General features: G+C 51.7%; 4 protein-coding genes and 1 long non-coding RNA gene across 12 annotated transcripts; 4 read left to right on the top strand and 1 right to left on the bottom strand.

The window, feature by feature from the left end:
* The first annotated feature begins 5,862 nt into the window (after positions 1 to 5,862).
* On the top strand, positions 5,863 to 9,005 carry FXYD3 (FXYD domain containing ion transport regulator 3). The gene is made up of 7 exons (XM_052656517.1): positions 5,863 to 5,996; positions 7,453 to 7,485; positions 7,592 to 7,615; positions 8,181 to 8,255; positions 8,339 to 8,375; positions 8,696 to 8,733; positions 8,869 to 9,005. The coding sequence occupies exons 1-7, from the start codon at positions 5,957 to 5,959 to the stop codon at positions 8,886 to 8,888; spliced, it is 267 nt and encodes an 88-aa protein (XP_052512477.1). The 5' UTR covers positions 5,863 to 5,956; the 3' UTR covers positions 8,889 to 9,005.
* A 1,102-nt stretch (positions 9,006 to 10,107) lies between these two features.
* LGI4 (leucine rich repeat LGI family member 4) lies at positions 10,108 to 18,482 on the bottom strand. Its single transcript, XM_052655582.1, has 9 exons — positions 18,310 to 18,482; positions 17,831 to 17,902; positions 17,504 to 17,575; positions 16,084 to 16,155; positions 15,906 to 15,977; positions 15,513 to 15,682; positions 13,284 to 13,448; positions 12,695 to 13,200; positions 10,108 to 11,057 (listed from the first exon to the last, which is right to left on the bottom strand). The coding sequence occupies exons 1-9, from the start codon at positions 18,480 to 18,482 to the stop codon at positions 10,743 to 10,745; spliced, it is 1,617 nt and encodes a 538-aa protein (XP_052511542.1). The 3' UTR covers positions 10,108 to 10,742.
* Positions 18,483 to 22,722: 4,240 nt separating this feature from the next.
* FXYD1 (FXYD domain containing ion transport regulator 1) lies at positions 22,723 to 27,165 on the top strand. 6 transcript variants are annotated; one of them, XM_052655584.1, is made up of 8 exons: positions 23,429 to 23,613; positions 24,008 to 24,072; positions 24,532 to 24,564; positions 25,123 to 25,197; positions 25,688 to 25,724; positions 26,637 to 26,686; positions 26,868 to 26,919; positions 27,035 to 27,165. In XM_052655584.1, exons 1-7 carry the CDS (start codon positions 23,444 to 23,446, stop codon positions 26,888 to 26,890), a joined length of 453 nt encoding a protein of 150 aa, XP_052511544.1. In that variant the 5' UTR covers positions 23,429 to 23,443; the 3' UTR covers positions 26,891 to 26,919; positions 27,035 to 27,165. The 6 variants fall into 6 exon arrangements, with proteins under 6 accessions (XP_052511546.1, XP_052511548.1, XP_052511547.1 ...); XM_052655586.1 differs by lacking the exon at positions 23,429 to 23,613 and adding an exon at positions 22,723 to 22,851 and having other exon boundaries at positions 26,868 to 27,165; XM_052655588.1 differs by lacking the exon at positions 23,429 to 23,613 and adding an exon at positions 22,740 to 22,851 and having other exon boundaries at positions 23,953 to 24,072; positions 26,868 to 27,165.
* A 7,222-nt stretch (positions 27,166 to 34,387) lies between these two features.
* Positions 34,388 to 35,122, top strand: LOC128062792 (uncharacterized). Its single transcript, XR_008200859.1, has 4 exons — positions 34,388 to 34,438; positions 34,580 to 34,613; positions 34,785 to 34,825; positions 35,067 to 35,122. It is a non-coding gene; the product is annotated as an uncharacterized LOC128062792 (long non-coding RNA).
* Positions 35,123 to 37,180: 2,058 nt separating this feature from the next.
* FXYD5 (FXYD domain containing ion transport regulator 5) lies at positions 37,181 to 48,616 on the top strand. Of its 3 annotated transcripts, none has more exons than XM_052656241.1 (8): positions 37,181 to 37,270; positions 38,015 to 38,075; positions 39,929 to 40,021; positions 40,613 to 40,711; positions 43,852 to 43,965; positions 45,059 to 45,088; positions 45,169 to 45,243; positions 48,314 to 48,616. In XM_052656241.1, the coding sequence occupies exons 2-8, from the start codon at positions 38,015 to 38,017 to the stop codon at positions 48,361 to 48,363; spliced, it is 522 nt and encodes a 173-aa protein (XP_052512201.1). In that variant the 5' UTR covers positions 37,181 to 37,270; the 3' UTR covers positions 48,364 to 48,616. The 3 variants fall into 3 exon arrangements, with proteins under 3 accessions (XP_052512201.1, XP_052512199.1, XP_052512200.1); XM_052656239.1 differs by having other exon boundaries at positions 37,204 to 37,329; XM_052656240.1 differs by lacking the exon at positions 37,181 to 37,270 and adding an exon at positions 37,694 to 37,925.
* Positions 48,617 to 68,449: the final 19,833 nt, after the last annotated feature.

Raw genomic sequence — 68,449 nt, forward strand, 5'->3', positions numbered from 1 at the left:
GAGTACACACACACACACATAAATGTATTTGTATATAATCATACACGCATAATGCATACACATATATAAATAAGCAGACACACTTTAAATATGACTGAAGTCAAATCAACTTGGAAGAGTCATCCCCCAAAAATTCAAACCCCAAAGGATGCAAGCGCTTACATGCACTCCACTCCCTGCAGACTTTCCCCAGGTTCTCAGTGTTCACATTTGTTCCAACCACACAGGGGTCTCAAGCCCTGCCTCTCCCCGCCCTAAGCCCCAGGCCCAGCCCAACACCCACTTGGATGGGGCGCATTCTAGGCCAGCCTGCTTTGGGTGTAGCCTTATAAACATCTGTCTATCCAAATGCAAGATCACGTGATTAAAGCTTCAGGGAACAAAGCTGGCAGAAGACTCTAACTGGTGGTCTCCTCAGGCTGCAACCAGCCCTTAGACATGTTTTGTCTAACCTGCGTATTTTTTTAAATGGGAGCTAACTTTTAACATGGAGAGTGCTGCATCAAGATCCTGGTTGCTGACATCTTTTGAAAGCATAGAAGCAATTCGCTAGAATTGTATACAGGTTATCCTGAAATTCTTTTAACTTTTTTCCTCAAAGTAGTACATTTGCAGGATATAAAAATCAGAAGGTACAAGAGGGTGTATGAGGATAAGTGAGTCTCCCTTCCCAGGCATCCCCCAGCTTCTGGGTCCTCCTTTTTAGAAGCAACCATGGGTGCCAATCTCCAAAGATACTTCATTCATTCATAAGTACATGGATATACATTCTTTCTCCCCCTTACAAATGGCAGCATACTTCTCAACACCTTGCTGTTTCTCCCCCATAACAAGATGTCTAGGAGATACTTCAGTTCTGTTCGCCAAGTTGCCATCGTGACTTGTAGTCTCACACTTGTCTTGCTTTACTTGTTCATGATTCTTGCCTGGCCCTTTTGGCAACTGAGTATGCAGACGCTGGCACAGTGAAGGATGGTGCATCCTTCCTAGCCACCCTGCACTGGTCCCCACTCAAGTTTGGATGCATGCAGTTCCCTGACTTCCCGGCAGAGGGAGACACCACTTCATCCCCAAGACCACCAAAGGGGTCTTAAAAGGGACACGGCTATCCTGAAATGTCTGGGAAAGAGATGCTGTCTGCCCAGACACAAAGACCCCCTTAGCTGGGCTGGGATCCTCCCCAAATGAGGCCTCCCCTTCTCTGTTTCTAACTCCCTCTGAACCTCCTGCTTTGACTGAGCCACATCCTGACTGAGCCCCACTCTTTGTTGAGACTGGCCTCTCCTTGATGGGAATTGGGGGGAGACCCTGTCCTAGCCTAGGGCCTGGGATTGAGAATTTGCCCGAGGGACCCACATAAAGAACGTATGTATCTGGGTGGGTATTCCTTGCCCCACCTTCGTCCTTCCCTGCTGAGAAGTGGGGGTGGGGGGGTCCTTTCTCCCTGCCCCCAGCAGACAGCTCCAGCAGAGCCTTGACCTCGAAACCTCCTGTCCCTGTCCTGCCCTCCAACACTCGCCATGGCACCCTTTCTCTGGCCTGGCTCCGGTGGCCTTCTTCCCACCCCTGCAATGGTGTTGGGGGTCGCCTGGAGTCCAGCTGGTGGCCAGTGCAGAGCCACGCCTTTCCTGGCCCTGCCCCTCCCCGTGACCCCAATCCTCCGCCAGCCACTCAAAGGCGCCTTGTTCTCCATCCAGCCCCCAGACAAAAGTCCCTCTGTCTAAAAAGGAGGAATTGGGGGGAGGGGGCACCCCAACGGGAACCAAGTGGGGGCCTGCACAGACCCCAGCCGGAAGGAATGCCATGAGGAGGGCAGGGGGGAGGGGGAAGGGAGGCCAGCACAGTGCAATTGTCTTATCCAGGGTAACAGGCAGCCCCCACCCCAATGCCCACTGCAGAGACATGTGGCTCCCAGGACCCTAGGGAAGAGCCCCGGCTGGGAAGGTCTGCCTTGAGCTGGGAACCTAGTGTCCAGCTCCCTAGGTCGTAATGGGCAGGATAGGGGAGAGGTCATGGTCTAAGGCCCAACAACCCCCACCCCACCCCCACCCTTACCCCTTGGGCATCCCACCCCCACCTCATGACCTTGGGCCTATTGGCCCATTTTGCTGACCCTCCAACTGTGTCAACAGCCACAAGTAGCCTGGAGGAAGACTTTAGATTTCCCACGATGGCCACCAATCCCTCCTCCAAGGACAACGCCCAGTCTAAGTAAGAAAGATTACAGTATTACAACCAAAGCATGGCCTTCTCCCATCACCCGGCCAGGCAGCAGCTCTGCTATTAAAGACTGGAATATCTCCCCCTTCCCTGTCCTTTTCTGAGGGGCAAGAGATTGGAGAACGCACCCTCCCTGCATGTGAGGGGCCAAGTTCCAGCCCTCATCCTGTTCTGCCCTGCCTAAGGTTGCTATGATCTTGGAGACCCCAGGGGAGCTCCCTGCCACTGGAAGGGGGATGGGAGGCGTGAGTGGGAACTGTCTCTTTAAGAGCAGGCATGAGGTGAGAGAACCCCTGAGCTTTAGGGAGTCAGACTAGTTCTCTACCTGCCCAGGTTTGCTTAGGGCGTGGTGGCTGTGGATAAAGGCAGGACTCAGGCTAAGCGGCCCACTCTCCCGGGACCCGATCCTCCTCACAGCCTGGGAAGCACGCAGGTGAGGGGCTGGGGCCCTCTCCCTCCAACTCCTTCTTGGCTCTGCCCCTCTCTCTACTACTTTCTGTTAAAGACGCCTAGGACCTTCCTGTATCAAGGTCCTTCTCTGGGGGAGCAGATTAGAGAACGCCTTCCCTCCCCATCAGTCTCTGTACAAGGGGCTGAGTGAGCCAGCTGGGGTGAGGGTAAGGCCCACAGATGGAACAGGGTGTCCGGAAAACTGGTGGGTCTGGGTAGATTGGGGTGTCTGCATAGACCCCAGACTGGATTGGGGATCAGAGGAGATGGGTGGATGATGATGGCCTCGAGGTGTCCTCATGTTGGGAATATGCGGGTCCTGAAGACCTCTAGGGAAAGGGGCTGGAGGCTTCCTGGGGAAGCTCTAAAACAGGGGGGTGGGGAGAAGATTTCGGGGACACAAGGGAGTCATTTTGCTCATGCCTGAAGGGCCTGGCCACCATCATGGAGAAATAGAGGGACAGACAGTAGGGGGTGGATGGTGGAAATGGTCCTCCCACCACCACTGGGATCTCTGGGGTTGGGAGAGAGCAGAGAGGGGTGGGTTCAGCCTCCACTGCAGGCTGCCTTCCTCTCCAAGTCTTCACCCTGACCGCAGTCAGTTCTGGAGTAGCCAGAGAGACCTCTTTCCACAACAGCCTGAACAGGGCAAGGGAGGGCACATGTCCAGATGCCAGCTCCCAGCGGCCAGCAGTGTGGGACAGTCAGGTGGCAATGTGCAGGGGCTAGGGTGTGGCTGAGATCACCCATCAGTGCCCCCTGTGCTGGGCGTGCTGGGAGATCCCTGGAGATGGGGCCTATGGAGCCCCCCACCAGCCAGGGGGGTTTGGAGGCTCCCGTGGAAAGAAGCTTAAGCCCTGAGACTCTGAGTCCTGCAAGACAGTATAGAGCGTTAAATTCAGTTCACAGGGGTTCTAGGGTTGTGACAGCAACGTGGGCTAATCATAGTGCCAATTTCATCAAGCTGCGAAGATTATATGCATGAATAAGTGCAAAGAGCTGAAAAGTGTGCCCGGCGTGGGGTAAACACTCAATCAGACCAGCTCTTATCACCAGCGTTAGTGTTACCATGGGGGGACAAAGACTAGCGTGTTCACTTTAGACAAATGTCCTTCCACAGACCCGAGCTGGGGCCCTGTAAGCTGTCCTGCCCACACACCCACTCCAGCTCTGCCCCTGCCCCCTATTTGGGGGGGTTCTAATTGGAGAAGGCAATGGCACCCCACTCCAGTACTCTTGCCTGGAAAACCCCATGGATGGAGGAGCCTGGTAGGCTGCAGTCCATGGGGTCGCTAAGAGTCGTACACGACTGAGCGACTTCACTTTCACTTTTCACGTTCATGTATTGGAGAAGGAAATGGCAACCCACTGCAGTGTTCTTGCCTGAAGAATCCCAGGGGTCGGGGAGCCTGGTAGGCTGCCGTCTATGGGGTCGCACAGAGTCGGACACGACTGAAGTGACTTAGCAGCAGCAAACCCCTTAATAATGTTTCCCGAAGCAACAGGCTCTTTCCTTGCAAGAAATGGATTTTCAGACTGACATTGTGGGTCTGGTATACAGGATGAACAAGGAAGCTAAGAGGGCTTCCCAGGTGGCTCAGTGGTAAAGAACCCGTCTGCTAATGCAGGACACACGGATTCAATCCTTGGGCAGGGAGAGCCCCTGGAGAAGGAAATGGTAGCTCTCCCCAGTGTTCTTCCCTGGGAAATCCCACGGACAGAGGAGCCTGTTGGGCTATGGTCATGGGGTTGCAGAGTTGGAGACGACTGAGCGACTGAGTACAGACACAAGGGCGCTAAGAAGGCTCCCAGGATCTGGGGTGGGCACAGAGAGATAAAGGCATCTGTAGAACATTCTGGAAACAGAAAAGGAAACTCAGGGTAGGGGTTCTATGGAGGCTAGAGGAAGTAGTGGGGGGGTGGGGTGCAGTCTTCCCAGGTGGCTTATCGGTAAAAAGTTTGCCTGCCAAGCAAGAGATACAGTTTCAATTCCTGGGTTGCGAAGATAACCTGGAGAAGGAAATGGCAACTCACTCCAGTATTCATGCCTGGAAAATTCCATGGACTTAGGAGCCTGGCGAGCTACAGTCCATGGAGTGGCAGAGAGTCGGACACAACTGAGCGCGCAGAGAGAAACCGGGCGCTGTCTCCAGGTGTGCACAGGAGCAGAGCAGGGGATGCAATGGGCTTCCTGCCAGGCTCAGGGGAAGTGGGGGCTATGCTTTGCCATCTGTGAAATGGGGTCTCCAGGATTCTTGGGAGGTTCCATGAGTGAAAACCCAACAAGGTCATTTGGCGGAGCCCAGCAGCGGGTGGATCTAAGTGTTAGCTCTTGCTATCAAGATTGGGACAAGCTATGCTGTGCTATGGCAGTGGGGCAGAGGGAGGGGAGGGGACAGGGGGACGCACGGGGGACTGAACATGACGAGGAAGGGGACTGTGGAGTGTTCTTTGTCCTGGGCAGACCTACCTAGGGAAAGAGGAAGTGTTTGCTGCCGCAGGAGCTTGGTGGGAGCAGAGGCAGGGACAGGGGTTGGGGCTGGGACTAGGGCAGAGACAGGACCCGAGGACCAGTGTGGGATAGGCGGGGGTGGGGCAGAAGCAGGATGGTGGGATGCTGGCAGTGTGCAACAGAAGATAAGGCTGGGGCTGCAGCCAGGCGATTCTTTTCCAGGCCTGCACCCCGCCCCTCCCTGAGTTCTCTCCAGCCCACATCCTGCCCTGAGCAGCCCAGGCCTCAGCCCAGGCTCCAGCCCTGGCCCGGCAAAGTCTGGGCAGGGCGGGCAGGCTCCGAACTGTCTATGGGAGACACCCCCAGGGACCAGGCCTCCTGCCACCTGGCTCCCAACACTCCATTCCCTACAACACCCCGAGGCCCTGAGAGAGTCAGCCAGGTCTGGTTTAAATCCCGCCTTCTGGCAAGGTGACCTCGAGCACCCACTTTCACCTCTGGAGCCTCAATGTCCCCATCTGTAAGATGGGGATAACAGTGGGCAGCCCCTTCCTCATTTGGTTTCCAGGGCGATTCGCTTAAAGCCTGAAGTCCACATCCAGTGAGTTATTATTGCTCCTCCCTCTTCCGGTCTGAGTTCTCACCCAGCCCCCACTGCACTTTCCCACTCCTTATCTTTCAGCCCAGTGAGTTTCAAGGCCAGGCTTTCTGCCCTGGGGTGAGCTGTGTACCCTGGGTGGGGAGCAGAGTAGCAGGAGGTTGGGAACCAGAGGCCTCCGGGGTCCCTGCTGAAGCTGGTCGCTCTCCCCAGACCCCACCAGGCCAGCGATCGACATGCAAGAGGCGGCCCTGAGGCTGCTCGTCCTCCTGGCAGGTGAGTGTCCCTTCCTGGACTGCGTCTCCCTACATCCCCTCAGCTGGGTGGTGATCACGTGTGCATGTTACTCTCATGCTTTCTGCCTCCCCCATGGGGTGTGGAGCTTCAGGACAGTATCTCCTAGAGGGTAGGGAGTGTCACACTGGTGATTTCAAGGGACACGTAAAGGAGGACCTCTTACAGCCAAGGCTCACACAGCTCATCATCGTCTTGATGTCTCCTTGATGACATCTGGGAGAAGGCTCGGCCCTGGGCTACCGTATCTTCAACACTACGAAACACTTTATTACAAGTGGGAAGAGCTTCGTGGTTATGTGGCAATTACCAAAAACCCCCTGGGCCTTGGTTTCCCCATCTGGACAATAGCAGCACCTACTCAGACAGTCACTATGAGGATTAAACGAGTTACAATTTGCAGCAACCCACTCCAGTATTCTTGCCCGGAGAATCCCAGGGAACATCTATGGGGTTGCACAGAGTTGGACACAACTGAAGTGACTTAGCAGCAAGGGTAGTGCCTGGGACAGAATAAGCACCATGTGTCTAAGCTTTAAATATAATTTTTAAAATATGAATATCCCTTTAACAAAGGGTGAATAGAGTTTAGTCCCAAAGCTAAACAGCCGACAGCTTCTAGCCAGAATTCAGTCCTAGTCCTTTGCTTTCATTGTCTTTGTTTTTATCCATTATATCAAGCAAGACTGGTATTCCATTCAGGATAGTGATGGAAAGTTCTTTTTTAAATAAAGTGTATTCATTTTATTAAGTTTAAGGTGTACGGAGTTTATTAAGCTCCAATACTCTCGGCCACCTGATGCAAAGAAAAGTCCTGAGGCTGGGAAAGATTGAGGGCCAGAGGAGAAGGGGGCGACAGAGGATGAGATGTTGGGATGGCATCACTGACTCAATGGACATGAGTTTGAGCAAATTCAGGGAGGTGGTGAAGGACAGGGAAGCCTGGCGTGCTGCAGTCCATGGGGTCGCAGAGTCGGACGGACATGAGGTGGCAACTGAACAACAAATTAAGTTCATAATTAGTTAGTCACTTTCAGGGAAATGGGGGTTGGGATGTGGATGTGGCAGACCCAGGAGATGATGGCTGAGAACACCTGGGAGTGCAAGCCATCTGTCATCCCCACGAGACTCTCGCTCGTTTCTACAGGGGGTGTGAGTTAGTCAGGTGTCTGTAACATCAGGCCAAAGGCTGACTAGGTGATCAAAAGCCACCCAAATGGAAACCTACTTCAGGGGTGGGGCTCAATAGGGGAAACCCTCACTTTCAAGGTGGAATGTGCAGAGATAACTAGTTTGGGGTTGAACCCCTGTGCCCTCAAGAGGGGGGGAACTGTCCATCAGGGGACCCTTTGCGGAGGCCAAGGGTTCCATGGCCTTGCTCCCAGCTTTGCCGAGGCCAGCACCTCCATCTCTCTCCTTCCCTGCTTCTCCCCACCAGGCCTGCCTGCCTTGGACGCCAACGACCCAGAAGGTGAGCCAGACTGACTCCTCCACCAGTCCACCTCCAAAGTCTCCCTGACGAGCCCTGCATCCCAGCTCTTGTCCTGGATTCATGTTCTTTATTTTTTTCCTTGCAGATAAAAACAGTCCTTTCTACTATGGTGAGAGCCTCTGCCCCTCCCTTTGCATCCCCCACCCACCCCTCATACCTATTTTGTGCCAAGGGTCCCACACAGGTTGGGTGAGGGTCTGATGGGGGTGACCTCGGGGGTGAGACTAATGGTATACTGTTCAATGCCCCAGTTGAACAGTAAAAACGATGGATTAAGGGAATAAGATGTGCCAGTCTGGTCCTTGGGACTCCCCACATTTTCTTCCACATAGCCCCACGCTCCCTCCCTCTTCAGGTCTCTATTCAAATGTGCCCTTTCGGAGGAGTCTTCCCTGCCCACTCTCCCTCAAAGAGCTCCACTCTGACTTTCTGTCTCTTGGACTTGCTGATTTGTCTTCAGACCCCTCCCTTCTCTCTACCTAATACCACATTAAATCTCTGTTGGTTGCTCTGTGCAAACTGTAAAATTAGCACAGGGGCATGAGGGGAGCCGTCTGTTCTCTCCACTGCTATAACCCACATCAGAGGTGCCCAAGGGACATTGTCAAGTAGCTGGGGGCTCGGTTGGGGAGGGCATGGGCTGGCACCAAGGGCCCCCTCTGGGTTTCTCCTAGACTGGTACGGCCTCCGGGTTGGCGGGCTCATCTTCGCAGGGATTCTGTGTGCCATGGGCATCATTGTCCTCATGAGTGAGTGCAGGGGCTGGCGGGGTGGCGGGCAGGGCAGGGCAGGGCTGGGGGTGTCCTCCCCTGACATCCTCTCCCCCTAACAGGTGGGAAATGCAAATGCAAGTTCCGACAGAAGCCCAGGTAAGATGGGTTCCCGGCAGTGTGCCTGCCTCATGCTGGAGATGCCTTTCCGGGGTAAAGAGCTAAATCTCACAGGAAAAAGCCAGGCCTCTGGGCCCTGCCCTGGAAAATTCCTGCTCCTAAGATTTTTCCAGGCTCATTCTTCAGAGCCATGAATCTTCAGAGGGCTTCAAATCCTGAAGTGCTTTTGGTCCCTGGGATGGTGTAACCCTGTGAAAAAATAGCTAGGGAGCTATGTCAGGGCAAGCTGAGAGTCCTCTAGCCATGAAGGAGAGGAGAAACAGGAGGGATCAGAGATCTCACCACTTTTCTCTCCCTAGCCACCGTTCAGGAGATGCCCCACCTCTCATCACTCCAGGTAAGACAGGGACAGAGTAGGGCTGAGAGGGACACAGTGGGGTAGGGAGGAGATGGGGTGTGTGTGTGTATGGAGGCACCCTGAGGAGAAATAACTTGATCCACTCTCACAAGCTGACTCTGTCACCTCTTCCAGGCTCCGCCCAAAACTGTTGAGAATGGATCAGCAGAAAGAGCTCCAAGGACCACTCTTTCCCCAAGTCCTGGCTCTGCAAGGGAGCCTGAACTCCCAGATGGAATTCTCCACTCCCTCCTCAAACCACCTGGCCAGGGCTCCATCTCACCTCTCCCTGGAGGGGTCTCTGTTTAATTTTTACTCTAAAATGATTTTTGTCTCATACCCAAGCAGCCTTGAGACTCCCTATATTTGCATTGGGGTTTGTGGCGGGAAGGGCAGGAGAAGGTTGATATGCATTGGGGCTGGCACGGAAGCTGGCAGCTGAATCTCTTCATTGGAATGAGACCACAGGCCTGCTTCCGCATGACCTGGGGCCCGACCTCTGCCTCTGTGGCCATGGGAACCACACGTGCAATTTAAAATGCTCTACTTGGGGGATATTTTTGAGATTGAAAGGGAGCTCCAGCCAGATGAAATACTGGGCCCTCAAGTGGACGCTGGGACCATCCCAGGAAAGCTAGGATGTGGAATGATCCTAGTACCTAGGAGTACCCAGATAGCTTGATTATAATAGTGAGGCCCTATGACCCTCCTAGAGAAGGAAATGGCAACCCACTCCAGTATTCTCGCCTAGAGAATCCCATAGACAGAGGAGCCTGGTGGGCTGCTGTCCATAGGGTTACACGGAGTGGGACACGACTGAAGCAACTTAGCCTGCATGCATTCATGGCCCTCCCACTCACCTCAGATCCCACTTCATTATAAAAGATGCTTCCTAACACCCAAATGTTCCTATGAGAACTTTAAATTACTCCCCACAATATCTCTAATAATATATAACAGCTACATGGTGTGAGAACCTCTAACCAGGCTTGAACTCCTTTACACAGCCTCCAATACCCAATAAGACTTTCAAAAAGTCCCCAAGAGCCACAAAAATGCCTAAAACCCTTCAAAACACCTCCAAATACCTCCTGGAATACACAGACCAACAATAAGCCCATGACCTAACCCCCTAACAATGCCTTTATATCCCCTGCACACCCCTACAAAGCCCCCCATACGAGCCCACACTCCTTAGAGACCTCGTGAAAGCTCACCAAGGGCAGCCAGAACGCACGCTGGGACACCTCCCCTCTCCTTAATATAGCTCCTGGGACACTCCTCCTCCTCCCCTACCCCAACCCCATGCCACAGGAGACACCTTCTCCCAATAACCCCACAACAGCAGGTGGGGCGGGTGCACAGCGCGTTTATTGAGCCCACGCACTTTCCGTCCGCGATCCTGTTACTGACCCGGGAGAGGCACCCCGGCTCCCGGCTAAAACTCGGTCTTTCCCACCTATCCCTCGCGCACGCGCAAGAGGAACAACACGCTGGGCTTCCGCCTCGGCAGCAGGCGTGCGCAAAAGCAGTAGAGGAAGTTAGCAGGCCCGGCAGGGAAAACTGCCCAGCGACTGGTGACGTCATGAAGGCGGGCACTAAAAGCGATTGGCCGGATTGAGTTTAGAAGAAAAAGGAAAGCTATCGCCTTCTCAGTACTTTTATGGGGAACAGAAGGGGTGGGAGTGGGTTGAAGGAGACTTCTCCAGACTCATGGAGCTCTTCACATTACCCTCCCACCATGATTTGTCTACCGGCTCCGTGCAGTGGTCCCCCAGCCTGAGCCGCCAAGTCATCTTTGATGAGTATCATCTGGTGTCATCTCCCAGCCAAGATATTGCTTAAGACTGAAAGGGCAGCTCTTGCCTCGAACTTGGCTTGTGGTCAGCATCTCACAGCACCAGCTGTCACTTCTGAATAAGGCCAGGAGCCCAGTAAAGGGGACATCCTGAGGCCCAGGAATCCCCGTGCCAGCCCCCTGCCGGCCATGTCCGGCGTCCCTTCCAGACTCAGGCACTGAGGTCTAACTCATGATGCTGGTAGATCTGTGTGGGGCCCTTGAAGCAAGCAGCGAAGAGGAAGCGTCTGCCGGCCATGGTGATGTGAGCAAAGGCCCGAGGGGCCACTATCGCTGGGGGGCCCAGCTCCTGCAGTGGTTCCAGGAGCCCCTTGTCAGGATCAAGGTGGAAAACCTGGCTGAAGGCGAAGTCACTGCCCAGGATGGCCAGCTGGTCCTTGGCAATGAGCAGTGGCTGGAAGACGTGGGCCCCTCGAGAGGGAAGTTTCTGCAGCAGGCGAAACATGGAGCCATCCCAGCGCATGACCTGTGGGAGGGGGGCCGCTCATTAGGGCTGGGGTCCCCAGGGCCAGGCCTGCTGGTCAGTGGTCCCCTAGGCTCCGGAGGACTTGAAATAGCTCAGGAACAGAGGCTTGTAGGTTCACAAACTCCCACAGCTTTCTCATCTTCCTAAATGTCACCAACCAGCTGCTCAGCCCACAGACTTGGAGTCACTCTGGACCCTTCCCTCTCCTTCAGCCCCACATAGAATCAGTCAGCCCTGGAGTCAGTTAGTTTCACCTATGATGGTATGCACTTCTCCCATCTCCTCTGACTGCACTCTGGCCCAACCACAGTCACCTGCCTCCTGGACCATCACATAACCACCTCCCTGGTCTTCTTGGTCTCCTTGCTCTTGTCCCTGTGCCTACAGTCTGCTCCCCACGCAGACACCCTGTGAACCCCTGAGTCATATCAGTGCCTCTCAGGCTCAAAGCCCTGCCCATGGCTATATCTCGCTCCAGAGAGTGCTGGAGGGAGTGGGCCATCAGCCCTGGGGGTTCAGGGTGTGGTGGCTGTGGTTAAATGTAAGTACTGGGGACTTCCCTGGTGGCAGAGTGGATAAGAATCCACCTGCCAAGGCAAGGGACATGGGTTCGACCCCTGGTCCGGGAAGATTCCACACACTGTGGAGCAATTAAGCCTGCAAGCCACAACTACTGAGCCCACAATCCACAAATATTAAGCGCTGTGTGTGCCCCACAACTGAAGCCCACGTGCCTAGAGCCTGTGCTCTGCAACAAGAGGAGCCACTGCAATGAGAAGCCTGTACACTGCAACGAAGACTAGCCCCTCTTCGCCACAACTAGAGAAAGCCTGAGCAAAAACCAACGAAGACCCAGAACAGCCATAAATGAAAACTTTTTAAAAATTGTAGGTAGTGGAGTGTGTCAGTTTGGGAGTAGAAGCAGAATCTTGGGGCCGGTGTCAGTGTTGGGAGATGGAGAGTGGTTTAGGGTCAAAGGTCCATCTAGTCAAAGCTATGGTTTTTCCAGTAGTCATGTATGGATGTGAGAGTTGGACCATAAAGAAGGCTGAGCACCAAATGATTGATGCTTTCAAACTGGGGCACTGGAGAAGACTCTTTAGAGTCCCTTGCACAGCAAGGAGATCAAACCAGTCAATCCTAAAGCAAATCAACCCTACTCATTGGAAGGACTGATGCTGAAGCTCCAAAACTCTGGCCACCTGATTCGAAGAGCTGACTCATTGGAAAAGACCCTGATGCTCGGAAAGATTGAGGGCAAGAGGAGAAGGGGACGACAGAAGATGAAGTGGTTGGATGGCATCACCGAATCAATGGACTTGAGCCTGAGTGAACTCCAGGAGATAGTGAAGGGCAGGGAAGTCTGGCGTGCTGCAGTCCATGAGGTCGCAAAGAGTCGGATACAACTGAATAACCAAACAACAGTCTTGAGGGGCCACAGTCTTGGAGTTTGCATTGGGATAGGGTCAGAGCTCAAAGATCAGCATATTAGGAAGGTCAGCTGTCAGGCAGGTCAGCCTTCAGATGCCAGCGTGTGAGGTTGGGTCAGTGCTTAAGAGGCCAGCCTGGAGTGGGAGTGAGCTGCTGCGAGTCAGGTGGGGCCTGTGCCCACCCCGCAGGATTGTGCCCAGCCTCACCATTGAGTCCCCGATGTAGCGTGTCAGGCATAGGAACACGTCCCCGCCGGCCTGGAAGTGGCGCGTGGCATAGACATCCTCAGCCTCGGGGATGTCCGTCCGCCTCTCGAAGCGGCCCCCGAACCAGTGGAAGAGCACGGGCCGCTGCGAGGCAGAGGCCAGCAGCAGATGGGGCCGGCCATCCAGTTCGAGGGCCTCGACGTCTGTGTCCCGGTGCCAGGCATGCAGGCTCTGGCGCGGGTAGAAGCCGGGCCCATCCCGGCACAGCAGTGTTGTGCTGCCCGCCTTGGAGGCGTCGGCCACCACGAAGCAGGGCTGCCCATCCAGCCACAGGAGCTCAGCGTCATTGGGCCGCAGCAGCCGCCGTGGGGCCAGGACCTGCAGTGGAGCTAGGCGCAGGTCGGGGCCGGGCCGGGCCCACAGCTGCGAGCCTCCCCACAGGCGGGCGGCCAGCACAAAGAGGCGGGGGCCCAGCACCAGCGGCTTGCAGGACACCACCGAGGGCGCTGTGGGGAGCAGGGGAGCAGGGTGCCCTGTTAGACCAGCCGGGCAGGCTATCCGGCAGGTGGGAGGATGGGAGGGGGCTTACCAGACAGCTCTTCCTCCTGACGGAAGCGCTGCAGGCTGTAGTCCCAGGCCAGGATCAGGCAGCGGCCAGCAAAGGGCTGTGCCAGGACGATGTAGGGCTCCTCCTGGTAGGAGAAAGCCTCTACGCCCAGCGCTGACTCTCCCACCGTCTGGAACCAGGACAGCTCTGGAGGTAGGGGGAGGGGAGAGAGTCAGACAGGCCAGGGGGACCCCCAAGGGTCCTCATCACCTAGCCTCGGCTTGCACATCTTTGCAGTGAGGACCGCCACGGTGCTGACCTCATGGGGATACACAGTGGAATCTTTTTATCTCCCTAGACGTATTAACTCACAACCCCACGGTGATACTCTATTTTCTAAGCTGCATGGCATCATCAAATAATTAGAAACAGCACTTTTATCATTCATTTAACTCCACAAGATCCCTGTGGGGTATATTCTGTTATTATATCCACTTTGCAGAGGAGGAAACTGAGGCACAGGGAGCCAACTGTCCAGCCAAATCCATCCTTCCTGTTTTCCATCACACAGGGTTGCATCTGGCCACAAAGCCACCCAATCAGAGGCCGTGAGCCCAGCACTGCCCCCACGCCACCTCCTGACATGTGGCCATGAGCCAGAGCAGAGTGCTGGTTCTAGTGCTCGCCTTGCTTCTAGGAGGACCGCTTGTCCTGGACTAGGTCCCTTTCCCCTCCTCCTGTGAACTGGCAGGTGGATGGGGTCACAACTTGGTTTCAACCATGGAAAGCAGGATAACACCCAGGGGCTGCCCCACCGGCCTGAACTCCTCTCATCTCAGACCCTTCTGTTTTCTTTGTGTCATGGTATTTAGACCCTCTCTGTTACAGCAACTTAGCATTGATGGTAACAATGCACCCAGATCGTCCAGGGTGGTGGCGGTGGACTCCAGGTGACAATACTTCATTCTACATGCCAGGACCTACTTCTAGGGGCCCGGGTTGAATCAACGAACCAAACAGCTAAGGATGCCCATCCAAAGGGGATTTTTTTTAAAATGGCCACCAAATCATGTCACTCTGTGCTCAAAACTGTCCCTCTGCGGCTTCCCACAGTCCTCTGGATAAAGTCCACCTTCTTCTCTGTGTCTTTCAAAGTTCTGCAGAGTGAGGCCCTTGCAGGTAAGACACCTCATCTGTGTCCTTCCCTTCCTCACTCCTCCAAGCCAGACCTTCCTCCTTCCATCCTCAGTCAGGACAAACTTTGTGCTGCCTTGGGGGGGTCACTGCACATGCTGACCCCGTCCTCTGTCCTCCAGTTGGCTACAGCCACAGCTGGCGCTCCCTCTTTGGAGAAGCCTTCTCTGATGCCCCAGGAAAGGTAGAACCACCCCCTAAACTCCCTCATCATCCTCTGTGTTTATCACAATGGGTACCATGCATTTACTGTGCAATGTTTATTTAATGTCTGAGGCCCCACCTCCAGGACTGTGACCCCGTGAGGCAAAGGCCCCAGGTTATCTTGGTCACCACAGTGTGCCCATTGCCTCTTACAGAGCTGGTCACCAAGTGGACCTCAGTAGGTGTTTGTTGAATAACTGAACCAAGAGTGACTAAGTTAAATTTCCTTGTTCTATGAATTCTGAAGACCAAAAACTTGCCTTACATTTTGAGGGTGATGATGTTAGTAATGATCTTCAGGTCTGAACTCAAAGTTTCACTCCTTCCAAACCCTCCAGCTATGCCTGGCTCCCACTCTGACTCAGGGCACCCACATGTCCATGGGTTCTCTCCCCGAGTCCTGGCCCTGACCCTTCTGTGCTACCCCCATCTCAGCCCTGGTCATTCTAGGCCAGCCCTCTCTGCTTGCCTCTGGGTGTGGGCTCTGTGAGGACAGACCCAGGGCTGGCTTCATCACTCCCGTGCTCTCTGCTTTGCCCGGTACCCATAAAGATACCAGAATATATTTGCGGAAAAGCAAAGTGATTGGAGGAAATATTTTTCACATGGTCAATTTCATATTAATAACAACAACAATGAGAATGAACATTTATGAGGGCCTCCCCTCCCAGGCGTCCTGCCAAGTACATCACTGAACTCTCTTGCAGGAGTCCTGTGTCACGGTGTATTACCCCTATTCACAGGTAAGAAAACTGAGGCTCCGGGAGATGCTTGCTCAGCAGACTCTCAGCCAGGAACTGGCAGGGCAGGGAGGTGAGGCCCTCAGCCCTGGCCACCCCTGCTGTCCCTCCCACCCCGCCGGGAAAGCCCCACCTATGGCTCTGCACTTGAACGTCTTGGGGTCCACGTGGCGGAGCTGCATGTGGGCCAGGGCGGCGGGGCCGGCGCAGGCCCCGGTCCCCACGCTGGCGTTCACGGTGGGGATCCACTGCAGCAGCCAGAGCACGCGGCAGTCACACTGGAACGGGTTCCCACGGAGGTCCCTGGGGCAAGAGGCCGGGGAGGGGCTGCGACCTGGCTTCCAACCCGCCAGGGGCCACACTCCCCACCCCTTCCCAGGCTAGGGCCCCACCGTGGTGCGGAAACTATGTAAAAACCATCGCAGTCATACTCACTCGTTCTAACCAGAAATGGGCACAGATGCCCCCTTCCCCCACCCACATGTCCCCCAATCCCCCCAACCCTCCCAGTCCCCTTGGGCCTCACACATGAGTCAGTGTCTCCAGGCCCCGGAACAGGAACCTGGGGAGGGTCTCGAGATGGTTATTGGCCAGGCTCCTGGTGGAGGGAGAGAAGGAGAAGCCATCAGCAGCTCCTAGGATGATGCCAGGGTGATGGGTGTGGGGTGCCTCCCAGGGTGGGCTGGGGCAGTGGAAGCACGCACAGATGTGTGAGTGAGCGAAGTCCTCTGAGGGCATTCTTAGAGATGGATCCAATCTCATTGTCCTCAATAAAGCTGTGGAGGGAAGATGGGGTCAGGGGGAGGTCCCCCAGTTCCCTGCTGTAGCCCCACAGTGGTTGGGGAACTCACCCCATGGTAGCCACAGGCCACGGCAACATGTGGAATTCTCTCCCAACACCTTGCATAAGCCCAGGGAAACACCTCCCAGGAGCCTCTCTCTTCACCAAGGTCCCAGCCTGCAATCCCAGGAGCCAAGAACCTGACCTTATGGTCCTTGCCAGCTTCACCAGGAACCATCACCACCACAGCCACCATGACCAACCCCAGTACGAACACCAATATGACCACTCACACCTGCACCATCATCCGTTATGTCCAATGCCTCTCCCACCATCATCACCCCCAGTACCAAAAACTGCCAGCATCACCGACCACATACCACGCCACCACCATCACCAACACCAACATCGCCCGCTATTCCCATCATCAGTACCAACATCAGTAGCATCAACATCATCCAGCCTCACAGCAGCAACACTGATAAGCATCACCAAGAACACGTTCTTCATAATCAGCACCAAAACCACGGCCACCATCATCACCCACACTGCCACCGTTACCACGAGCACCAGCACTGCCAGTCCCAACATCATTACCCTCAGTGCTCACAGCATCACCTGCCATCAGCACCACTACTGCCACAATTTCTGCACGCACACCTACCTTTACCATCACCACCAAACCCAATACCAACAACATTGCATTGCACCAACATCCTACCCCAAACCACTGCCACCACCAACACCAATATCATAATCACCAGTGTCCACAGCACTGATAATTATTATGAACACCAACCCTTCAGACTTCATCATCAGTGCCCACTGATGGTCCAAGAGCACCATCACCCTTGGGTCCACCATATTTATCAAAATCATCCCCACTCCGTCATCCGCAATAATGCCACTGCTTCCCTGTGAGCACCATACCCATTATCATCTCCGCCAACACTACTGCTGGCGTCATGCCGTCAACACCACCACTGCCATCAGTACCACCATCACCAACTAACTCAGAGTTGCTGCCTCTTAATTGGGAACATTTCCTTATCTCTGGCCTCTTTGTACCCTCCCTGGTCTCCTGAAAGTCAGGTAGGACCAGAAACAATCATGGGTTACCCGGGACTTCGTGCATCTTGAAACAGAGGGCCGTGGGGGCAGGCTGAGATTACACAGCTGAGCAGGAGCCCCAACCCCACTCAAGAGGCCGGCTGTCTTGCCCCTCCAGACACTTCCTCTCTAGGGCAACAAGCTCCTCCTTTCCCCCCAGTTTAGGAGCCGTGGAGGGGCGCCTCCTTCCTCTCCCAGGCCCCCATTCCTGCCCCCGCCCCGGCCTCACTCACAGGTACTGCAGGTGGGATAGGCCCGCAAACGCATCATCCTCGATCACGGAGAAGGAGTTGGATGTGAAGAGGCTGGCAAGGAGGTAAGAGAGCAATTTTTCCAGAGTCACTGCGCCCCACCTGACATGTTAACCACGGCTCCCCTCAACCCCAGCCCACGTGGGCATGGTCACACACACAGGCATGCAGGGTGAGGATGTGGATCACACAGATACTTTCACAGACATGCACAAACATGTAAGTGTGCACACTCGCCCCGCCCTCCACGTGCATGTGCGTGGACAGCCCCTCCCTCGGGTGGCCTTCACTCAGCCGGACCCCACTCACAGCAGGTGCAGTGATGGCACCCTCAGGAAACTGCCGGCCTTCAGCTGGGTGATTCGGGTCCTAACGAATGAGCTGGGGACGTGCGCAATGGTGGGTGAGGAGAAAACCGCTCCAGTGCGCCACTCCCATCCCAGAGCCGGCTCCTGTCCGAGGGGGGCAGGAGGGAACCTGATCCTGGGTGTGTGTATTTCCCCTGCATTCCAGGGGAGACGGGCAATTGCCCTCCTCGCTTGGCAAGGATCCTGGCAGCACTCTGCACACCCCATGGTTCTCCCTCCCCTGAGGCCCCCCCCCCCAAGATGCCCCTGCCCTCTGGAATTCCCATCCCCACCCCTGCTCCCTTTCAAATCCCAGTAGCCCCCTCCCAGGACTCCCAACATCCTTTGCTGCCCCCTCCCAAGATCCTGATGGGCCCTCCAGCCCCCAGGGTCCCAGGACTCCCATCCCCAGCCTCAGGCCCCCAGAGGGCTGACACTCACAGCGACAGCAGGGTCGGGGAGAGGATCTCGGGCAGGTCCACGGAGCCCTCACACAGAGCACTGTCTTTGGAGCAGGAGCAACTCAGAGGACACTTTCCCTTTGGGGGTCTCCAGGCCTCCCCCACCCCCAGCCCAGCCAGCAGCAGCAGTAGCAGAACTCCCGCCCCTCCCATGCCCCCTGACCCCCGCCGAGGCAGCAGCTTTTCTCTGCCCTCCCAGCTCGGCCCAGGTTTTGGCCACTACATCTCCCATGCCAGGCGACCCTCCATGCCGCCAGCTGGCACACCCTGCCCCGGCTTCTCTCTCCTCTCAGTCTCTCTTCAGCCTGTCTTTCTTCCTCTATGTCTTCGGTGTCTAAATTTCTGCTTATGTCTTTTTCCCTGTTTTTGTGTCTCTCTCCTTTTCTGTATTTCTGACTCTGTTAGTCTGTTTCCCACTCTCTATCTCTGTCTCTCTGAGTTGTCTTTCTCTTTCTCTTTTTCTCTGTCTCTGTCTGTCTGTTGGCCTCTCCTTCTCTGTGTGTGTGTGTGTGTGTGTCTGTCTGATGTCTTTATTTCTGTCCCTCTACCCCCCCACCCCACCCCCCCAACCCTTCCAGCTCCCTGGAAGTTTCTTCCCCTCCTCCCACGTCCCTTCTCCCGGGAGGTTTGGGAAAGGGACTCTCTGGGCACCGGGCGCTCAAGGCAAAACAGGGAAAGGAGGCGGGGGTCAGAGGCCATAGGAAGAGCAGCCCCTGGGGAAGGGGCCAGAGGGCCCCATGGGAGGGGAGGGGCCACTGGGGGCTGAGCTGCCCTGGCTCCTCCCAGCCAGCCCCCTCCCCAGACACCCAACTCCACTCCACTCACGGAGGGTGAGAAGGATGTCACCAGGGTGGGGACCGGATGGCTCTGTCGGCAGGAGGGGGAGTGGAAGGAGAGACCACTAGGGGCTGGAGCCGTCCAGGCCACTCCCATCCAGCCCCCTCCCCTGGCTCCAGGAGGGTGTGGTGGGCACTGGCCCCGAGGCTTCAAGGGACCAGCTCAGGTCCAGCTGCTCCCTCTGGTGGCAATGCTCAGCAGGACAGCCACCCTGCTCCAAACACACAACCTCTCTTGCCCCTCCTGAAGTTAACCCCTTGAGTGCCCACCACCCACTAGGGGAAGGGAGTCAAACCGAGGAAAAAAAGGATGAGAATGCCACCCCTTTCTTTAATATTGACTCTGTACCACGCCCTGTCCTACCAGTTCATCTGTTAGCTCATGCTGCCTCACTACAACCCTCTGAGGCTGGGACGATCATATGGCTATTTTACAGAAGGAAATACTGAGGAAAGGGGTCCAGTCATTTGCGATCTAGGTTATCTAACTGGGGCAAAGCCAGGGAGCAAGCCCAGGCAGCCGGCTCCATGGCTTCTCTTCCTTTGGAGGTCAGAACCTATGGATATTGGCTGCTTTCATTTTGGACCAAGCTTTTTAGCAGTCTGGATAGATTCTATCCATTAAATAACAAAAGGAAATAAATGACCCTTGTTACTCAACAGTCAATGTGAAATAGCAGTAATAATGCTCAGTGAGAGCTTGCTGTGCATCAGTCTTGACACGAATTTACTCGGCTCTCCACCCACCCACCCCCCTCCCGCCAACAGCCCGTGAGGTGGGTAGTATTACTAACTCCCACTTTACAGATGGGAAAACTAAGGCATGAGGAGAACACAGCCTCTGTTGGCACTGCTGCACACACCCAGAACCCTTGGAGGACAAGGGGCTTAGCAGCATCTGCTCTGGCGGGGCCACTCATATCTGGGTCCCTAATCCTTAGTTTGCCCATCTGTCAAATGGGGCAATTGTGGCACCCACTTCTCAGATGTGTAGAGAATTCAGGGAGAGGATAGAGAGGGTTTAGAGCAAAGTGGGTACCCAACAGGTTGGGGTGAATTTTGGACCAAGTGCTTATCCAGCACCCAAGGAGCTCTGTGATTTGAGCAAGGCCCTTCAAATCTCTGGTACTTCATATGTAAAACAAGGATGAGAAACTTCTTTACAGGGTCTATGAAAAGCTAAATAAAGAACTTAGGGCCAGGGACACAGAGTAAAGACAGACAGGCTTAAATCCATACTCACTGAGTTGTCAGCACAGCTGGGTTCTTACTCCTGTTTACGATAAGAAGAATCACAAGGATGATGATGGTGAGAGCTTTTTTCTTTTTCTTTTTTGGATCACTTACTGTGTGCCAGACTTAACTGTGTTCTAAATGTTTTCCATGGGTCATTTCAGATCATCATCCGGACCTCCCTCTGAGTCGAATACACTTTTTATTTCCATTTTACAGAAGAAGAAACTGAGCCACAGGAAGTTAAGTCACTGGTACATCGCCAGCTAGAAGGTGGCAGGGCCTGTCCTCTTTGGAGCAGCGGGTTCTGAAGGGGAGGAAAACGGGCGCACTGGCTAAAGCTGGCCAGGTGTCCCCTCCCTCCTGTCCCCCTGACTCCTTACCACCCCTCCCCAAGGCTACGCACACATTAGGGTTATCATTAACCAGGACTGCTGGTGACCCTGGAGTACAGGGCCATCGAGGTCAGAGGCTCAGACAGATGGGGATGAGGGAGCTTTTTGAAGCTGCCAGGGTCCTGTGAGGCCATGTGCACATGCGTGCATGTATGCATGTGTGTATTTGTGTGTGTGTGAGGGCCACTTGTGCCTGAGTGTGAGTACATCTACCTGCCGCTGATCTGCGTCCTGCAGAGCGAGGTACCTGAGCCCAGGTCTCGTTCAGGCAGGGGCAATTTCTACCCTTAACCACCAGAGGGACCTTAGGAGAAGGATCTCCACTTTGCTAACCCTTCCTTGGTTTGCAGATCTCTAAAATGGGGTTAATAATAAGACAAGGTTGGGTTCAAAGGCCTCTGAGCCCGGCCCGGAGTGATGCGTGTGGCCTTAGTGACGCCTCCTTTTGGTAGGATAGGAAACCGAGGCACGGAGCAGTCTCTCGGGCTGCTTGAGCTCTCTCACTCCACAGGGAATGGCAGAGTCCAGAGCTGATCCCTGATTTCTTGGTCACCAGAGCCTGTGAGCCCAGCCCACCCATGAGGATGCCAGGTGTGCTGTCCTCCACGGGGGCCTGGGGGGGCCACAGGATCTCAGGGACAGGGTGCTTTGGGGCTAAACAGATCAACACAGGTTTGGTGGTGTCTCCGAGTGTGTGACCACAGTGTGTCAGCCTGTACATGTCACTGTGTGGCCAGCGGTGTGCCTGTTTGCCCATGTGTGAGGATGTGAACACAAGCATCTGTGTGTGTGTGTCTCTTTTTATGGTTATGAAACCACAGCATGGCTGCTTGTATGGCTGTGTCCTTGACTGTTTCTGCTTCTCTGTGAACCCACATAAACATGTGTGTGTGTGTGTGTGTGTACAAATGGACACAGTTTGTGTGCCTTCACATGCCTGAGATTGTGTAGGTGTGCTGACCTTAAGCCCGGTGACCTTAAGCCCAGGCTGGGCCCAGTTCCTAGGAAGCAATGCAGAAAATCATTGGCACCCACCCTCTCACCCTAGCTCAGAAGCTGTAATGTGGCTTTGAATGTATTCAAGTGTGTGCGCATTGGTATATTTCTGTACAGACAGTGTGTTATCTTTGTGACCATTTGTAAGTGTGCTTAAAGCTGTGTGGCCAGCTGGGTCTTTGATTGTGTCTCCATACGGGCACCACCTTGGTGCATATGTCTGTGTTGTGTGTGTATAGAGATGTGTCTGTCCTGATGTTTTGTGACTGGTGTAAGAAGTGCTGGTGTGTGTGTGTGTTTTTGGGCTTCTCCCTGGGTGTGTAATTCTGAGTTTGTATTTATGTACATGCATGTATTTGTCTTGTTTTGTGCCTGTTTATCTGGGTCTTTGGGTTTCTGTGTGTGTGTGTGTGTGTGTGTGTGTGTGTGTGTGTGTGTACCCATGTGAGTCCTCATAGTCAGCAGCAGACAACTTACTCACACACTGAAATGCCCCTCAGACAGCCCTGTGGTGCTGATGAGGGCCTTGGAGGGCACCGGGGTCAAGGGTCAGTGGACTCCTAAGCTCTTAGGCCATGTGACCTTAAGCCCAGGCTGGGCCCAGTTCCTAGGGTGCAGCACAGAAAATCATTGACACACCCTCTCACCCTAGCTCAGAAGCTCTCTGAGCAGTTTGTGAGGCTGGTGTGTGTGTGTGCGTGTGTGTGTGTGCGTGTGTGCTTGTGTGTGTGTGTGCATGCCTGCCTGTAATCCAGCCTGCCTGCCAGCACCTCCTCTCCCCAGCTTTCCCCATCGCTGACTGCCTACTGTTCCTCCTTCCGAGCTGAGAGAGTTAACCTAGCGGGCCAGGGCGGTCTGGGCTGGGGGCCGCCCCCTGGCCCCCCTCCAGCCCGGCTCCAGTTACAGCCTCGGGTTGGGGAGGGTAGGGGTGGGGTGGGGCTGGGAGGGGAGACCGCTGAGGGCAGCGCGGCCAGCTCTGGGCCAGGGGGTCCAAAGTGCTCGGCCCTGGGGCACAGCCGGACGTTTGGGGGCCTTCTTTCGGCAGGGGACAGTCTGACTGGGGTGAGCGTCCCCCGCCCCTCCCCTCCAGGGCCTCACCCCTGGCCTGGCTGGGCCGCCTATTTTGGGAGCAGGAGCCGCTTCCCAGGCAAGCCAGACCCAAGAGGAAGGGAGTGTGGTTGGGACATTGGGGTGGAAGTGTGGGTGCAGCTCCGCCCTGCCTCTGCTGTGGTGCGTGCACACTGGCTGGGTGTGGGTTTCGCACACTCGTGTGTAGGTCGGTTGCCTCACTGAGGGCACCGGAGGCCCAGATGGGGACTAATACGTGTGCCTGTGTCTCCACCCCATGCCTTGCTCCAACCAGAAGTTTGGGGAGCGGGCGCCATCCCCATTGCAGCCCCACTGTGTGTCTGTATGCATTGCGCATGCGTGCATCGTCCCCACCCCTGGCATCTGTCTTCTATCTCAGTCCCATCAGCCCGAGCCTCATGTCACTTGCCTGGTGCTGTCCGCTGGTGAAAGATGTCACCCAGAGGCAGGCCAGGGGATGTTTTCCCTGTTCTCATTGCTTCCAGAAGAGGAGAAGGGGTGGCCTTTCCCACAGGGGCAGCTGGAGGCAGTGTGGCAGCCCGGCCTCACCCGGGCAGGGTTGTGCATGACCCCCAAGTGGGGGGAGGAAGGCTGTTGCCATGGTGGCCTGTGCGAGGCAAATTCCTCCAGGGTGAAGTGGGAGATATTTATACCCAGGGTCAGGCAGAGAGCGGGCCAGCGGCCGAGGGCAGGAGAGCCGGGCTATTACGGACACAGCGAGGCCGTGGTGTGCAGGCAGGTGGCCCTTGGGCGTTTCCTGGCTGTCTCGTCCCTGGCAGTGTCTGTCTCTCCACCTGGGTGGGGTGAGGCATCTGCTCTCCCCTGCCAGGGTAGGTGCTGGGAACCCGGGGCCTGCAGTGGGGGAGGCCCCGGCCTGCGGGAGATCCTTGTGGACTGTGTGGGCCTCACCCCTGCCCTTGCTGCTGGGTGACCCTCTTTGTGTGGGTTGTTTTGGTGACACTGTGTCCTGGTGAAGCAGGGGGCGTCTCTGTTTCTCAGGGTGACCAAGCCGGATGATAGATGCTTTTGGAATTAAGTCCCTGGACTGTCTCTGACTTAACCGCTTGGGTTCAGGCCCCAGTGGTGGGAGAATGAGGGCACGCATTTCCTGACCTTTGGTATTCCCCAGGACAATGGCATCTCTCAGCCACATCTTGGTTCTTTGTGTGGGTCTCCTTGCCATGGTCAACGCAGGTGAGTCTGGGGGAGGCAGCCCACTACCACCTCAGCCACAGGGGTGGCAAGGGTAGGGGAAAATTCTGCAAGAGAACCAAGCTGGAGCCTCCAGTCTGAACTGAGTCTCAGTGGGGTCTCACGTGGGGTCTAGTCGCAGGCTGGTATCTGGGGGAGGGGAGAGGATGCCCCAGGTCGGGCAAAGGGGGTGGGTGGGATGGAGGCTGGCTTCCCGTGAACGATGGAATCATAGACAACCTGGAATGAGATGGCGAGCTGAGGCAGTCAGGTGCCTCCTGCCCCACTCCAGACAGTGCAGAGAGGCAGCCAAGACCCAGAGAGGGTGGGCAGCCTACTCAGAGTCCAACAGTCCCCAGACTCCTGCCCCGAGAATGTAAAACTCCCACAGGGTCTCGTGATGCTGCTCTCTGTCCAGGGTCCCAGGAAGCATCCAACCCTGATTTCTTCTTCTCTTTCCAGAAGCACCACAGGAACACGACCCATTCACCTACGGTGAGGGAGGGGCATCTTTCTCTGGGTGCTAGGTGGTTAGCCTGCCCTCTTCTCATTCCTCCCCTCTCCCTACCTCTCTCTGTTTCTGTCTCCATCATTCTCTAGACTCTCGGTGTTTATATCTTTGTCATTCTCATTCTTTCTCTCTTGATTTGGCTCTCTGACTCTTTCTGTCTCCATCTCCCTTGGTCTCTGTCTCTCTGTGGTGTGGGTCTCTGTCTCTCCATGTGGTTCCTCTCTGTCTCTCTGATTCTTTCTCCTCTTACCTCTTAGTATCCCACGGCCCATCCTCTGTTGCCACCTGCCTTTCTCCTCTCCCTGCCCCCCTTTCCCTCTCCATCATTCTTCCTTACTCGATTGCTTCCTCCCTCCTCCTTTCCCTCTCCACCTCCTCCCTTTTCTCCCTGATCCCCCTTCTCCCACATCGCTCCGTCCTCCTCTCACTGATGTCCTTTCCTCTTCCCCATCCTCCCGCTTTGCCCCTTCCTCCCCATTCTGCCCCTTTCCTATCCTTCCTCCTCCCCTCCCTGCATTCACCCGCCTCCCTGCTGCCCACAGACTACCAATCCCTGCGGATCGGAGGCCTTATAATCGCCGGAATTCTCTTCATCCTGGGTATACTCATCGTCTTGAGTGAGTCCCCCTACCCTGCCTTCAGTCGCTTCCGGTGTCTGCCCCAGCCCTGCCCAACCTCCCGCTCCGCCTTCAACCCCGCCCCATCTGTGCCCTTGGCCCCGCCTTTGTTTCTGTCCACCCAACTTTCCGCCCTCGGCCTCGCACCTGTTCTTCCCCTGCCCTCAGCCACGTCCCAGTTTCTGCCCTTCCCCCATTCCCGCCTCCGGCCCCGCCCCGTCCTTATCCTGCCTGCCCTCGGGCCCGCCCCGGCCCCGCCCCGGCCCCGCCCCGGCCCCGCCCCCACGTCTATCCCCGCTCCCGGCCCCGCCCCGTTCCTATCCCCGCCCTGGACACGCCCCCACTTCTATCCCCGCCCTCGGCCCCGCCCCCGGCCCTGCCCCACCCTTATCCTCAGCCACTCCAGCCCGGGCGAGCGAGATCTGTGGCTCGCTGTGCGGCGGCTTAGAGGGGAATCTCAGCGCACTCCTCTCCATGCCCCCACCCACAGGCAGAAGATGCCGGTGCAAATTCAACCAGCAGCAGAGGTAAGAAGCCTCTCTGAACCCTCATCTTCTCTCGCTCTAAAGGAGCGTTGGGGGTGAGGCCAGAAGTCCACTTGATTCACAGACCCGTCGGCAAATATGTATTAAACACCTACTACGTGCCCAGCCCCAAGCCAGGCCTTGGCACCAGGCCACGAGTTAACTGCCCTCTCTGTATGTCTGAGCTTCCAGCCAAGTGGGGGCGGTGGCCATGGGTTCCAACAGACCCACAAATATAAAACCACAAAGCATGATAAGTGCTGTGAAAGAGTCGGGGTGAAATGAGATCACCTCACTTGGCGGCCCAGTTTAGCTCAGAGTCCTGTTCCTAGCTCTTTGATTTATCATTAAATAAAATTTTAAAGCCCAAGCAACATATGAATATCTTCTTCCTATTAAGATACTTGTAGATGTTATTATAAATAAAGGTAGTATTTTATTGTGTCCCTCATGCAAGATGCTATTTCATTATGTGTTATTTACCTCTCACACCATCTCTATCAAGTAGGTGCTGTTATTAACCTCATTTTACAGATGAGGAAACCGAGACATGGGAAGGTGTTCACATGCCCCAGATCATTCAACTGGAAGATGAGGGCTCTGGGTTTCTAACCTAGGCTGTCTCCAGGCAATCTGCCCTCAAGTCGCTTTGGCTATATACCTCCTCTTCCAAATTCTAGTTCCTTCCTCAGCACTGTGGGAGGTACTCGCTGTTATCGGCTTGGAGCGCCTCCTGCCAAACACTTAAACTGCTCCTGGGTTGCACTGGATTTTCTGGCGGCTCCAACCTGCTCCTTGCCCATCTGTGGGTCTCAGTGGATTGGTCTGTGAAAAGGGGCCGGCATTGGGGTCTTCCGAGTGTAGCTGTCTCTCTCCTTTTCCACCCCCCAATTCCTGATACATCTCCTTTCCCAGGACTGGAGAACCTGATGAAGAGGAGGGAACTTTCCGCAGTTCAATCCGCCGTGAGTCTGGGGAGACTTCGGGTGTTTGGGAATGCGAGTTGATTCCAAGAAGCCCTTTGCGGGCCCTCCCTGGGCGCGGGGGGGGAGGGGGGAGGGGCTTGATCTGCCCTGCCGTGCCCCGACCTTTCAGAGGAGCTGGGGTGCCCCTCTTGACTTCCGGATTCTCTGTCTTCCTCCTCAGGTCTGTCCACCCGCCGGCGGTAGAGACACCTGGCGCGATGGACCCCTGCCAGGTCCCGCAGCTCTAACTAGGCTGGGGAAGGGAGGAGAGAGGAGGAGGAGGGGGCAAAGGGCTGGGGTAGCGGGCCTGGAGGGCTCTCCTGCCCCTCACCCTTTTCACCCCCACAGGATTCCCCTGGCACTTGACGCTTCCCACCCACCTTCTGCACGCCCACCACCACCTGGACTGCCCTCTTCCCTAGCCCTGCCCCCACAGACTGCCGCTCAGATTTCCAATAAAACGTGCTATTCTCTCTTGACAGCGCTGTGCGAATCTGTCAGTCCCTTCGAGGTGGAAAGCCTGGGCGCCCCCTTGGCCCCGGCAGAGGGCGCCCCCACCCTTGGGGAAGGGGCGGGGACGTCGGCAGTGGGCGGGGGCGGGGGTGGGGGTGGCCGGGACGGGGGCGGGCTCTCCGGGCCCCCATTGGCTACGGCCCCCCGAACACCAGGACTCCCCCCGCATCTACCCCTGACAACAGTCGGTCCGGCTTCCAGCTGCTGCAGCCAGCGCTCCTTCACCGCCTCTACATCCAGCCGCCCCTTGCTCCGGCCCGGCATGGCGACCCAGGTCCCCACAAAGGGTGAGCGTCGCCTGGGGAGAGGGCGCAGCGGGGCTCCGGGATCTTAAAGCTTGACAGAGGATCTGGGGGAGAGCCCAGTACTGAAAGGGGAGGGGAATGGGGAAGGGGATGTTCCCTCCGCACATGGGCGGAGGCCCCTGCATTGCACCGCTCGGTACTCCATTGGGCATCCTCTCCCGGTGGTCTCGGTTCCTGTGCGGGACCGTTGGTTGGAGAGCAGCAGTCCCGGGAGAAAGGATGCTCGGACCGGTAGCTATAGCAACCGTGCAGCTGATCCAGCGCAGCGGTAGTAGTGGACTCGGAGAAATGGTCTTCGAGGGTGGGAGCCGCTGGGTTTGCAGCCACAGAGGTTCTCCCAGATTTCATGGTCCCTGCGGAACGTAAGGGGACGGGGTCCATTTCCCTCTTTTCTATCCACCGCGCCCCCCCCACCCCAACCACCGCTTCTCTCTCTAGTGCTGGCACCTGTGGTGGGTGTTTCCTGAAATCTCTGACAGGCAGGTTCAGAGGGAAGCGAGCAGAAAGAGGGAAAGACAGGAGCTGTAGGAAGTGAGAGATGGAGAGAGCAAGAGAGAGGGAGGCAGCAAGGACTATAGAAAGAGACTGACTGAGACAGCCTGAAAGAGATGGGGACCAAGAGACAGAGGGAGGCGTAAAGACACAGAGGGGGAGAGAGAGAGAAGGACCGACAGCGTGAGATGGCAATGGGAAAGAGAAAGAGGGGTGGCACAGGGTGGGGCCTGCACCACTGCAGTGAGCCCCCATGGGCGCGGATGGGTAGCAGGACCCTCCTTCCCAGCCCTCATTCAAGGGTGTTGTCCAAAAGGTGCATTTGGGTGTGCACACAGATGCCTTCCCACCTCCCTCCAGCCACACAGAGATGGACATTTCACACCATTAGCCCGATTAGGCACCCCTGAAATACTCGCTCCCCACAACATTCCCCCTTCCTTGAGCTTACTTGTGCAGAGGAACAAGGGGGAAGAATGCTTTCATGGTGGGGGAGAGGTGGGCAGGGAGGGGGTTTCCAGCCCTGAGAGCAGGGTCAGGCAAGAGGCCATCATTGCTGAGGAGCCTCTGGCACTGAAGGGAACCCCAATTCCACTCTGATCTCTCCTTCCCTGCCCCCTTTCCTGGCAGGCGGGGGCTGCTGCACTGAACCATATCTGCAGAATTTGAAGCAGGGCGGGGAGGGGGGGCAGTGGGGGGGGGCGGCTGCAGAGGCTGGAAGCCACCCTAGGGAGAGGGGGCAGGGTTGAGCCAGCAGCCCTGGCGGGAGCCCAGCGCTTCTTTTCGCAGAGATGGTGGTTAGCAGGATCGATGGCAGCAGACGGGCAGAAGTGGGAGGAAGATGCCCTGCCTCCCATCCCCCACACACACCCTTTCCCCAGTCACAGCAGGAGAGGGGACCGCAGGTCTTGGGAAACCCGGAGGCAGGAAACGCATGTTGCCTGTCGTAAACCGCTTAATGAAATTAATTAACAGATCGTTAGGGAGGGGAACGGCTCCCTTGCACCCCTAGCCTCCACCCCCACCTTGTCAGAGAGCAGGAGGGTGTGTTGGGGACAAACAGAAAGGAGATGGAAAGGCACACCTGGGCCTGGGTCCCCATCCTTAAGAAGGACCCTCAGCTTGGCCACAAGCCAGTTGTTCAGGGGCAACAATAGGAAGTACAAACGGAGCAGAGGGAATCAGGGCCCCAGAGTTAGAAACCCAACCCTCAAGTCCCACACAGGACCCCATCCAGCCTGGGGTACCCGGATCCAGCACCTCTCCTCACCTCTCAAGATGCTCCAGTTGCCATAGTAACCACCTCCTTCCTGGTTCTCCCTGGCGACTGGCCAGGAGTGGTGCACATTCCTTCTCCTACCTCCTGGCTCCACCCTTAGCCCAGCCCGCCTTGAGGACCCAGATTGCTGGGACCGCAGGAACTAGAGAGGAACTTCTGCATGGAGCAAGGAGCACCCCAGGAGGGTGGAACCAGAGAGGAACCAGGGAGGATTCTGGGGCAGGTGCTCACCTTCTGGGGCAGGGCTTCTCAGATGGTTTGGGGAGGCAGGATGTGTGGAAACACAGGGGACAAAAGCAGGATAATTCAACTGTTCCATCTCTGATGCTGCCTAGCAGGGGTTCATTCATTCATTCATTCATTCTAGAAAAGTGTTTTGAACAACTTTATAAATGCCAGGATTAACAGCAGAGATGAGTCAAATAAATTTGCTGTGTATCTGGTAGGGGAGCTAGGACAGAGCAGAGATGATTCTAAAATAATATTTTCCCATCTTGATGCTTATGAGTACCACCTTCATGATTTTTGCCCTGTCCAAATATTCCCCACACTGATATTTAACATTTTTTCCTTCAAAGGATCAACTTTTAAAAAACTTTGTTAGCTTTATTTTATATCACCTCCACAAATGGAAAATCAGGATTTTTTTTTTGTCTTACACCAAAAGCAAGTATTAAAATTATATTAAACAACCAATTTCACTTTTCTGGGCCTCAGTGTTCCTCTTTAGTGGAAATAGAATGAAGATAGTGCCTATATTGGAGAACGGCTGTGAAGATTAAATGTGGTAATATCTGTAAAGTGCTCAGAAGAGGGCCTGGCATGGAATCAATGCTATCAAATGGTGCTTAGATAAATAAATAAAGGAGAAAATCAAATAATGTCCTAACAGTCTACTTAGATATTATTACCGGCTGAAGACCCTGAGCCCAAGGCCTGTTTTCTCTTGAGAGATTAGCAAGGGTTGGAAGGTGTAGAGATAAATCAGCTCCTTTTTAAGAATGTCTCTTTGGACAGGGAACTGAAGAAGGTGAACTTATGGTGAATCGGTGCTATTCAGGGTCTTGCATCAGTCAGTTTAAGCTACAGTATGCAGTAACAATGGCACCCCACTCCAGTACTCTTGCCTGGAAAATCCCATGGACGGAGGAGCCTGGTAGGCTGCAGTCCATGGGGCCGCCAAGAGTTGGACACGACTGAGCGACTTCCCTTTCACTTTTCACTTTCATGCATTGGAGAAGGAAATGGCAACCCACTCCAGTGTTCTTGCCTGGAGAATCCCAGGGACAGGGGAGCCTGGTAGGCTGCCGTCTATGGGGTCACATAGAGTCGGACACAACTGAAGCAACTTAGCAGTAGCAGCATGCAGTACCAAGGGCTTCCTTGCTGGTTCAGCAGTAAAGAATCTGCCTGCAGATACAGGAGACACAGGTTTGATCCCTGGGTCGGGAAGATCCCCTGGAGAAGGAAATGGCAACCCACTACAGTATTCTTGCCTGAAGAAATCCCATGGACAGAGGAGCCTGGCGGGCATGGAGTCACAAAAGTGTCAGACCCCACTGAGCTACTAAACAACAACAAATGAAGTACCAAAAATCCCAGTGATTTCTGACAACCAAAGTAGATCTCTCTCTTAGATTATGTGTCCACCACGGGTTGACTAGGGTCTCTACTTCCCAAAGAAAACTGGAGCAGCCACAATCTTGAACATTCATGTCACCAAGCCAAAGGCAAAAGAGAGCTCTTGCATGGGCAGTTAATGCTGCAGACCAGACTCACGGTTCATTGGCCAGAATTAGTCACATGTTCTCCTTCCCAGCCTCAAGATAGCCATCCTTGCTGAGCCTGGATGGGGGAAGGACACTAATGACAACATCTGGCATCACCCTGGCACCCCCAGTACATCCCCCTCCGCTAGTGGGGCACGTTTTGCAGAATTCCACTCTAAACAAGGCAGGGTGTACTAAAAGCTGTCAGTGTATTAGGGAAGCAGCAGGATGGGTTTCGTGAATGGGAAGGATGTTCTGAGTTCTCCTGGAGGAGACTACCGTTTGAGACAGGGAAGTGGGAGATAGGGAAAAGTAAATACACACACACACACACACACACACACACATTAGTGAAAGTGAAAGTTTGAGTTGCTCACTCTTGTCCGACTCTTTGCGACCCCATGGACTGCAGCCCGCCAGGCTCTTCTGTCCATGGAATTCTCCAGACAAGAATACTGGAGTAGGTTGCCATTTCCTTCTCCAGGGGATCTTCCTGACCCAGGGATCAAACCCAGGTCTCCTGCATTGCAGGTGGACTCCTGACCATCTGAGCCACCAAGGAAGCCGCTATACACATTATCCACATGTTAACATTTAGAAATCAGGCGAGTCTTCTAGTGGATGAGTATGTTTTTATGTGGTACAGTTACATACATATACATGCATACATGCACACACTGGGAAAGTTACTACAAACTCAATTTTGAATCTTTAATTTGATGGTGTCCGAGAAATAAGTAATATAGGAATAATATGAATTTTTGGACAGTTCCTCTCTGCTGGATTTGGTGGCAGGAACAAGTGGATGAGAGCTCTCAGAAGACTGAGAAGTTGTAGGGAGTGTTCAGGGGAAGCTGATACACTGAGCAGTTAGTTCTCCAGTGGGATTCATACTCCCAGCATCATATGCAAAAGAGAGTATATACGTGTTTCTCAAGAAATGAGTCCATGCTTGCATTAGATTTCCACAGGGGTCTAGGATCAGGACTGCCATGTGTGGTTAGGTAAGTTGGGCATTATATAAGGGAAAGTATCTAGCAATGCAATGAGTTGGGGCTGGAATCCAGCCTATGCTCCAGTCTTTAAGTTTTGTGTCCTGCCATGAGGTTACATTGTCCAGAGCAAGGGGTCTCAATGATCTGATTTCTACACAGAAACCACTAGGCCAGTGGCCCCATTAGGATCCTCAAATAATTAAGAAGCCCAGTGTTGAAATGTTTTTCCCTCTCTCTCTGCCTTCTTCCCACAGTTCCTCAGGATCCTGACCCATTTTACTACGGTGAGTGGCAGATTCTGCGACGAGGGTACCCAGGGGCTGGGTGGAGGGGTGGCTGTAGATCCCCGCAGGTCACTGCTGAAGTGGCTTCAGCTATGGCTTACATGTTATGTGCTGGGTCACTGGCCACATGACCCTGTGGATATAATTGACATCAGCTTAGCCTATGGAGGGTTGAATCAGACATGGGGAGGGGGTACCCTCTAAGGACCCTCCTCAGGCTTCACCAGCACTCTGGGCTAGTTTGCTGGGGTCATCAGAGAAGCCAACCGCTCTGACACCAGGCTGGCTGGATTTGAATCCTGGCTGATCCACTCACTAGCTGTGTGGCCTTGAGCAAGCAACTCTGTCTCTCTGGGCCCTTCTGTAAAGAAAGAACACTAAGTTTTCACCCATAAGGACTGTGGGAAAGATTTACTCAGATATCATTAAATCTTTCCATAGCACTGAAGTCAGAAGACTCCAGGTCTAGTGGACCTGACCCCAGATCCCTCTCTATATACCCTCCTGTGCTCTCCCTTTGTTCACTCATACTCTTCTCCATGTTCTAAGTTGTTTCCTGCCTCAGGACCTTTGCACTTACTGTTCCATCTGCTGGAATACACTTCCTCTAGCTCTCCGCACAGCTAGCTAAGGCTCCCTTTTCTTCTTCAGGCCTCAGATCAAATAATGACTGTTAGGAGCCGTATGTTAGGAGCCGTATGTCAGGAGAGGCCTTCTTGAGTCTGCAACAAGAGAAGCCACACATAGATCTAGGCATGGTCCCATGACTGAGTTTTGTGGGTTTTGTGTGTGTGTGTGTGTGTGTGTGTGTGTGTGTGTGTGTGTGGTTTTATTTTCTTTATCACAAATGAAAGACAACTCCCTGAGGGCAGAGGCCTGGACCACTGCTGGTCCAGAGTAAATATTTCTATAGATATGTACTGTGGCATACTAGATAAGAATAATTCTTATGAAGGAAAATAAAAGAAAGACTGAGGTTAAGAAATGTTGAGGAGAGGATGGGAAATTCTAAATAGGACAGCCAGAGAAGGGGTCACTAACATTTGAATAAAGTCCAGGAGTTGGTAAAGGAGGGACATTTGAGAGAGGAGCTTTCAGGAAGAGGGCCCAGCAAGTGCAAAGGCCCTGAGGTAGGACCATGCCTGATAGGCTCCAGGAACTGCAGGGAGAGCCTTGCTTGGACAAGAGAATTGAGGAGGAGAGCGAAGTGGAATGAGGTCTGAGAAGGGATCAGGACAAGATGGTACAGGGCCTCATGGGCTGTGGGGAGGACTCTGGCTTTTCTTTGCTATGAGGTGGAGGTTAGAGGGAGTGGAGTGGTGTGCTCTGAGCTCAGGAGGACCCTGATTGGACTCAAGTGTTAACAGGATCCCTGTGGCTGAGGCGCTGAGTGGGGGGATGGATGATGGAGAGACCACAGAGGAGGCTGTTTGCTGAAAAAAGTAAATATATGCAGTAGAACAAGGGTCCCCAATGGTTGGGCCAAGGACTGGTAGCAGTCAGTGACCTGTTAGGAACCGGGTCGCACAGCAGGAGGTGAGTGGCCAGTGAGCAAGCGAGTGAAGCTTCATCTCTATTTGCAGCTGCTCCCCATCACTGGCATTACTGCCTGAGTGCCGCCTCCTTGGATTCTGATAGATTCAGGAACGCTATTGTGAACTGTGCAGGCGGGGGATCTAAGTTGCCCTCCCCTTATAAGAATAACCCCCAACCCATCCCTTAACCCCTGTCCTTGGAGAAATAGTCTTCCACAAAATCAATCCCTGGTGCCCAAAATGCTGGGGACCATTGCAGTAGAAGAAGGTCCTATCTATATCTATGGCTGAAGAATCCAGAGAAGGGTAGTGGGGAGAGGTCTAAGGGGAGCACTTGGTGTCCAAGGGCCATGTCTTTGATCCTCACATGAACCCATGGGAGAAGCCTGCAGCCTTGAACTGGGGCCAAGGCTCCAGGGTTGGGCGGGGGTGGGGGGTGGGGGGGTGGGTGGGGGTTGCTGAGGAGCCGCCCCTACTTTGATGACCTCTAATTTTTCTTCCCCAGACTATGACACTGTGCAGACGGTAGGCATGACTCTGGCTACCATATTGTTCCTGCTGGGCATCCTCATTATCCTCAGTAAGTGTGACCCTTTCCTGAGCTCCAAAGCCCCTCCAAGAGGGCCCCTCGGGGTCCCCAGGCACCTACAATTCCCCTACTGGCTTTTGTCCAGACCCTTATGTCCTGTCTCCTTGTTCTGTTCTCTGTCTCTCCTAACAGGCAAGAAGGTGAAGTGCAGAAAGGCGGACTCCAGGTCTGAGAGGTCTGGCAGCAGAGGGGAGAGAAGGGGAGGGGTGGGAACAGCCTGGGAGCCCCCAGGGGTGCTGCCATAACCAAAGGGATCCCAGAGCCAGCCAGGTGTCTCCCAGAAAGGCTGCTCAGTTGAGTCTCTTGATGCCTTTCTCTCTCATCTTTGCTTCCACAGCCCAACATGCAAATCCTGTAAGTCGGAGCTTCCCTCCTCAGGTGAGGGTGTGAGAGAGTGTGGTTCTGCGAGGGTGAGTGGGAGTGGGGAGGGGAGTCCAAGCGGACGTTGTGCTGAATCTCCCTAAGAATGGGGCCGCCAACAATGCGGCCAAGATTCCACACATCAAACCTGTTAAAGCATAAAGTTAGTGGGATGTGACACAGACTCCTAAAGAGTCCTAGAAGATGCCCAGAAACAAGTACCTAATCTTATAAAAGCAAGGATGAACTCATTCTCCAGAGGAGAGAGCCACAGCCTGTGAAGAGAGGGGTCCCACGTGGGAAAAGAACGTTGGCAATCAGAATGAAGGCAGAGTTGAGCACTAGAGAAGGTAGGAAGATAGAACGATTTCTTGACTTTCCTGTTCAGTTAGGACAATCAAGGATGAAATGACTGAGAAAAAGGAAGGGAGAAGGAAGGAAGCAAGGGGGAAAAGGGATAGAGGGAGGGAAGAAGGCAGGCAAGCAGAAAGGAAGGAAGGAAGGGCTTAAGAATAATTGTATCAAAAAAACAAAAGGAGAGACATATAGAATGCAGATTTTAAACATTGATATTGGAGAAGAAAAGAGAGAATATAGGAGGGAGTAGGGTGGAGGGTGGTGGAGGGTGGGGGTGGGGGTGGGGGGTGGAGGGTGGAAGAGGGGTGGAGGATGGGGAGGTGGAGAGTGGAGGGGGTGATGGGTGGAGGAGGGGAAAAGTCAGGTGCAGAGAGGCTATAAAGGAAGGTGGAGAGAGATGTAGGATGTAGGAGCAGGAATAAGCATGTAGATGAAAGATTGTGACTCCTTGGGGGTGTTCATTTTAATTATGTAAAAATATCTCGACCTGTTTTTGATGGAACTGTGTCCTTTCCAGGGACTTTTAAAAAACAAGAGATGGGAATCTCTTTGGCTCTTTTGTTTTTAGAACTAAAAAAAAAAAAGGGCCTTGGGGTAATCAACATTTGGAGGATTTGATGTTGAATTTCATGTGTTTTGTTTCATGTTTATTTCGTGAGATTGAAGAACTTAAAGGGGTCACTTTGTGAATGATGAAGGGGTTGGCCCAGACACCTGACCACAGTCTAAGAGTATATATGAGATTTTGACCCATGACAGTTGAATGATGGTCCCAAGTGGGTGGGAGACAGGAGAATTCCTGTTGTATACCAAGTTCCAGAGATGGGGTGTTGGGGTGTAGGAAGAGGTTGGAGGCTTGGCAGAGGGATGGAGACTCTTCTTCTGGAAGGGGGACACCCCAGAAGAGCCCAGGGTGGGCCAGGGGTTCCCATCTTCATCACAGGTGCCCTGTGGGATAGGATAAAAGCCACCAAGGTGTCTCTATATGGACCAGACATTGGGGTGCAGGGAGGCAAGACAACATCCGAGGGCTAGCTCAGGGGTGACAATCTGCAGGCTTGACTTCAATGCTGGGGATGAAGGGCCCACTGCCACCCCCCTTGTCTCCGACTGAAGCTCCCCGGCTCTCTCTCTCTCTCTCTCTCTGTCTCTCCCCAGCCCCCGGAGGTGGCGGCGTGTAGAACCAGTCGTGGTCACCTCCACTGCAGTCCCTGCCTGAGAGCGGAAGCCTGAGGATCGGGTGGAGGCGGTGGGGACCCCAGCCTGGCCCCGCCCCCGGCAGCGCTCCCCTGAATGAGCCGCCCCACCCACTCCAAGGCTGGGGCCGCTGCACCTCCCTAGGCCTTGGCAATGACGACCCCTCAAAGAGCCCGTCTGCATCCCAGATCCGGAGACTCAGGCCTCCATCTCCTGGGGTCCTGAGTCCACGCTCAGCCCCCCGCCGTCCCGGGGTGCTGCTCCCAGGGACTACCCTGTCTCCTCTTAGGAGACCCGGACCCCGGCACCCTCGGTGTCTATGTCTTGAGCTTAATAAATCTGCGTTTGGTTTTTCCCCCTCTTCTGTGTGTGTGTTCTCGTCTGTGGGGAGGAAACGGGGGAGGGGGCAAAATCGAACCTGGGGAGCTATCTCTCCATCCCCAGACTTACCCCCTTCCTCTCCTTCCCCTCCGCCAGCTCCCTAGTGGCCTCCTCCTCTCTCGGAACCCCTCAAACTTCCGCTCCCTTCCCTCCTTGCCACCCCCGCCCCAACCCAGCCGCCCATCCCCGAGACCCCGGAGCAGACCCCTCCCCCTGCTCCCCTTGCCTCCCCAGACCCGCCCCCGCCGAGACCTGCCCGCCCCGCGGTGCCCGCCCCCGCCTCCCCTAGGCGGGGTGGGCGGAGGCCTCCGCCCTGCCTCTCACCCCAGGCCCCCGCATCGCCCTCCGCGTCTCCCCCTCCTGCTCCCACCCCGGGCTCCGAAGCCAGGAAACCCGAGAGGAAATGACTGAGCCCGTCTCGGTCCCCGCCCGCCAGCGCGCTCCCCTGGCCACACCCTCCGCCTGGACGCAGCCGCCGCCGCTGCCCTCTCAGTACGAGGCTGCCGGCTTGGGACCCCCGGCGCTGACGTGAGTGTCTCCTCCGACTGTCCTCCATCCGCTCCCCTCTGCCCAAGCGCCGGGCTCAGGTGGGTAGAGACCATCCTCTCGGCGCCTCTCCGCCCCCCGTTCATGCTCACTCTCCGTCCCGCTGTCTCCGGCACCGCCATGTGGGCACCCCTCGGCGCCTCCTGCCTCAGTCTCCCCCGTTCGCCTACCTCCCTCTCACCCGCTCAGATCTGCCCGGCATCCCGCTCTATTGTCCCTGCTGGGAGGCCCTCACACCAACTCACTTTTTCCTCTGAGATCAGAAGCACATTACTCACTCTTCCTCTTTCCCCCTCCTTGCTGGCTCCTCGCTCTGAGGACAGCCCCAGAGGGAGGGCCGAGGCCCTCCTATCTCCTCTTCTGTGCCCCAGCGCCTTCCCCTTGCCCGGCAGGGTCAGTCCCAGCCGGCCCCTGAGTGCTTCTCCACTTCGTGGGGCAGGGGGACTGCCCTGGGCAGTGGCTGCCTCTTGCAGCCTGGTGTAGACTGATGCTTTTTGTTATCTTTGGGGACCTGCAGAGGGAAGGAGGGATTGACTGCTGGGAACCTCCACTTCTGAGACCCTCCCCTTGGCCCCCTTCCCCACAGCCAACCATCAGCCCTAGCAGGGGTCTCTGAAGCCAGAGGGGCCTGCTCAGGGTAAGGAAGGGAGCTGCAGGGTCCCGGGGGTTGCCCTGTCCCTGCCTCACTGACATCTTGGCTGACCCCAGCTCTGGCTTGCTTTATAGATGTCGCCCTCTGGTCGCCTGTGTCTCTTCATCACCGTTGGCCTGATTCTCCCCACCAGAGGTAAGGCCCAGCCCTTTCTTTCCACCCTGCTGCAGAGCCCCCAGCCCACTTCGAGTGCCTGTGTTGCTGGGTGGCTGCCTGGTGAATCTGGGTTCTCTCTCCTGTGTCCTCAGTCTTCTACTGAGCCGGCACCAGGAAGTGGGGGCCCCAGTAAGGGGGCCAAGGTTACACCCTGTTTAGATACCTCAGACCTGGGTGGCTGCTTCCAGTGAGTCTGGCCAGGGCCTGTCCTGCTGAGCATCCTCCATTTGACTTCCAAGAAGAACTCACGGAGTTTGATTTGGCGGGGAGATGGGTGTAGGTTTTCTACTTGGCAGCCAGGAACCCTCGACTCACAGCACAGGAGCTTCCTGGATCCTCGGGTGATATGTGATTAGGGGAAGGGGGTGAGCTGAGGCCAGTCCAGGAGTTGAAGACGTCTCACTCTTGCCTGTGAAGTGTTTTCTGAAAACAGTATCTATGGGGGATCCTTGCAGGTGTTTTCTGCATGGCAGGTGCTTGTTTCAGCTTCTGCTCTAATCTATGATGCTATTATGGCCATTTTACAGATGAGGAAACAGGCTCAGTGAAGGAAAGTGCCCTGTGCCAGAGGCTAGTGTGTGGAGGGGCTGGGCTCTAACCCCGGAACCCAGAGCAAACTCTGCACCGAAGTGGCCCCATTTCTCTGGGATAAAACGGTTTTCGTGTGTTCATTCAGTCGTTCAACAAGCGTTCACTGAGCAGATCTTATTCTAGGCACTGGGGAAACAGCAAGGCATAAAACAGGAGCTCACATTCTAATTGGAAAGACAGACACCAAATGCATTCAGTAACTTATATTGGGTTGGCCCATAACATCTTATGGAAAAAACCAAACGAACTTTTGGCCCAACCCAATATTATATGCTAGAAGGTGGAAAATGCTATGGGAAGAAAATAGAAGAGAGAAATGAGGCTTGCTTAAATAGAGTGATCAGGGAAGACCTCACCAGAAAGTGACATTCACCAGAAAGTGACATTTGGGCAGATACAAGGAGAGGAGGGGATGAGCAAAGCAGGTATGTGAGGAATATGAGTTCTATCTGGAGAGCGTGAGTGACAGCAGGCAGGCCGGGCCTGGGTTGGGATGAACAAAGGGCGGGGCGGAAACAGGAGAGGTCAGAGAGGTGACAGGAGATCGGGTTGTTGGGGGGGACACTTATGGGCCACATGAGGGCTTTGGCTCTTACTCAGAGCAAGGTGGAGCCAGAGGAGGCACTCAGCCAGCAGCCTGATCTGAATCAGGTTCACAGGCTCCCTCTGGCTGTGTGTGGGGAGCGGGGAGACCAGGGAGGAGGCTGTGCGATGGTCCCAGAGGGAGAGGATGGAGGCGGGGCCAGGCTGGGGGCAGTGGCAATTGATAGATATGATATCCGATATACAGCACTGACTGCATATTACGCAGTAGGGGAGACTCTTCCCACCTCCATCTCATTTCACCCTCTCTACAGTCTAGAGAAATAGATTCAAGAATTATCTCCACTTTGCAGAGGGGGCAACCAGGGCTCAGAGGGAGAGGTTTCACTTGCTCCAGGTCACACAGCAAGGAAGTTATTGGGAACAGAATTTGAAATCAGGCCCCTGGCTGACTCTAGCACCTGGGCATACTTGCCTTAACTGCCTCTCTCATCCCACAAGGATGGATAGGGAGAGGCGGCTGGAGGTAGGGTGCTGTGGTGTTAGCATTTCTTAAAACACTTCCACCAAAGCTGATCGGTCAACTGCTGCCCCACCAACAGACCACCAAGGTTTCAGAAGGGAGGAGAAGGTAAGAGTGTTGGTGAGAGAAGGGGGACCAAAGGCTCCCCACTGACTTCTCATCCTTGATTTTCCAGGACAGATATCAAAGGAGGTCGTAACTCCAGCAGATCCAGTGACTGAAATCACTCATGTCCCTACTCCAGCCCCAGATGAGGAACAAGGAATGGGTCTGTCAACATCCTGTCACAGCAACAAAAATCTCAAGCTTGAACCAAATGGGAGTTTTGGGGTTTGTGTAACTGAAAAGTCCAGGGATGCACCTTCAGGCATGGCTCCATCTAGGCTCAGTTCATCCTGCTGCTCACAGCGCCACAATGAGAAACCTCGTCCCTTCCTCCTTGAGCACTTACAGCACAAATGAAGGGACAGTCATGGTTCTAAATACTTACCCTGCATTCACTCACCCAGTCCTCACACAAGCCCTCTGAGAAAGAAATGAGCACTATCCTCATTTTACAGGAGGCTCAGAGTCACTCACCGAAGGAGTCACCAAAAGTCAGTGACATGCCTGGGATGAGGGACCAGGAACCTAGCTCTGAAGTTTACTCATGACCCTGTGGGGCACAGGACCACCAACTTGCCCTGCTACCAGCGGCACGTGAGAGGGTCCCCCTTTCTCACCCCCACAGCGACATTTATCCGTGGACATCTTTGATTTTAGCCAGCCTGGTTCAGGGAGAAGGACCCTTGCTGTTTTCTGCAGATCCATGATTCACTCCTTTCTCACCCTCCCCGCCTTTCTCTTCTGCCCTGAGTAGAAGCAACACCGAACCAGATGGAGACCCAGACCCAGCAAACGACGGAAACGGAGGTGCTTCTAACAACAGGTCAGGGGATGGACAAGAGCACGATGCAAGGTAGACCTGGGACTGGCACAGCAACATACTTGAGTAGTGTTTAATTCTCCATCTAGGGCAGCATTTCCCTGAGTACGTTTCTCAGAGCATCCGCCTGGGGAATTAATACATTTTTCCAATTTTTTTTTTTTTGGTTTGCAGTTAAAGATATTTGGGAAACTCTTGAGTTAAACACGTTTCTATCTGCTGGGACTTCTCGGAGTCGTAATAAAGCTTATTTGCAGCAGCCATCCCAAGAGGGACCATCTGGTTTGCAGCATTTTCAAATTTGACAGACTCAGAGACCCTCTTTTTTTTTTAAAATGTAACTTGATTAAATTAATTAATTAATTTTGTTTTGGTTGCACTGGGTCTTGGTTGCACAGGGTCTTTGATGCAGTACCCGGGCTTCTCTTTTTGTTATGGAACATGGGCTCTAGAGTGCTTGGGCCCCACAGTTGTGGCCCTCGGGCTTAGTTGCTCTGAGGCACGTGGGATCTTCCTGGACCAGGGATCAAACCTGTGTCCCCTACATTGGAAGGCGGATTCTTAACCACTGAACAACCAGGGAAGTCCCTCCAAGACCCTGAATAAAGATTCAGGTCCCTTCATAGGGCTGATGCGGGAAATGTGCCTGTGGGTTTATCCTTGGTGTAGATCTTCTTAATGTTAGAGCAGGAGCTTTTCAGTTACAAAATTCAGAAAACCCAACTGAAAAAAAAAATTATTAGCAATATATACTTTGTTAAGTACAGAGGCACTAATGTCAGGCACAGCTGGGTCAAAGAGCTCAAGCACTGTCATCACGACTTTCTTCCTCTCCCAGCTCTGCTATCTTCATTCTGAAGAGGTCTTTCCCATCTTAGTGGCAAAAGTGGTCCACTAGTCCTAAGTTGCCATTACAAACTCATCAGCAACTAGAGAGTGCCTTGCTAGCTAGAAGGCCTAGAGCTGATTCTCATTGGCCCATGTGGGGTCACGTGCCCATGACTGACCAATGGGAGCCTGGGAAATGAACAGCTCTGACTGGTCAGGGCTGAGTCTTGTGCCCCATCGTGGGGCTGGAAAACCCCTTCAGGTCTGTCTGAACCACTTAGATCAAGAATAAGGGAAGAGGTGACTCACCACAGGACAAGTGAGTCAATGTTACTAGGGGTAACATTTGGGAAAGGGAGATGAGCGGAAATAAAGGTAATAGGTGGTTTCTAATGCCTGTGTGATGGCCCATATTTGAGAAGCAGCCCCCAATGGAAAGTCCTATAGATTAGGCCACTCACAAGCTGGAATGCATGCATGGTTGCTCAGGTTGGGCAATGCACAAGGGCACTACGTGGAAAGTCCTCCCCCTGTAGATTTTTTTTATTGTTATCATTGTTACAACTTCCCAGTGGTGACAGTAAAGCATCTCTTGCTGACAGTCTGTCTATTAAAACAATTTTACAACGGATGGAAATACAGTGTCTTGGGGGAAGGGAGGTTTTTTTTTTTTTAATTTTGTACAACCATGGGGGTCGGGGTATAGCAGCTGTTTCCACATTTTCCAGTTGAGAAAACATCTTCATATTTCTGGATTCTCTTACTCTGAGTCCTTGCTGACCTGGGTTACTGTATGTGTTCTTCTATATCCCTGGTTATTCGTGATGAAAATTCAGCTGGGCGGAGGGGGTCAAGGAGCCAAGAGGTAAAAGGCACTGCTGAATCGCAAGCTTGCCCAGCCCCCACAGAGCTTCTCTCCCTCCTGCGTATTTGTTCTCTCGTGCTGGAGCTTGTCTTTCACCTGGCAAGGAAGTGGCTCCATCACCTGCAGGCTCAGAACTTCTGAGTTTCACCCAGCATCTGCTGAAATTTTTAACTTGGAATTTGAAAGGTCCCAGCGAAGGATGGGGCTTCCCAGGTGGCTCAGTGGTAAAGAACCCGCCTGCCAATGCAGGAGACATAAGAGATGCGAGTTTGATCCCTGGGTCGGAAGAACCCCTGGAGAAGGGCACGGCAACCCACTCCAGCATTCTTGCCTGGAGAATCCCAGGGACAGGAGAGCCTGGCAGGTTACAGCCCATGACTGAAGCCACTGAGCGCTACGGGAAAGGATGAGACTGGGTCGCATGCTCCCCCTTGTGGCTGGGTTACTGTAGGAGACCGAGATGATCTGGGGAAGCAGCATCATTTCCCCTGAGAGAAAGGTGGACTGTTCGCAGAAGGGGAGAGTCGGAGCCAAGTAGACAATACAGCAACGTGCTGAGGGTTGCTCCATGCACTGTGCTAAACTTTTACATGATCAGTCATTTAGTGCTGATCACTACCCTACATGGTAGGAGCTGTTGGTACCCCATTTTACAGGGAACAAAACTAAAGCCCAGAGAGGTTCCTCGGCAGGCCTTAGGCCACACGGTGCAAAATGGCAGAACCAAAATTTGAGCCCAGGCTTCCTCACACTGGGGGAGGGGGCGATAAGCCCTACGTACCGCTGAGGCTGTCCTTTTACATTTCCGGTGATCCTTCCATCTTTGCCCATGACTTTGCTGCTCCCTTTTCTTGGAAAAAGCTTTCCTGAACGTCTTATAGCCTTTGGCTGTTGGTTCATGTTTAGGAAGCGAGGCACTGAGGCTGGCCTGGGGAGCCAGTCACGAGGCAGTTTCTCTGCTTGCTGACTTCACATCTGGGCATCCGTCAGGGGTGACCACCTTACTGAGGATGCTTCTCAGTGCCAGAGGGGCAGGACTTTCCTTGGGGATATTCATGTTTTTACCAAGAGGAACCCTCTGATGTTCTTGGTCTGGGAGCAGAGGTGATATTCAACATGTTTTCTAACCAGTATCTCCAAGTTCTGTGACTGGGTCAAGATCCTGGAGGCCCTTGTCTGGGTCTGACAGACATTACCCTTTATTCCTGATCATGGGGCCATGCAGAAGGTCCTCAGAGAGGGGCCAGGGGTTCCTCCGGGGTTAGCAAGCTAGCCTGGGCTGTTGGTCTTAATCAGGGTGAGCACCTGCCACTCCTGGCTGCCTCCATGGGTTGGTGGGGGGGACCTGTGCCAGCTCACTGAGTGTAGGCATGGGAGAGGGGCTACTCCCAAAGATCATTAATGGTGTCTCTCGTCCCTCTCCCTGGTTCACTCCTGCCCTCCACCATCCTCTGGCTGCTCTCTGCCGATCCCACTCGAGGCTCCACGCCCTCCAAGACGAAACCCCCTGCCAATCCCACTCAAGGCTCCACGCCCTCCAAGACACGATCCCCAAGCAGGCATGAGAGGAAGGACTCCATCCTCAGACAATCTGGTCAGTAACTCCCTTCTCAGACTGGACACAGGCTATTTCTTATTCACTGCATGTTCTTAGCACCTCAATACTGCGCAGCACAGAAGAATGCGCAGTAACTAGGTGTCGGGTGAATACCTGACTTCAGGGCTGGTATTGTGAGTGAGTAAAGGGTGGGCACACAGTAAATGTCTGAAGAGATGAATGAATGTGTGAGTGTTGCATAGAGATGACTCCAAAACCCCGTGGCTTAAAATGACAATCATTTGTTTAGCGCTCAGGTCTGCAATTTGGAAGTCTAGTCTGGGCTTGGCTGGGTGCTTGTCTGGTCTCAGCTGGATTTACCTGTGCATTGGAGATCAGTTTGGGGTCAGCAAAGAGCTCTGTGTATAGGGGCACCTTGATTCTTCCCCTCCTGGCCTTATCTTCCACTTCCTGTGCAGCCAGCCTCAGTGAACAGATGGAAATGATACAGCCATGGATCACATAGAGAGTTCAATCACTCATTCATTCAAACAATAGTCACTGAGCACTTATTGTGGGCCAGGCCCTCCTCTAGGTGCCAGGAGTACAGAAGTGAGTGAGACAGATGAAAGTCTCTCCCTTCATGGAGCAGATGTTCTCATGGGAGAGAGACAATAAATAAGGATCATAATAACTATATATAATAAGTTAATAGCCATATATTAAGTTGCTGTCAAGAAAAATGAAGAGGGGGAAAAAGAAAGACGCAAGAGAGATAAGGGTGAGAGAGTGGGCAGAGAGTATTTTCTGTAAAAGGCCAGGGAGACCTCACTGAGAAGAAGCTAAGGGGAACTATGTGGATGCCGGAGGAAGGGAGCTTCTGGCAGTAGAAGCAGCCGGTGCAAAGGCCCTGGGGTGAGCAGGGCTTCACACAGTTCACCCGTGGGGAATGGGGGTGGGAGAAAAGCGCAGTGAGTAAGGGGATGAGCGAGGAGAAGAGTTTAGAGGTGATGGGAACCCAATTGTGTTCCTTGTGAGGACTTCACGTTTTGTCCTAAGTGCACCAAGGCTGAGATCCAAGTGTCTCCTCTCTGACTCTCTCGCTCGCCAATTCACTCCATAAACCTTTGTTCCCTTCTGTCCCCTCCAGGTTCAAAGGAGGATGACCCCTTCTTCTATGGTAAGTTACTCTTGGGAGGCTGTGGGGGAAAGGAGGCTGAAGGCCCCTCTCATCACCTTCCTCCATTTCTCTCTCTGCAGACGAGGACACTCTCCGGAAACGGGGGCTGATGGTGGCAGCAGTGCTGTTCATCACAGGCATCGTCATCCTCACCAGTGAGAATGGGGGCTGGGTGGGAGAGGCATCAGGACTGGGAGGGAGGAGACCTTGGCTTACACTCTGACCGGACGGGACTTGAAGGCCCCTAACAAGGTCATTTTAAAGGAGACATATCCATGTAAACCGGGCTTCACAGGTGGTTCAGTGGTAAAGAATCCACCTACCAATGCAGGAGCCGCAGGTTCAATCCCTGGATCAGAAACAGCCCCTGGAGAAGGAAATGGCAACCCACTCCAGTATTCTTGCCTGGGAAATCCAATGGACAGAAAAGCCTGGCAGAGTACAGTCTGTGGGGTTGCAAAGAGTCAGACATGACTGAGTGACTGAGAATGCACATCCATGTAAACCACCCCGGAATTCAGGGGTTTAAGATGATAACCATTTACTGAGCTGTGACTTCTGCACTTTGGAAACATAGTCTGGGCTCAGCTGGGTGGTTCTTCTGGTTGTCGCTGGATGTATTCGTGCCTCTGAGGGCATTTGTGGGTCAGCAGGGATCTGTTTGGACGGGAACCTCAGGTCTTCGCCTGGTGGTCTTCTCTAGCAGACTAGCCTGGGCTTGTTCACATGGCAGGGGAATGCAATGGTGCAACTCCCCAGGAGTAGCAACACCTGGGAGCTGTGATGCCACAGCCTGAGGCAGTGAGGGGAAGGAGCAGCTGCGCCAGGGCCTGGTGAGAGATGGAGCTGAAGGAGGGGCCCCCAAACAGGAGCTGCGACTCCAGAGAGAGGTTTCCAGCCACTGCTTCCTGGTAAGCTCCCCAGGAAGGAGCAGGGCAGGAGTCAAGAGGATCAGACACCTCAGCCTCTTTCTCCTTTGTGCCCTCGTCTCTCCCACCAGGCTGTGCTCAGCCTCCCAGGGCCCAGTGTCAGGCAGGAAAGGGGGACAAAGGGAGGATTTCAAGCAGAGAAACTAATTTTTTAATAATGTTACAGATTAAATAAAATACAAGGGCCACCAGTTTGCAAGCTCTCAGTTAAACTGTATAACCCACGCCAAGTTTTATGACCTCTCTTGTCTAGCTTCCTCATCAGGAAAAGGGGCACAGCTATATCTTTTTGCCTTAAGGTGGGAGGCAGAACATGGATAGAATTGAAAAGAGATCACTGACACGTGTCTGATCAGTGTTGAATAGGGAGTGAAGCACTGTTGCCTCAGTTTTTCAACTCGTGTTTATAGATCCTGACTTTGTGCCAGGAACTGTGCTATCCCCTGTGGGAAAAGTGAGGCTCAGAGAGTTGCAAAGTTTGCCCAAGGTCACACAGCACATAAAAATCAGGGAAGGGCTGGACCTATGTCTGTGTGAGGGCAGAGCCTGAATGTTACCTCTAGGGCTATAAATTGTTCCAGTGGCATTTGTGAGCACCTACTCTGTGCCCAGGCTTCCCAGGTGGCACTAGTTGTAAAGAATTCACCTGCCAATGCAGGAGACACAAGAGACACAGGTTCAATCCCTGAGTCGGGAAGGTCCCCCCAAGTAGGAAATGGCAACCCACTCCAGTATTTTTGCCTGGAAAAATCCCATGGACAGAGGAGCTTGGCTGGTTACAGTTCATGGGGTGGCAAAGAGTCGGACACGACTGAGCACACGCACACTCCCTGTGCCCTCCTGTGCTGTGATGCTGGGGACTCTGGTCCCCATCATTAGGGAACGCACAGCTGGTGGGAGAGCACAATAAATAGGTCAGTGCTTTCGTGAGCAGTGTGAATACAGAAAAAGAGACTTGCCAAGAGGAAAATAAAGATGAGATTGAGAAGGATGAGAAGAGCACTTCCTCTTAAGAGGTCAAAGCAGAATGGATTCTGATGATGACAAAGATGATTTTAAAAACCAGGCAGAGGGAGCAGCAAGTGGAAAGCCCTGGAGGCAGGAATGAGCTGAGCTTGTTAAAATAACCAAGGGAAGAGGCGGAGTGGCTGGGAAGGTGTGAGAGAAGAGGAGTAGGAGATGAGTCCAGAGGGACAGGGAGGGGTAGGTAAGGGTGGCAGCTGGGAGATGGAAAAGGGCTGTTTTCTGAAGTTCCCTTTGTTTTCTTTCTTTAAAAAAAAAAAAAAATTATTTAGTCAGCTGCTTTGGTGGCTCAGATGGTAAAGAATCTGTCTGCAATGCAGATCCCTGGGTCAGGAAGACCCCCTGGAGAAGGGAATGGCAACCCATTCCAGTATTCTTGCCTGGAGAATCCCATGGACAGAGGAGCTTGGTGGGCTACAGTCCATGGGGTCATAAAGAGTCGGACATGACTGAGCGACTAACACACACTTTCACACATTTTGGGGTCTTCGTTGGCTGCAGCATGCAGGTTCTTAGTTGAGGCACGAAGGATCTAGTTCCCTGACCGGGGATTGAACCTGGGCCCCCTGCACTGTGAGCAGAGTCTTAACTGCTGCACCTCCAGGGAAGTCCCCCTCCTTTGTTTTCTAAGATCCCCCTCATTTGCTTTGGCCCAACCCCCTGGCCTTCCAGCTCTCCTTCAATCCCTCCTGTCTAGGCCCTCACTCAGGGCCTTAGAACCGACTGTTCCCTATGCCTGGAACACCCTTCCTCCAGATGTCCACGTAGCTTCCCTCTCATCCCCTTCAGGTCTTTGCTCAAATATCACCTCCCCATTAAGGCATGTCTAGTCATCGCCATGAGGATGCTCCCAATTCCTGGGCCTCCCTGCCTCCTTTCTTGTTTAATTTTTCCTCATAGCACTCATCACTGACTCATCACCATCCGTACACTTGACTTAGGGCTTTTCTCATTCTCCATCTCCCCCACTGGCAAGTCAGTGCTCCCAGAGCAGGGATTTCCTCCATTCATGCTCCTGGCCGTGTTCCCGTGTCCCCAGTCCCCAGGTCACTGCCTGGCCCACTAGGTGCACAGTAAATATTTGCTGAACATGTGAGTGACCCCTGGGGATCCTTGAGCCAGCTCTTCCCCATCAGCTTCTTGTCACTTGCTCAGAGTTGCCTTGGAGCCTTCTGAGGGACAGGGCGGATGGGCCTCATCCTCCAGCACCCAGATCACACGTAATAATCAGTATCGTTCTGACTCACGACTGAACTGTTTCTTTCACCCACAGGTGGCAAGTGCAGACAGTTGCCCCGATTGTGCTGGAATCGTGACAGATGAGTCCTGAGGAAGCAGGGGCTGAAGATCTAATGGGCACCCCGAGACTGAGCCCCCACTGGCTCACTGTGACCCTGCTGGACCGACAACAGAGCCCAGCCTGGGAAGAGGCGGATGGAGCCAGAGCCAGGACTGATGGCCTGAGCCCCCTGTTCTCCCAGCCCTGCCTGCCTGAGGACTGCTTGCCCGCCCCCCCCCCCCCCACCCCATGTATCCATTGTGTTCAGACAGGAAGTAAAGCCCTGTGTTCTCCGTCCCTTGGTCTCTGATCACTCTTGACCGGGGAGTGGAACAAAGTGGCGGGGGCTGGGGCAGGGCCCCCAGGAGTAAGATGGGAGGGTCACAGACTCCACAGCCTAGGTGGGGGATACGGTGAACCAAGCCAGCAGGGGTGAGATGGGAGGAATGAGGGGTGGGCCTCAGGAGGATTCGGCCAATGAGAGAGTCAGCGCTGGATTCTGCCCACGGCAGATGGAGACCCTCGGCCAGTGTGTGTGCAGAGCCAAAGCCAGCTTGGCCCCTGATGTTGGGAGGGGGTTCTGGTAACTGGGCAATTACAAATGGAGGCCCCAGGCCCATGGCAACTGGCTTTTTCCCCACTCTGGGTACCTCCAGCACGTGAGTGTAGACACCCCACCCTGCACATCCAAGCTCCAGCCATACTCCTGGTTCCCTCTTGGTTTAGGGTGTGTCCACAAGAAGGCCACTAGAGTGGGCTCAGAGTAGTTTGGGTGGGGAATTCCAGGGTCCTGGGGTCCCATAGCATGGTCGAGAAGGGGTATAGGCCCCAGTGGGCACTTCCTGAAGACCCTTGGGTTCTGTCGCCTGTGGGGAGGGACTCAACCAGTTTAGTCAAAAGTAGACCCTTGGAATCACAGGGCTGGGGGTGGAGACCTCTGCCCAGGGTCAAGGGTCATTGTGCCAAAGCAAAGAGACAGGGTCCGGTTCAAAGTGGTTCAAAGTGGTTGCATAACAATGTTTCACAAACTTCTAGTCACAGCCTGTTCACGGGTTACAAAATCAGTTTAGTGGGCTGTGAGTAGCATTTAAAAAAAAAAAAAAAAGGAAGGAAAATGAGTAATAAAATAGAAACAAAAGTATCAGAAAAAATAATGTGATTTGGGGCTTCCCTGGTGGTTCAGTGGTAAAGAACCTGCCTACCAATGTAGGAGACAAGAGTTCGATCCCTGATCCAGGAAGATCCCACATGCTGCGGAGCAACTAAGTGCCACAAATATTGAGCCTGTGCTCTAGAGCCCAGGAGCCACAACTACTGAACCCCACTGGGCAGAACTGAAGCCTGTGCGCCCTAGAGCCTGTGCTTTGCAACAGGAGAAGCCGCTGCAATGAGGAGCCTTTGTACTGCAACAAATAGTAGGCCCTGCTCGCCAGGACTAGAGAAAACCCCCGCACAGCAACAAAGACCCAGCACAGCCCAAAGTAATTAAATGAGAAAAAAAGAAAACAATATGACTATGTATATATATTCTCTTCTCAATTTTTGCCACATTTTCATCACACCTTTATTATTATTCATTTATTTAATAGAGGAACTCTCATTTTAACTTAAAAAATATTTTAAAAGCACTCTAATATATGGAAAATCTGTATTGTTTCATATAAATAACAGGTAGCCCTAAAGATACATTCAATTAAAATGCATATATTGCATACATTTTGTATATCTGTGACATATGTGTATACATATGTATAACATATGCATATTATATGTGTGATATGTACATTATATGTACATGATATATGGTAGTAGTACTGTTGGTCACTTAGTTGTGTCCGACTGTTTGCAACCCCAAGGACTGCAGCACGCCAGGCTTCCCTGTCCTTGACTATCTCCCAGCGTTTGCATAAACTTATGTCCATTGAGTCGATGATGCCATCCGACCATCTCATCCTCTGTCACCCCCTTCTTTTCCTGCCCTCAATCTTTCCCAGCATCAGGATCTTTTCCAGTGAGTCAGTTCTTCCCATCAAGGGGCCAAAGTACTGGAGTGGAGACCTGGTACTGCTTGATATGAATAGAAAACAGCCATAAAGATAAATCCAGTGAAGACAAACAAGAAAAAAGATATATTGTGTTTGAGCTGGATACTGAGTTGCTGACTGAGGGCTCTGAGTTGGAGGCCAGAGTCTGATGCATTGGAGGACATCATCTGGTGTGAGGGGTGTGATCGTTCCCTTACTGCCCAAAGATATTGCTGAACTTGGGAGGCCCAAGACCACCCTCACTTTTGATGCCAACTACAAGGCTGGGTGTGCTCAAGACCACCTTCAGGTTCAATAATTCACTAGAAGGACTCACAGAACTCACTGAAAGCCATTATACTCACAGTTATGGTTTATTGGGCTTCCCTGGTAGCGCAAGCAGTGAAGAATCTGCCTGCAGTAAAGGAGACCTGGTTTCGATCCCAGGGTTGGGAGGATCCCCTGGAGGAGGGAATGGCTACTCACTCCAGCAGTCTTGCCTGGAGAATTCCATAGACAGAGGAGCCTGGTAGGCTAGTCTCTGCAGTCGCAGAGTTGGACACAACAGAGCGACTAACACACCCACCCACACACACACACACACACACACACACACACACACAGCAGAAGAGTTCCAGCCGTGAAACTCCCAGGGGTTCTCTCCCAGTGGAGCAGTGGACAGTGCTAAGTCCTGGCAGCAGTGTGTGACAACAGTGCCAGTCGGGGAAGCCCCCACAAGATTGGTGTCAACATTTTTATTGGAGCTCCGTCACCAAGAGACGACTGACCACTTGTGTGGTCACCTTCCTTTCCTGTCCCTCTGGCTGATACCTGTGACCCAAAGCTGCGGCCATCCATCCCATTGTTAGGAACTGTCTAAGCTGGCCCAAGGCCCCCAGGTAAAGAAAGACACTGCTTTCAGGCAGGACATTCCAGGGGTTTAGAGATTACCTTCCAGGAGCTGCGCACAAAAGCTAGCTGTCTCTACCAAACAGAGTCTTCTCTTATATCATTAAAAGATATTCAAGGGCTTCCCTGGTGGCTCAGTGGTTAAGAATCCACCTGCTGATGCAGGAGAGGCGGGTTCGATCACTGATTTGGGAAAATCCCTGGTCTGTGGGCCACAGCTATTGAGTCTGTGCTCTAGAGTCCAGCAGCAGCAACTACTGGGCCCATGAGCCTGAGGGCCCTAGCGCCTGTGCTCTGAAACCAAGAGAAGCTGCTGCAGTGAGACGCCACTGCAGTGAGACGCCACATACCACAGCTGGAGAGCAGCCCCTGCTTGCCACCGCTAGAGAAAAGCCTGTGCAGCAACAAAGGCCCAGCACCGCCAAAAACAAATGATTTGTAAAAGGCATTCGCAAAGCAATTCATTCTTGTGATGCAATTCACTGTGAGTTAATATTGTTTGGGGCCTAAAACCATTTCCTGTGCCACTACTGGAGCATAGCCTGGACTCAAGGAATCACCAGCTCAGAGGCACAACTGACTGCCTCGTAGGAAGAAGTAGGGCAGAGCTGACCTACTTCATTCATAACTAGGGGAATTATGTTACGTGTTAGGTGTCCATTCCCTCCCCATGCCATCTTCCCATGGGGCAGAGATGAAAAAAACTGATACTGTGTTTTGAAGATGCCCATGATATGGAGTTTTGGATGCAGATTCAGCTCTGCCAATTAGAGGCTCTTATATGAAATTTGGAGGTTTCCCAGGTGGCTCAGTGGTAAAGAATCAGCCTGCCAATGCAGGAGACACAGGTTCGATCCCTGGGTCAGGAAGATTCCCCTGGAGGAGGACATGGCAACCCACTCCAGTATTCTTGCCTGGAAAATCCAATGGACAGAATAGCCTTGTGGGCTTCATGGGGTCACCAATAGTCAGACATGACAGAAATGACTTAGCACTCACACATGCATATGAAATTTGGAAGGCCAAAGTGATCATCTTTTTGCTCAATTGGCTATTTTCTGCTGGTTAGGAGGGTTGCCAAGGTGATGAGTTTGGGACCACATCATTCCAGTATCTAGTCACTAGCTTTGTGGGCATTAAGAGGCAGTTATATGTGTGTGTGCACACACACACACACACACACACACAGAGGATTTCTAAATGGCCAATAAACACATGAAAAGATGTTCAATATCACTAGTCATGAGGAAAAAAGTAAATGAAAATAAGAATGAGACAGCATCTCATGCAGAATGGCTAAAATTAGAAAGACTAACAATGTCAAGTGCGGCAGAAGATGTGGAGCAAGGAGAACTTCATACATTGCTGTAAACTGGAGTGTAAATCAGTACAATCACTTCAGAAAACTATCAGTTCTTTAATACTTATTTATTTGGCCGTGCAATGGCACCCAACTCCAGTACTCTTGCCTGGAAAATCCCATGGATGGAGGAGCCTGGTGGGCTGCAGTCCATGAGGTCGCTAAGAGTCGGATACGACTGAGCGACTTCACTTTCACTTTTCACTTTCATGCATTGGAAAAGACATGGCAACCCATTCCAGTATTCTTGCCTGGAGAATCCCAGGGATGGGGGAGCCTGGTGGGCTGCCGTCTATGGGGTCGCACAGAGTCGGACACGACTGAAGCGACTTCGCAGTAGCAGCAGCATTTGGCTGTGCCAGTTCTTAGTTGCAGCATGTGGGATCCAGTTCCCTGACCAGGGATGGAGCCTGGAGCCTCTGCTTTGTTAGTCTGGGTCCCTGAACCACCAGGGAAGTCTCTATCAGTTCTTTAAAAAGGTGAATGTACGTTGAACATATGGTCTAACAATTCAATTCTTAAATATCTGTCCAAGAGAAAGGAAACCAGGTGTCCAGAAATGCATTGTACTACACAAGTGTTTATAGCAGCAGTATTTATAATAGCGAAGAAGTAGAAATGGTCTAAATGCCCATCAGCATAGGTGAGTGGATACAAACTGTGGCAAACTTAGTGATGGAACACTATTCAGCAATGAAAAGAATTCCTGGTATGCATGACAACATGAATGAATCTCAAAAGCATTGTCATGAGTGAAAGGAGCCAGATAGAGAGGAACCCACATGGTATAATTCCATTTATGTGAAGCTCTAGAGTAAGCAAACTGAACTGATGGTAACAGAAGTCAGAATAATAGCGGCCTCCACTACTAAGCAGGAGGTTGATGGAGAAGGGATATGGGGGGACTTTCTTGAAGGATTAAAGTGTTCTACACCCTGACAGCGATACAGATAAACTGAACGTACCTATTGATCAGAATTGGCTGAACTGTACACTTCAGATTAGTGTATGGTGGCTCAGACAAAAAGAATCTGCCTGCAGTACAGGAGATACGGTTTCAATCCCTGGCTTGAGAAGATGTACTCCAGTACTCTTGCCTGGAAAATCCCATGGATGGAGGAGCCTGGTGGGCTGCAGTCCATGAGGTCGCTAAGAGTCAGATACGACTGAGCGACTTCACTTTCACTTTTCACTTTCATGCATTGGAGAAAGACATGGCAACCCACTCTAGTATTCTTGCCTGGAGAATTCCATGAATGGAGGAGCCTGGTGGGCTACCATCCATACGGTCTTGAAGAGTCATACACAACTGAGTTACTATCACACTTTACTGAATACAAAACACAACAAAGTTGAAGACAAAAGGGCTATATCCTGGCCTGTGATGACTTCTGGGTCCTAGATCAGAGATCAGAGATGGAGCTGTAAGATTCTGAAGATGGCATGTACAATGGATCCTCTCTCCTGGGATGGAGGGAGAAGCTCTCCAGGTGGATCAGTTCAAAGAATATATATATATATATACACACACACATTTGATTTTGCTCCCAGTTCCTGGCACAGCTCCTAAAAGCCTTCTAATTTCCTAAGTGATAGGAAATTACATTAAGAGTATCCTTTATTCTAATATTTGGTCTTTGATCTCAGTTCCTGACATGGAGCTCCTCAAGACTTTGGAATTTCCTAAGTGATAGTAGTGTCTTTTGTTCTAATGAAGCTATGCCTGGTGGGCTCTTGGGTGGCGGCTGGTCACCAGAAAGATCAGGCCATGGTTAGAAGCTTAGAACTTTCAGTCCCACTCCTTATCTCGTGGGCAGGAGAGAGAGGCTTAGAAACTGAGTTAATGGTTGATTATGCCTACATGATGAAGAAACCTCTATAAATATCCCAAAAGTACAGGGTTCAGAGAACTTTCAACTCATTAAAACATAGCAGGAGGGTGATGCACCCAAATTCCAAGGGGACAGAGGCTTCTGTGTGCTCAGGACCCTTGCAGATCTTCCGTTATGCACGTCTTCATCTGTATCCTTTATCACATCCTTTATTATATAATAAACCGGTCAATGTAAATGTTTCCCGGAGTTCCATAAACTGTTCTGGAAACAACTGAATCCAAGATTTGGGGGAGTCATGGGAACCTCCAGTTAGTAACTAAGTTGGACACACGTTGTGGGTAACCTGGGGACCTGCTAGGGACTGGCATCTGAAGCCCTTAACCTGTGGTGTCAACATTAATTCTGGCTAATGTCAGAGTTGAATTGAATTGTAGGACATCTAGCTGGTGATACACAATTGCTTGGTGAGGGGGGAAAAAAACCCACACTTGGTATCAGAAGTGTGGTGGTAGCGTGAGGATAAAGAAAAATGCAAGAAGGAGGAATGAGTTTCTCATTACAGTTATGTTCTGAGAATCATTTGCAAAGTCTTAGCCTAGAACCCACTCCACTAGCCTTTTCTTTTCTTTTCCCACCACCCTTTTCAAAGAACTTGTCAGCTCCTAATCCCTTGTATCAAGCCAGCCCATTTTTTCCTTAAATTTGACAGTAATAAACAATCTCAAAATCTCAGTGACTTTCAACAATGAAGATTCTTTTTCTCACTTACATTGCATGTCCATCATGGGTCAGCCAATAGCTATAATGTGACCTAAACTGATGGAGAAGCTATTATAGAAATATTCCTACTTATCATTGACAGAAAGAAAAGAGGACAAGAGGAAATACATACTGGTTCTTGTAGCTTCTGCCAGGAAGAGATACTCATCATTTTTGCTCAGATTTCTTGGCCAAAACAAATCACAAGACTATAGAGGCGGTCGAGAGAGCAGGAAACTGCAACCTTCTTATAGGGAGGGAACTGGGTATTGTTGAACAGTAATATAGCTTGCTGCACAGGAAGTTTATTATCTCACATGGCAAGAATTCTGAAAACAGAAACTGTTGCAAGAGACATAAGCCAGAAACATCAGTGATGTAAACAAGGTAATTTATTTCTGTCTCACATAACAGAACTCTGAAGCACGTAGTCCAAGGCTGGGGAAGGGGTTCCTTGATGTCTTGAGGAACCAGGTTCCTATTGATTTACTGCTCTGTCATCCTTAGAATGTGGCTCTAATCCTCAAGATCACAAAATGACTGCAGGAGCCTCAGCCATCACACCATATTCCAGGGAAAAAAAGCAAGAGGAAAAGAAATAATTGGGGTTAACCACTTGGACAGGTTAACCCATATTTCCAGAATCCTCTCCTTCCCCATGTGCTTCTGGTTAAGGTGGGCCATGAGAAATGTTCTACTGGGAGAATTGCGGGGTGGAGATTAGAGCAACAGCTGTTTTGGGGCTCACACTGGTTGTCACTGATCTGCCCACTCACCGCTAGATGAACCAGCTCCTTTAAAAGAGTCTTTTCAGGATCCCCACCCAAAGGCTTCCATTAATACTTACTTCCAATCGGCCACTTCTATCAGCAAAAAGAAACTGGGAAATGTGGTCTTTCAGCTGAGTCTACAACACCCTGAATACCATCAAGGAAAACGATAGCCTGGAGGAATTTGTGGAGATGGTGAGAAGAAGGTTGAGCTTCTCATTCTCAACAAGTTGAGGGATGGGAGCTCAAGCAATTTTAATTCAAATATAAAAAGAGAGGGGGACTTTGCTGGCCGTCCAGCGATTAAGACTTCACCTTCCAGTTTGGGAGGTTCAAGTTTGATCCGTCAGGGAACTAGGATCCTGCATGCCTCACAGCCCAACCAAACCAACCCACAAACAAAAACCAGAACATAAACAACAGAAGCAACATTGTAACAAATTCAATAGACTTTAAAAATGGTCCACATCAAACAAAACAAAGCAAAAAGAGAGAGAAGGCAATTCTTAAGACTGGTGTCTGCTGAAACCTCTGGGAGACCGCAGCACTGGGTCTCAGACTCGGAAAAGACACCCAGAAACCTCTCCACTAGTGCCCCAGGGCTCCCCGAAAAGCTGTTATCTGCTGCCTGCACCCCTTCTGGCCCGACACCTCTTTCTGCTGTGTAGTATCTGAGCTGAAGCCTCACCCTCTACTCTGACATCAGGGGCGAGGTTTCTTGCCAAGAGCTAATGCAGTCGTTCTTGTCACACAGCCAGGCTCCTGAGTACAATACTGATGAGCTTCGGGTTCTGGGAGAAGTAAGGCCAAGTCACAGTAACTGGAAGAGATCTACTCTGCTCATGTGAGACTAGACTGTGCTTTTCTTGGGCACCAGGAGTGTCCTCCAAATGCTTGCTTCAGGCAGGGGTGCTGCCTCTGAAGAGGCTGGTGAGTGACTGAACTCTGGCTTCTGCTGGTGGGAGATTAAGCAAGATTTCAAAAACTCTCTGAGTGGCTTTGTGACGTGTCCATTTGGCAAGGTTAACCTACATATTCCAGAGTCCTCCCCTTCCCTGTGTGCTTCTGGTGAGGGTGGGCCACGAGAGACGTCCTGGGAGGGCTGCTGGGTGGAGATGAGGGCAACAGCTGTTTTGTAGCTCAAACTGGTTGTCACTGACCTGCCCATTCATCTCTTTGATGTCAGGCAGCAAAAGGGCCTGTGAGTGCTCCTGTTCCTCCCAGATCCAACTCCTGGGCCTGGTGTCTGTTTAGCCCTGTGATCAGGGGCCCTGGCTCTGCCGCCCATGCGCACCACCCAGGTCAGAGGTGACAAGAATGATGCGATTAACTTCCTACCCTATTGGTGGAAATGTAAATTGGTGCAACCACTATGGAGAACAGTATTTAGTTTCCTCAAAAAACTAAAAATAGAGCTGCCATATGATCTAGCAATCCCACTCCCGGGCATATATCTGGATAAAACTGTTATTCAAAAAGATGCACGCACCCTTATGTTCATAGCAGCACTATTTCCTATAGCCAGGACATGGAAGCAACCTACACGCCCATTGGCGAAAGAATGGATAAAGAGGATGTGTGTGTGTGTGTGTATGTATGTGTATATATATATATGTACATGTATGTACATATATATAAATGGAATGCTACTCAGCCATAAGCAAAGCATGAAACAGTCATTTGCAGCAACATAGATGGACTAGAGATTATCACACTGACTTAAGTGAGTCAGAAAGACAAAGACACCATAAGATATCACTTCTGTGTGAAATCTGAAATAGGACACAAATAAATTCATCTACAAAACAGAAAAGACTCACAGATGTAGAGAACAGACTGATGGTTGCCAAAGGGGAGGGAGGTGGGATAAGGAAAGACCGAGAGTTTGGGATTAACAGGTGCAGGTGTTTAGACAGGATAAACAGGTGTTTAGACTGGATAAATAATAAAGTCCTACTGTGTAGCACAGGAAACTCTATTCAATAACTTGTGATAAACTATAATGGAAAAGAATATGAAAAGAATATATGTGTGTGTGTAAATATGTATATTTTTTTACTGAGCCACTTTGTTGTTAGAAGAAATTAACACAACTTTGTATATCAACTATACTTTGATAAATTTGAAAAATAAAGAATGATGGCGTTCCGTCCACCCTTGTGGATTTCAGATTGTTCTCGCTCTCCCTGACTTTATATCTATCTGCCCATCCTACACCAAGAATTTCAAGTTCCAGCACCAAACACAGCAGCCTTGCAGAGACAGCTTGCTCAGTTCCCGCAAGGGGGGAAGGTGAAATCCCTATAACAAATCGTGTGTGTGTGTGGGGGGGGGGGGGGGCGGAGTGCACGCGTGCATGCGCGTGTGTGTATGTATCAGCGGTTTTGCTTTGCTGATATAGAATTGGATCTACAAGTGGTTCCAGAAGAACAGGCCCTTAAGGATGAGTTTTGGGTTTTTCCGAAATTGGATCTCTGATCTAATCAGATTTGAAGTTGTTAATGACCCTGATTCCGGCGGAAAATTGGCCACTGAAGTCCGTGGCATGGAGTGGCAGAGCAGTTACTCAGATCAATGCTTGTACTTTCCTGTATCAGTTTCTACAGGAAACAAGGTTCTGGGTGACTCCACATTTGCTTCCATAGAACATTTCAGTAAAACGAGGGAGCGTGCTGGATTGGTTGATTGCTTCTAACTGTGCTGGAAAACATGGGGGAAAAGAAATGATGAGCTCAGAGCTTTAAATTCCTAGTCAAGACCTGTATAAGGGACTTGGAAGCTTCCACAGTTTGCATCAAAAGAAACTTATTTCTCGTTGTCACAGGAAGAGTTCCGAAGACCAAGTTTAAAGTCTGATGCTGTGGGTGACCGAATTATAACACAAATTGAACTTCCAACCTCATGGGGTCTTTCTTGCTAAAGTTAGGACATTGCTTGGGAAAGACTGAAAAGTGAAAGTGCTAGTCCCTCGGTTGTGTCTGATTCTTCACGACCCTTTGGACTGTAGCCTGCAGGCTCCCCTGTCCATGGAATTCTCCAGGCAAGAATACTGGACTGCACTGCCATTCCCTTCTCCAGGGGACCTTCCCGACCCAGGGATCAAACTCGGTCTCCCAAACTGCAGGAAGCTTCTTTACCACTGAGCCACCTGGGAAGCGCTAGGATCCTGAAAATTGGGATTAGGATGTATGAGAAGATTCTAATCAGGCTGGGTACATCCAACCCCTTAATGCTGCCATCTTCTTTACCCAAAAGCAGCAGCTTACGCCCTATTGTACTAGTCTCCACAAGGCAATTTCATGGTAAGACCCTGATAATCCTACTCAGAACCTACTCCCTTTTCTTGCTCCCAACACCTATAACTAGACTCGAGTCTCAACAGAACCCAAAGGATGAGATCAAAATATGACCCATGTGGAGGTGTGATAAAATACCAAAACAATCTCCAATTTCTGTTTGCCAATCTATATCAAGAGAAAACTGGAACATACATATGGAAATGGGTCTTAAGAGAGGTGTGTCAAGGTGGAAGGATTACAAAGTGGCTCAGGCCAAATGTATTGACATTGGTCTGCGAAGCAGAGATTCTGCATTCAGAGGTTAAGGTTGAGGGGCTGGGAATTGGTCTGACAGTTGGCTTGGTGTATGTTCCCAAAGATGGCCTATCCTGGGTGGAAATGTCAGAAGTTCCTTGGTACCCAGCAGAGCATGAGTTGGCAAACTTCTTCTGTCAAAGGCCAGATAGTACATGTTTTAGGTTTCACAGGCCAGTGTCAGTTGTGACTATTCAAATTCTCCTGTCATAGCTGGAAAGCAGCCAAAGATGACCTGTAAATGGATAAGCATGGCTGTGTTCCAATATGATTTATGAACACCGCAACTTGCAGTTGGTATCATTTTTTGAAATGGCACAAAATATTATTTGATTTTAATTTCAATTAAAAATGTAATAACCCCTTTTAGCCTGCAGGCCATACAAAGACTGTGGGCTAGAGGTGGCCCCTGGACGGCAGTTTGCTGACCCCTGCTGTGGGGGATGATATCCCAAGGCTTAGGACCTGAAGGACACTATGCTAATAAAAGAAGCCAGACACAAAGAGACAAATACTGCATGATATGACTTCTAAGTGGAATCTAAAAAAGTCAAGCAGAGAGTGGGGTGGTTGTTGCCAGGAATTGAAGAGTGAGAGAAACGGGGAGGTGTTGGTCAAAGGGTTTTGGTCAAGTTATAAAAGAGGAATAAATTCTGGAAATCTAGTATACAGTGTGGTGACTATAGTTAATGATACTGTGTTTATTAGAGTAATACTGAAATTTGCTAACAGAATATATCTTTAGTGTTCTCATCCACAGAGGAAAAAAAAAGGGTGACTATATGAGGTGATGCTGGGCAAGATTAAAGGCAGGAGGAGAAGGAGACAACAGAGGATGAGATGGTTGGATGGCATCACCGACTCGAAGGACATGAATGTGAGCAAGCTCTGGGAGTTGGTGATAGACAGGGAAGCCTGGCGTGCTGCAGTCCATAGGATCGCAAAGAGTCGGACAGGACTAAGTGACTGAACTGCAGTGACTGATGTAAGATGATGGAAATGCTAATTAGCTTGATTTTGCTAATTATTTCACATTTTGTATACGTATCTATCAAAACACCATATTATACACTTTAATCGTAGACTGTTTCTATTTGTTAGTTATACCTCAGTAAGGGCTTCCCTGGTGGCTCAGATGGTAAAGCATCTGCCTGCAACTCGGGAGACCCGGATTTGATCCCTGGGTTGGGAAGATTCTCTGGAGAAGGAAATGGCAACCCATCCCAGTACTCTTGCCTGGAAAATCCCATGGACAGAGGAGCCTGGTAGGCTACAGTCCCTGGGGTCACAAAGAGTCAGACACAACTGAGCGGCTTCACTTTCACTTTCATACCTCAATAAAAGGGCTTCCCAGGTGGCGGAGGTGGGAAAGAATCTGCCTGCCAATGGCAGAGATGCAAGAGACGTAAGGTGAGTGTGATCCCTGGATCACAAATATCCCTTGAAGTAGGAAGTGGCAACCACTCCAGTATTCTTACCTGGAAAATTCCATGGACAGAGGAGCCTAGTGGTCTACATAGGTCCATAGAATCAGAAATAGTCTGACACAATTGAAGTAACTTAGCACGCAGGCACTCACCTCAATAAAACTGGGAGGAAAACCACACAGGCTTAGGCAGATTGAAATGTTAAGTGGCTTTGTCATTTAAGACTTGTGTACCCACACGCATCTGGAGAGTCAAGGGGATGCAACTTTCACTATAGCTGTCAGAAATAAATTCATGATGGAGAGTCTGAACATCCTTGAGGAGCTCTGGGGTGGTGCTTCTTTGTAGGTCAGAAAGAAATTCTAGTGGAAATAGCTATGATTAAGTGGGATCTCTCAAAGCAATAGACATACTAGAACCCAGAGGTAGCATGGATCCTGGTGGCAGTTATATGCCAAAGATAAGATGGGCATGGTTACCATAGTGAATAGTGAAGCCAAAACAGTAAGGAGCACAGTGTGACTGAAAGAGATCTTCAGCATTCACTAGCTTATCACAGCAGTACCTGTAGACATGAAATAAGTGGGGAACCTACTAAGTTAAGTCTTGCTTAATCTGACTAAGTGGAGGAGTTCTGGGTTTGGTGAACAGAAGCCTAACCTGAATGGTCAAAACAGAGAGTCACAAACCCTTAATCACTCCCCACACTTGAGCCCTTGATCAAAGGAGAGGTGACTCCTTGAAGAAGGGCCCTGTTACACTGCCAAAAATGTATGCTGTTAACCTTCCTTCCAGTCTTCTCCAAAGAGACCTGTGTCTATTCACCAGGAGCTTGTGCAATAGTGTTAATCATTTAGTCACGTTCAACTCCTTGCGACCCCATGGACTATAGCCCTCCAGGTTCCTCTGTCCATGGGATTCTCTAGGCAAGAATACTGGAGTGGGTAGCCTTTCCTTTCTCCAGGGTCTTCCCAACCCAGGGATTGAACCCAGGTCTCCTGCATTGCAGGCAGATTCTTCACCATCTGAGCTACCAGAGGAGCTGTGTGCAAAAGCAAATAATCAAACTTTCTAAGGATTATTGGACACAGTAATTACTGACTCTAATTCCTAGGATCCCAAAGCATTGCTCTGGTCAGATGATTAGTGGAATCTGGGGGCACAGACTTCTCACAGAAGGCCTAACTGGTTCCTGAATCCACCTTCTAGATATTTCTTCAATGCTGAAATGCATCATTGAAATAGACATCTGGAGCAACTAGAAGAATCCCAACATTGATTTCCTGACCCATGGATGAGGGATTTTATCATAGAAAAAGCCAGGTAGGAGCCACTGGAACTCTCTGTACCTATAAAAACACTAAACCAAAGACAATACCACATTGTTGGAGGGATTGCAGAGAATGGCACCACCATTGAAGACCTTAAGGATACAAGGGTAGTGATTCCTATCACATCCCCATTCAACTTGCCTATCTGGCCAGTGAAGAAGGTAAATGGGTCATTAAAGAATGGCTGTGAATTATCAGAGACTTAACCAATTGCAGCTTCTGTTGCAGAGGGAGTTTTGTTGCTAGAGCCATCCAGGAACTAAAGAGCCTCTTGATGAGGGTGAAGGAGAGTGAAAGAGCCAGCTTAAGACTAAATATTAAGAAAACTAAGATCATGGCATCCAGCCCCATTACTACATGGCAAATAAAAGGGGAAAAGGTGGAAGTCGTGACAGATTTCCTCTTCTTGGACTCCAAAATCACTGTGGACAGTGACTGCAGCCATGAAATCAGAAGATGATTGCTTCTTGGCAGGAAAGTGATGACAAACCTAGTCAGACTGTTGAAAAGCAGAGACGTTATCCTGCTGACAAAGGTCCGTATAGCCAAGGCTATGGTCTTCCCAGCGGTCACATATGGTTGTGAGAGCTGGACCATAAAGAAGGCAGAATGTCAAAGATTTAATGCCTTCAAACTATGGTGCTGAAGAAGACTCCTGAAAGCCCACTGGACAGCAAGGAGGTCAAACCAATCAATCTTAAGGGAGATCAACCCTGAATATTTGCTGGGAGGGCTGATGCTGAAGCTGAAGCTCCAGTATTTTGGTCATCTGATGCGAACAGACGACTCATTGGAAAAGTTTCTGATGCTGGGAGAGATCAAGGGCAGAAGAAGAGGGCATCAGAAGGTGAGGTGGCTGGACGGTATCACCGATGCAATGGACATGAACTTGGGCAAACTCCAGGAGATGGTGAGGGAGAGGGAGGCCTGGTGTGCTGCAGCCCATGGGGTCTCAAGAGTCGGACATGACTGGGCAACTGCACAACAAAAACAACCAGTTGCAGCTGCTGTTCTGGAAGGGAGTTCTGTTGCTGGAACCATCAGCACGTCTCCTGGGATCTAGTATGCAGTTATCGATCTGGAAAATGCTTTTTAATTTACACCTGTTGGTAAAGGAAGTAAAAAAAGAAGCAGCTTGTTTTTCAGTTGTCAAAAGCAGCAATCCACCTTCACTGTCCCCCCGCAAGGATGCCCCAGTTCTGTATCATAATATGCTTTGGACTCACTTTCTCTTCCTTTTCCACAAGATTTCATGTTGATCTGTTACACTGATGATATTATGATGATTGGATCTGACAAACAAGAAGTAGCCACCTCTTCAGACACTTTTGAAAGACATTCACATGCTAGAGGTGGGAAACCAATCCCACCCACAAAAATTCAGGGGTCTGTCACTTGAGTGAAAGTTCTTAGGATCCAGTGATTTGAGGCATGTTGGAGCAGAAGGAAGAGTTGCTGCTCCTGGCCTCTCCTCACACTCAGAAAGAGGCAAAGACCCCGGGAGCCCCTTCGGATTTTGGAGTCAACAGATATCTCACTTGTTGTGTGATTCATTTACTGAGCGACCTGAAAAGCTCAGTTTTGAGTGGGATCCCGAACATGAGAGGGCATCTCTGGTGGCTCAGTGGTAAATAATCCACTCCAGTGCAGGAGCCACAGGAAGTGTGGGCTCGATCCCTGAGTCAGGAAGGTCCCCTATAGAAGGAAATGGCAACCCGCTCCAGTATTCTCACCTGGAAAATCCCATGGACAGAGGAGGCTTGCAGGCTACAGTCCTTAAGGTCGCAAAGAGTTGGACACGACTGAGCGACTGAGCATGCATGCGTGCATGCAGAACAGGAGAAAGCTCAGCCACAGATTCAGGCTGGTATGATGGTGTTTGATGTGTTGGTGGAAAATAGGGATGCTGATGGAGACTTTGGCAGCCTCCACCTGCAGAGTCACAGTGTAGACCTTGAAGATTTGGAAGGAAGTCATGTCATTCACTGAAAAAAACCACTCTACTTAAAAAAAATTATTTACTTTTGGTTGCACTGGGTCTTCATTGCTGCACAGAGGCTTTCTCTAGTCGTGTCAAGCAGGGGTACTCTTCCTTGTGGTACACAGGCTTTTCAAGTGTGGCTTCTCTTGTGGTGGGAGCACTGGCTCTAGGCACATGAGCTTCAGTGGTTGCACCAAGGGAGCTTAGCTGCTCTGAGGCATGTGGGATCTTCCTGGGCCAGGAATGGAACCCATGTCCCCTGGAGAAGGAAATGGCTACCTGCTCCATTATTCTTGCCTGGAGCAATCCATGGACAGAGGAACCAGGTGGGCTACAGCCCATGGGGTCGCATAGTGTCTGACACAACTGAGCGACTAATACTGTCACTTCCCCTGCATTGGCAGGTGGATTGCTAGCCATTGTACCCCCAGGGAAGTCCTAATCACTCTACTTTTGAGAAAGAGTTTTACGCTTTCTACTGGGCTTTAGTAGAGACTGAATGCTTGATCACAGGTGCCAAGATGCCCCGTAATCTGAGCTATTTGTCATTATCTGTGTGCTGTCTGATCCAACAAGCCATAACGCTGGGTGTGCACAGCAACACTCCATGGAAGTGGTTTATACAAGGCTGGGCTCTAGCAGGTCCTGGAGGCACAAGTAATTTGCATGAGGAAGTTGCTCAAATGTCTGATTCATTGTCTTCTGTTTCTCAAAAGACATTGATGGCTCATGGGGCGTTCCCTGTGATCAGCTGACAGAGGAAGAAAAAAACTCAGACCTGGTTTACATACAGTGCTGCTGGGCGTGCAAGGACCACCCCAAAGTGGGCAGCTATATAGCCCCATTCTGGGACACCCCTGAAGGACAGGGTTACAGGGAAATTTTCCCAGAGGACAGAAATTTGAGCGTTGCATCTGGTGGTCCATTTGACTGAAAGGAGAGATGTCCAGAAGTATGGATCTACATCAGCTCGTGGGAGGCCAATATGGCAGCAATGGAGGCTGTACACAGGCTCAGCAACAAGAACTTCCCCTTACCAAGGCTAGTCCGGCTGCCACCGGTGACAAGTGCTCCATCTGCCAGCAGCAGAGACCAGCAGTGAACCCTTCTATGGTACCATTCGTTCCCTGGTGGCTCAGAGCGTAAAGAATCTCTCTGCCTGCAGTACAGGAGACCTAGGTTCAATACCTGAGTTGGGAAGATCCCCTGGAGAAGGGCACACCCACTCCAGCATTCTTGCCTGGAGAATTCTATGGACAGAGGAGCCTGGCAGGCTACAGTCCATAGGGTCGCAAAAGTCAGAGACCACTGAGCAACTAACACTTTCACTTTACTTTCATTCCTCAAGGGGATAAACCAGGTGGAGGTGGTTGATTTCATTGAACTGCTTCCTTCAAGGAAAGAGCAACATTTTGTTCTTTTTTTGTAACAGCTTTATTGTGGTACAATTCACATGTCAGACAATTCACATCTTTAAAGTGTACAAATCAATAATTTTTAGTATCACACTACTATATATAAAATAGATAATCAACAAGGACCTATTGGATAACACAGGGAAATATACTCAGTATTTTGCAATAACCTATCAGGGAGAATAATCTGAAAATATGTATCTATGTATATCCACGTATAGATAAATCTGAATCATTGTGGTATACACCTGAAACTAACACATGGTAAATCAAATATACTTCAATAAAATTAAAACAACAAAAATAGTAATTTTTAGTATATTCACAGATATGTACAACCACCACCACCATTGATTTTAGACATTTTCTTCATCCCAGAAAGAAACCTCGGGAGGATTCTTGGAAGATGGTGGAGTACAAAACAGCAGCAATCTGTCTGTCTCCCATCCGGACAACATTGTGCTGGCAGGCTCTGTCTGACACAGCTATTTTGGAACTCTGGAGTCTGTTGAAGGCTCATCCAGGGGAAAGCTTGGATGGTAAACTGTAGTTAATTTTAGCTAAAAGCGTGACTCTCTTATTACTCTATTTGGAGATTAAATATGGTTTAAAGAAATGCATAAGCACAAGCTGACATAGACTGTGGCAGCTTTGTAATTTGACTCACTTAGATTAGAACTACACTTCCCAGAATTCCTTTTTCAGCCACAGGAGAGATTCCTATGGGAGACTTCAGGACGCGGTGGGGAGAGGGGAAGTAGCCTCCATTTAGCATTCCCTAATGCTATCTCTTTTCTGCTGGCTCACTTCGTTAGTCCTGCCACTGCTCCACCTTCCTCTGAATCCTCCTTCCTTCTGGGCCAGCTGTGTGTTTTTTTGTTTTTCTTTGTTTGTTTTAAAAATATTTATTTACTTATTTGGCTGCATTGGGTCTTAGCTGTGGTGCATGGCTTCTCTCTAGTTGTGGCGAGGACTCTAGAGTGAGAGGGCTTCCATAGTTGCAGCTTCGTCACCGCACGGCGTGCGGGATCTTAGTTCCCTGAACAGGGTCTCTTGCATTGGAAGGTGAATTCTTAATCACAGGACCACCAGGGAAATCCCTCCAGGTGTGTGTTTAGCCCCCTGGTGAAGGGCCTGGGGCTGCAGTCCATGGGGTCACAAAGAGGCGGACAGGACGGAGTGCACGGGTATAAAGGGCCCTGACTTCAGCAGGACACCCACAACACCAAGATCATCAGAGGTGACAAGAACGGGCAAGGGGTTCAGCCCATCGTCATGGAGTCCAGCCTGGGCTCTGTGTTCCAGCTTATTCTTACCCTCATCAACTTGACATCTATCTTTCCTTCCTGACTACCTGCCCTGTGGACCTCAGGTTTGAGCGTCATTCAAAGATAATACCTTGATGGAGACTGTTTCATCTCCCCAGATTACATAAGATCAAATCCAGATACAAGTTCCTTCATAGATATTCACCTATCACCTGCTTCTCTGGTGAGTCCAAACTCTGAAACGTGGGCCTCACCCACTGGAAGTAGGAGAACTGTCAGAGGAGAGCTTCTAGTAGCACCTGACTGAAGCCTCAATCCAAAAAATTAACAGGAGGATAGAATTTCACAGGGAAGAGAGGAGGAATACCAAATTCAAAGTCTGAAAAGGGGATTGTAGGCGGAAGATTGAGAAAAGAATGAGCAAGAAAGAGAGTCTTTCACTCCTGACCCCTACCTTCCCAAGAGCACAGCTTGGGTGGCTCCCTTCCCTGATGTGGTTCAAGGAGGCAAGAAAGGTGGATAAACTCATGCCCTTGAGTCCTCCGTGTGTGTTAAATTACTTCAGTCATGTCCGACTCTTTGTGACCCCATGGACTGTAGCCTGCCAGGCCCCTCTGTCCATCGGATTCTCTAGACAAGAATACAGCAGTGGGTTGCCATTTCCTACTCCAGGGAATCTTCCTGACCCAGGGATTGAATCTGCACGTCTTAAGCCTCCTGCATTGGTGATTTAGTCGCTAAGTCGTACCTGACTCTTAGCCAAGACATTGCTCTTGGCTAACCTGTACCAGGGGAATCAGGGGATGTGACTTTTGCCACACGTGAGCAGTCCTCTCAGTCACTGTTGTCAAGATGTTATGGGCATTCCTTTCCAACTGATGTTTCTTACTTAGTGTGTAAGCTTGAGGTGATTGCCTAAGCTCTCCACACCACATCTATTAATAAAACATGGGGGCCATCTTGGTACCCACCTCCTAGGGTTGTTCTGAGGATTATAAGAGATAATACATGTAGTATATTATCTGGCACATAATAAGTGCTCAATAAAGTTGGCTGCCACCGTTAGTGGAATCTCCAACCTCCCTGCTGCTGCTGCTAAGTCGCTTCAGTCGTGTCCGACTCTGTGCGACCCCATAGATGGCAGCCCACCAGGCTCCCCCATCCCTGGGATTCTTCAGGCAAGAACACTGGAGTGGGTTGCCATTTCCTTCTCCAGGGGATCTTCCTGACCTAGGAATCGAACCCGGGTCTCCTACATTGCAAGCAGATTCTTTACCAATTGAGCTATCAGGGAAGCCCCTGCATCCATCATAGGGTTCTTTAACACTAGCGCCGCCTGGGAAGCCCTGAGTCCTCCAAGCAGATGTCTATTCAACTGTAGGGGATAACTTTTGTATTCCCCCTGCCCAACAACCATTCTCTCCTCTTTGGGTAACAGCACCCATATTTTCCTTCGGG

Source organism: Budorcas taxicolor, chromosome 18 (genome assembly GCF_023091745.1).
Source record: "Budorcas taxicolor isolate Tak-1 chromosome 18, Takin1.1, whole genome shotgun sequence".
Taxonomy (NCBI): Eukaryota; Metazoa; Chordata; class Mammalia; order Artiodactyla; family Bovidae; genus Budorcas; species Budorcas taxicolor.

Bases quoted from the DNA above. Each gene is read 5' to 3' on its own strand.
- FXYD3 (XM_052656517.1), top strand. From the start codon at position 5,957: ATGCAAGAGGCGGCCCTGAGGCTGCTCGTCCTCCTGGCAG. The intron at 7,616-8,180 runs GTGAGAGCCTCT...GGTTTCTCCTAG, and splicing joins AAACAGTCCTTTCTACTATG to ACTGGTACGGCCTCCGGGTT. The intron at 8,376-8,695 runs GTAAGATGGGTT...TTCTCTCCCTAG, and splicing joins AAGTTCCGACAGAAGCCCAG to CCACCGTTCAGGAGATGCCC.
- LGI4 (XM_052655582.1), bottom strand. From the start codon at position 18,482: ATGGGAGGGGCGGGAGTTCTGCTACTGCTGCTGCTGGCTGGGCTGGGG. The intron at 15,683-15,905 runs GTGAGGCCCAAG...CTCTTGCCCCAG, and splicing joins CTGGAGACACTGACTCATGT to GGACCTCCGTGGGAACCCGT. The intron at 11,058-12,694 runs GTGAGGCTGGGC...CCCCTCCCACAG, and splicing joins GCTACATCGGGGACTCAATG to GTCATGCGCTGGGATGGCTC.
- FXYD1 (XM_052655583.1), top strand. From the start codon at position 23,444: ATGACCCCCAAGTGGGGGGAGGAAGGCTGTTGCCATGGTGGCCTGTGC. The intron at 24,073-24,531 runs GTGAGTCTGGGG...TTCTCTTTCCAG, and splicing joins CCTTGCCATGGTCAACGCAG to AAGCACCACAGGAACACGAC. The intron at 25,198-25,687 runs GTGAGTCCCCCT...CCCCACCCACAG, and splicing joins GGGTATACTCATCGTCTTGA to GCAGAAGATGCCGGTGCAAA.
- FXYD5 (XM_052656241.1), top strand. From the start codon at position 38,015: ATGTCGCCCTCTGGTCGCCTGTGTCTCTTCATCACCGTTGGCCTGATT. The intron at 43,966-45,058 runs GTCAGTAACTCC...TGTCCCCTCCAG, and splicing joins CTCCATCCTCAGACAATCTG to GTTCAAAGGAGGATGACCCC. The intron at 45,089-45,168 runs GTAAGTTACTCT...CTCTCTCTGCAG, and splicing joins GGATGACCCCTTCTTCTATG to ACGAGGACACTCTCCGGAAA.